Source organism: Protobothrops mucrosquamatus, unplaced genomic scaffold (genome assembly GCF_001527695.2).
Source record: "Protobothrops mucrosquamatus isolate PMUCROS unplaced genomic scaffold, P.Mucros_1.0 scaffold1088, whole genome shotgun sequence".
NCBI lineage: Eukaryota > Metazoa > Chordata > Lepidosauria > Squamata > Viperidae > Protobothrops > Protobothrops mucrosquamatus.
The window spans coordinates 257,127-329,215 of NW_015387314.1; the positions used below are offsets into that span (position 1 = coordinate 257,127).

General features: G+C 38.7%; 2 protein-coding genes across 3 annotated transcripts; one reads left to right on the plus strand and one right to left on the minus strand.

Moving 5' to 3' along the window:
• Positions 1-22,859: 22,859 nt before the first annotated feature.
• CUNH3orf14 (chromosome unknown C3orf14 homolog) lies at positions 22,860-48,416 on the minus strand. Its single transcript, XM_015820204.1, has 5 exons — positions 48,330-48,416; positions 45,525-45,606; positions 42,693-42,816; positions 25,613-25,687; positions 22,860-23,304 (listed from the first exon to the last, which is right to left on the minus strand). Exons 2-5 carry the CDS (start codon positions 45,575-45,577, stop codon positions 23,170-23,172), a joined length of 387 nt encoding a protein of 128 aa, XP_015675690.1. The 5' UTR covers positions 45,578-45,606; positions 48,330-48,416; the 3' UTR covers positions 22,860-23,169.
• A 346-nt stretch (positions 48,417-48,762) lies between these two features.
• On the plus strand, positions 48,763-52,809 carry KIAA1586 (KIAA1586 ortholog). Of its 2 annotated transcripts, none has more exons than XM_015820205.1 (3): positions 48,763-48,911; positions 49,275-49,424; positions 51,365-52,809. In XM_015820205.1, the coding sequence occupies exon 3, from the start codon at positions 51,379-51,381 to the stop codon at positions 52,738-52,740; it is 1,362 nt and encodes a 453-aa protein (XP_015675691.1). In that variant the 5' UTR covers positions 48,763-48,911; positions 49,275-49,424; positions 51,365-51,378; the 3' UTR covers positions 52,741-52,809. The 2 variants fall into 2 exon arrangements, with proteins under 2 accessions (XP_015675691.1, XP_015675692.1); XM_015820206.1 differs by having other exon boundaries at positions 49,275-49,397.
• The last annotated feature ends 19,280 nt before the right edge of the window (positions 52,810-72,089 follow it).

The window sequence follows — 72,089 nt, forward strand, 5'->3', positions numbered from 1 at the left end:
TGCAAATGGATAAATTGCTCACTTCGATGGGTTGCATAATAGATAACTGATCGGTATTCAGCCTGGTCAAGAAAGCAAAATGACAAGATCTCTCTCCTCAAACATTTGTTTTTCCAGTGCTCTCCTCAGGAGAGAGAAGAAAATTAGCAGAAAGTCACTCGATAGTGAAATGGGTGGCATATACATTTAATAAATAAATAAATTTAAAGTTAGAATATGTAAATAAAACTTTAAACTGGATTTGCTGTTTTGAGGGCGTTCCCTGTACTCAGACTCCTCTCCGTGTTGCTTCCGTATATTCCATAATATATTCCATCCATATTATGTGATCTTGCTAGAACCTGGGCTTGGTGTAGCAGTGGGCAATAGAGCTCTCTGAATGTATAGGAAAAAAATAATGGCAACAATGATAGATTAAGGGTGGACAACAAGAACCGTAAAATTAGCAGGACTCTCCGTCTTGAAAAAATGTTGAAGAATGGCAGATTTAGAGCTAAATGGCATGGTTAAAATCCAGTAATAACCCAAAGAAAAACATGTACCAGAGATATAGAGAGCATCCCAGTCTGATTCATAAGGTTCCGTTGCTTTGCTGCTGGGATTCTCTCTTTGCCTCTGGTTCCACTTGATGGACCTCAGAATTCTATCTATCAAAAACACGAAGTCTATCTTTCAGAAACCTACAAGCTCTCCTCCTTTTCTCCAGATGTTTGCCTTGTTCTTTAAGGACCAGTTTTGTAAAAGACTGTTCAAGATTGTTTTGGGCAGCGTATAATGATGGTGTTCCTACCTAGGTAACTCTTCTACATCTGCTTCTTGATCAAGTGGTCAACAGGGATAAATTCGAGAGATAATTTAAGAATCTGTGGTGCCCTGAGATGCGATCAGATAAAACAGGCTGCCACAAGAAGCAGGGCAGAAAGAGAAAACATTATAGGCATCCTGCACCACGTATTTCTTAAGGACATTTATTTGTTGATGGGATTTGTTTATTCCATTTATATGCTGCCTAACTCACCATCCAAAATGACTGTGGGTTGTTAACAGACTTCCTAACAGTGAGGATAACCAACCAGTGGAACAGCTTACCCCCAGAGATTGTGGGCGCTCCATTACTGGAGGTTTTTAAGAAGAGACTGGACAGTCATTTGTTTGAGATGGTATAGGTCCTCCTGCTTGACCAGGGGGCTGGACTAGAAGACCTCCAAGGTCCCTTCCAGCTCTATTCTATTCTATTTACTTCTGGAACAAAAAAACATTTCCTGTTCAAAGCACCCTTTCACCTCTTCATAAGAATGGCTTTAGAACCTTGCAACTCATTCCTTCTACCAGGTCCGCCCGTCAAGTAAATGAGAAAAAGGAATTACTTTTGTTTTCCAAAAGGAAAAAAAAAAAACACCTGAAGTTTTATTTGATAGATTAAGCTTTTGGAATTGTGGAATTGAAGGATCTATCCACCCAAAATATTGTTTTTAATTAACTATCTTGCTGTTATGAATATATTTACTCTAAAGTAAATTGTATTTTATTTAATGGGGCTTGTTCTTTCTCAAGTGTACAGGGAGCTGTTCTCCAACTGTTCCTTATGGCAGATAGTATCATAAGAATCAGTAATTTCTTATTAGTCATAATCAGAATCCAGGTTACTATATCTTTCCAAAGGTGCTAATTTTAAATAGAGAAAGAGCCCCACAAAGCCACATGCACTCATCCAGAAAGATTGAAATTTACACTATCAGGCAAAATACGAATTGGAAGCTTTCAGGGTGTTCATCTAGGAGTACAGCTTTTATACATTTCTCCTTTGATTCCTGGAGAAATGTGTTCAGTTTTTTACATTGGAACAAAATCCCTGTGACCCTCTAAATGTTAGTGAATGATATTCTTCACCCTTAATAAAGCTGGCTGGGCTGCTAAGAATTGTACTTTACCTACAGTGGGGTTAGCTACAGTATCTGGGTTACAAAACCTCAGATGACCAGCAGATGGCAGTAAAGAGTTGGAATATTCTCTGTTTCATTGATACTCTCTAGTGGTTATCTAGGTTTTTGCCCAGCAATATATCCTTAGTTGGACAACATGGAAAGAGCCCCACTGTTTTGTACAAGGGCAACTTTCACAGTTCATATTAGGTTGGGGCCATACTAGGGTAGCCTTCTGGAAAACAATGATCAGTGCTGCTAAACAACTATTTTTAAAAAGATGCAGCAGTTCAAGTTTGACAGCTCTAGAATTACCTTCAAATTTTGAAAGATTTTGATTTCGCAGTAAAACCTTCTCCAACAAATGTGTTAGTCAGTGCATCATATATCTATATGTGCATATACACATTTGGAAATATTTTTGTGTGTAAAATGCTTTTAGAAAACATCTTCCTGTGAGTATTTTTCGCTCTGCAAAAGGAACTCTCGTGATCCCCTGGATTATTTTAAAGGATAAAGTGCCAGTTTCTAGGCAGTCCTCAGTATAAAAATATGGATTTTTTATCAGAACAACAAGCTTAGCTCAGTGGCAAAATTCCCATTAAGTGCAATAAAGCCAGGATATTGCATCTGGAAAGTTGGCTGGCAATTTGGAAGCTTCCATTTGGAAACTTTTTAGACTTCCCAGAGGTGCTACTACAGCATTTTCTGCCTCGTGAGGGTCTGAAAAAGGATAACTCGTTCTGTGGTTTTTTTTTAACACCAAGTCCTTGTCTCCGTTACACCTGGTAAGGTGATATTTCACATGGGGCTGTAATTGCAGGAACTCAAACTGAATGCCGACACTTCAATCACAATAGGAGAGATGAGGCAAAAGTGCCTATATCTCATCACACTGAGCAAAGTACCGGAAAAATGGGGTATTTCAATCATGCATATACTAGTGTGAGCACAATACAGTTTCACATAGAGGGGACCTCTCCAAAATGAGTTCATGGCTCATACATCCGCTCAGATGTTCTTCTTCTAAGCTAGGGATGGGCAAGGTTTCTTTTCTTCTGCATCTGGTCCAAGGCTGAGACTGGTTGGCATCTGGAATGGAGATAAAAGAGCCTGAGTTGAAAGCTTGGGTAGAGCCAACCCCAACATGTATAAACTTGGCAAAGGGGACTGAAGATCATGCAAAACTAGATATTTTTAATAGCTCTTAATCTACCCTCAGATGCCTTCATTTGGCTCCCAGGTTGGTGTTCCAGAGGACTTCTTTTGAGAAGGTCCTTTGAATATTAACTTTAAAATTGAGTAGAAACCTGGCATCCAAAAAGCAAAATGCCAGATTTACAGCAATGCCCTTGTCTCTGTTTCCAAATCCCATGGAAATGGTTGAGATCATCCCTGTAGTGGGACTGGTGTTTAGTATTTTATGACTGCCCATACTCACTTGGTCAATCATTTTATGAACAAGGAAGTCTTCCCTAGTCACCATTCTAGGAGTGTATCCGTCATATGTTCCCAAAACGGCAATCCTCAACTTCTTTGTAAACCAAAGTGAGGTCTTCATCTGATTCGCAGGTTATTCCTTTTACATTCTTCCCATAGACTGCTCCACAGAAATGCCCAAACGCTTTACATTGAACATACAAAACTGCCTTTTACCAAATTTGACCTCTGGTCTAGTTATTCAGCTCTCCATTGTCAGGAACATAAGCAATCTCCTAGAGAACTGAAGAAACATTTTATGCCATTTTAGGCTGAGCTGCATCAGCATCAGTGGAAGTAGCTTATTCTCAGTCCATGTGAGATTGGGTAGGTTTTGCATTCTGCAAGTAGGGTCTTAAGGGAGAATAGGATAGGATAGGATAGGATAGGATAGGATAGGATAGGATAGGATAGGATAGGAGAGGAGAGGAGAGGAGAGGGTAGTGTAGTGTAGTGTAGTGTAGTGTAGTGTAGTGTAGTGTAGTGTAGTGTAGGGTAGGGTAGAGTAGAGTAGAGTAGAATAGAATAGAATAGAATAGAATAGAATAGAATAGAATAGAATAGAATAGAATAGAATACTTTATTGTCACTTTGAATGTACACTAATTGGCATACATTAAAATGAAATTTCATTGCATACAGGTTACATACAGGTAATATTAATGCATCACCTTAGATTGTCTTGTTTATTATGCCCTTCCTGTTGCTTTCAGAAGTCCTCCAGCTCCTTCTGGCTTGATTACATCTTATCTCAGATAACTGGACCTTAAGAGATCCAGATGAATGAGATGTTGTGTATGTCAATAGTACAGCATGGGCCATAGCATACAGAGGGAAGACAAAGCAAACATGGATAATCCATCCCTTGTGTTTTCCGTATCACTCTATAAGGCCAAATTTAGCAAATGGCTAATAATAGTACAGACGTAAGTATTTCCTAGTTTCTCCAATGGGAATCTGAACCCATTTATATACAGAGCAATAAGAGATTTAGACCTAAGTGCTTTTTTAGATGTGAAAACAAGGCTAGGCTACACTCTACTTGAACAGGATGTGTTTCTACACGTGTATATCCAGATTCTGAAATTTACATTGACTTTGAATCAGGATTTCAGAACAGTACTCACACTATTTCTCTTCCCCTTTTTAGCTCAAAATCTCTAGAAAATTTAAAAGATAACACTATTGAGGAACATACTGGTGAAACCTTACATGCTTATTCTGAAATAAGTCCCCTTCATTTCACAAGGGTGCATATCTGCTGGGCAACCTATACAGTATTAAGGAAGGGGTCATTAGCCCCTGGTCTATAAGGAAAACTCCAGGTTTCTGAGGTTTTATCTTGGATTACAAAGAGAAGAAGCTCTTAGGTACTAAACAAAGTAAAAACTAGACTCCTTACAGTACGAATGAAGCTAAGGTTTAGGTTCTGTGAACATAAAATGTAAAAGTCAGGAAGGGGACGCTGAAAAATCAAGAGTAATTGAAAAAGAAACCAGCTGAACAAAGCATGATTAGATGTGGTCATTGACAACTCAAGGGGAATGTAAAAATGATCTCAAGAAACAATTATTGATAGACAAACCTGGAGAACTATTGTTCAGGGGATCACTAAGAGTCAGAAGCAACTGAATGAAGACCAGTGAAATGTCCCAAACCTATACACTATTCCTGAAAAAAACTATCAATAAACTTACACTGTAGCAGTGTAAAGTTAACAGTATTGGGCGGGGGGGGGGGCAATGGAACTGGAATACACTGATCATCATTATCCAGCACCTTGATAAATAGGTATTCAAGTTGTAAGTGGAGGACCTGGCTGTAGACACTCTCTCACTTAAAGAATATTATTAGTTACAGGTTGCTATATTTGCAGTTTTTTTCTTTTTTCACTGCCTGTGCTGGCTGACATATTTTCCCCTACATGTATGCAAATTGCCTCCTTTATACAGACAACGGCCCTTTAAAATAGATTGGGGAGAAAAAAAGGCATACAAAGGCTGAATTCACAACACACTTAACTTGTGAAAGACCCAGCAGCTACACTCACAACCATTTTTATTAGGTTGTTCTTTGGCTTGTGTATTGTGGCTTAATGTGCATATGCAGCCCGTTTGCTTAGTTTATCCTTTCATGCATTGTGAAAAGCAGAAAACCGGTAACTAAATTAAGTGTGTTGTGCTAACCTGTACATAGAATGGTTAGCCAAAGTTCACCCTGAACACTACAGACAAAGGAAATATTTAATGTTGTTGCTGTTTTATTTTATTTATTTATTTATTTGTATCCCGCCTTTATTATTTTTACAAAGAACTCAAGGTTATGATCAACTCAACAATTGAACTGAAGGTCACAATTGAGGTGCAACTTTCCATGAACTACACCAGTGCAGTTTTGAATTGTATGTAGCTTTCATCTGAATTTATAAATGATCGCTTTGAACCAGGGTTACTCAAAGTGCTGAACAAAATGCAATGGATTATTATACACATTCGGTCAGATGTTTAGACTGGATTTGCATTATTCTTATCCAGATAAAAATATGAAATCACAGCTGCCAGTTCTTTAATTGGTTTTGGTCTTTATTTGCATCAAGTTCTTCCAAGAATCTAGGATGCCTTGATGTATCGGCAGGGTATATGTGCAGATCCAAGCCGTGTGGCCTTTTGTTATTGACAGATGGACATTTTGTCAATGCGCATATTTCCTAATTGTGATCCAGGATTTTTTTGGTATGCCAAGCAGTGTGCGGATAACCGCTGGGACCACCATGCCTGGTTTATGCCATAATCTTTCCATTTTGATTTTCAGAATTTGATACTTTTGTGATCTTCCCTAATTCTTTGTCCTCTTTGCTACTATCGCCTGCCCAGTATTGCCACATCAGTTATTCACATTTTCTTCTTTTCAGCCGCAGTTAAACCTGGTGTGTTATGAGCCAAGATTTTATCTATCGGTCTACATCCAAAGATCTTACCATATTTTCACCTGCTCATTTCTTATTATTGAAGATTATTCTACACAAGATATATTACTGACCAAGCCTTTGTATTAATGTAATGTATAATTTAGCACGTTTGTATATATATAACATCTTCTAGAGCTGCATCTCCTAAGCAATATAGCAAATAAAATACTACCATTAGTGCTGTTCAAAACAAATTTGCACACAAGGAGTATAACTGCAAATTGTTTGGGAAAAGTTTCTGCAATATAAGAGCCGCTGCACAAAAGATTTTTTTGCCTCTAGTGCCTACCAAGATTTATTTATTTGTTTAGAAATGCTAACATAGCTTCTCATATTACACTGGAATTCTCTGCAATGACAATGAATAAGAACAAACTAATAAAAATTTCTACAGATCAGTAACAACAAAAAAGAAACCAAGAAAAGCCACCCAGCAGAACTGAAAGTATGATAATAACCAAACTTAATCACACCTATATTAGACTCCTCTAACTTCTTGGTCCAGCATCTCACAGAAGAACCAAGTCTTCAAAACCTTCTGGAAGCCAGCAGGAGGAAAAGAAGGCTCCACGACAGAGAAGATCCCAGAAGATGATGTTGATCCTCACTCCCAGAAGATGATGTTGGTTAATAGAGGTGCCTAGAATACACCTAACCCCTTGGGATCTGGTGGGATGGGGAGAAAATCTCACAGATAAGTGGTCCTGCAAGTAAGCGGCTTCAAGTCAATTGAGATATGCCGGGAATTCCCCAAAGCAACATCTACACTTCATGCTACTCTAGTTTATTGCAGTAGGTATGTGCTCCTGAGTTACACTGCTTGCATTACTCTAGCAGGGGTAGGCAACCTTGGCTCTTTTATGACTCAGTGGACTTCAACTCCCAGAATTCCTGAGCCAGGCTGGCTCAGGAATTCTGGGAGTTGAAGTCCACTGAGTCATAAAAGAGCCAAGGTTGCCTACCCCTGCTCTAGATCAGCATTCCTCATCCTGGGATTCTCAAAAGTGGTGAGATTAGTTGCTGATTCTGTTGGTTGAGAATGTTGTGAATTGTAGCCCCCAATACACGCACTGGAAGATTATATGGCTTTTCATTTTTGGGGACACTCTCTATGTGAACTGGAAGAATCTCAGCCGAGTTGGAGGCACTCTTTATAATGACTAACTCTGCCACATTTGGATCCCTCTCTGGATTTCACCCTGGCCTACCTAGATTTGTTATTCCAAGTGTCCCCCAATCCCATCACAACCCAAGGAAAACGGGACTGCATTTGGTTGCAAATCCTATGCTGTTTCTTCTAACATGATAGAATGGTGGGATTGATGGCGAATGGTTTAACCAGAACTTTCTACCCTCCCACCCCCTCAAAAAAAATAACAAAACAACACAATCAAGGTTCTGCAAATTTTTATGAAAGGGCACAACTCCAGCTAGAGGGGGAAACAAGAAGGAATTTATTAAGCGGTAGTCTTTTATCAACTGGGTACATATGTTCAGGTGCATCTACAGTACATTGGGAGAGGGTCAAAAAAGTGAAGATTGGTGGCCACAACATATCCCTTTCTTTGTGCAACAAAAAAAAGCAGGACTTTATTACATGACCAAATCTTGGATTTTTGATCCCCTCCTTGGGGACACCCCTTACTGGGATAGAGGGGGCACCATAGATGGGGGACACAGCAGCTGTTCTTCTCCTGTAGATGCAAGGCTTACATTTTTGTGATCAATTTCTTGCTTCTCAGCTTTTCCCAGCAACAAACTGGGTTCTTCCATCGATTCATTATTTCCTCCCGTGCAACTCTTGTAAATATTAAAAATGCTTCAATCAAGGGGGGATAGCAATTCTGTTGCACATATACACAGGCGCACACAGGCACACACGCACAAAAGGCTCCAATTATCTTTTCCCTCTCAAGATGTTTCTTCTGTCCATGACTGCTCACACTTCAGCAATCTTGCCAGCAAGCTTCAAATAATGTAATTTCCCCCCACCCACCCACCCCCCCAAAAAAAATAAGGAGAAGAAGGGGGTGGGGAAATTCTCTTCCAAAGCCGTAGTCATGAACATGAACAGCTTGAACAGGCCTAGTGCCTAAGGGGGGGTTAGAGGTTCCTTTATGTAAAGAATGACACTTAAAACTTGCCAGCATTTGCAGGCGTTTGGATTTTTTTTTAAAAAAAAGGGGGGGGGAGGGGAGAGGAGGGTTGGAATCCTAAAATAATAAATGAAATCCCTTTGGGTGTAATATCCATTTGCCTGGCTGAGCCTTCCAAGCCTCCCCTCCCAACCAGCCAAATGTTCCTGTCTCTCTTTCCTTTGCGGAGGGAGCCAGGGACCAGTACGTGGGGTGCGGGGTGTGGGGTGTGTGCGTGCCTGGATGGGAGGAAGGCTTATATCCCAGGTGCATCCTAAAGGAATCGGATAGGAGATGCTTCTTAACTTGCTGGGCTGGGAAGCAGGGAACCTTCAAGGCAGCGCGCGGTTGCCCTTTTCCTGCACTTCACTCTCCAAATGTCTGAGCAACCGGTTTGCTGCTAGAAACATGTTAATTGCCAACAGAGCTCATTAAGGCATGCACATGCAAAACACAGCAAGGGAGATTAAATGGACAAAAGCGCAATAATGAACTGTCAACAACTGAGCCCATCTACAAGACCAGGAGCACTCAAGAATGAGGCATTTAGAGGCAACAAAGGATTGTCTGGGACAGGAAGAAAGGACGACCTAGACTTTTGTTGAGTCAACACAATTGATTACAAATGAGAGATTAACAGGATAGCTTCAGAGTTTTTTTGAAGGAGGCAGAAGAGAAAAGTCCAATTAAGTCCACCGAATGTTAACTACATCGCTTTCCACAGCCAGCCCTGGAGAAATTCTCATTAAACCATCCCTGGCGATCCCCTTTTTGGAAAGTAATTTGTCTCCCTGATGGAGCAGAGAAAGGGAGAGAAAGAAGCGCGAGTTCTTGGCACAATGAGCTTAGGAGACACACTGCAAAGAGCCAAAAGGGGAGTTAATGAGCATCTGACAAGCCGCTTGGATCTAGGCTTGGCAGAAGAGTGATGAAAAGATGGAATTGGCCAACAACTTTTCTTTAGATCAAACATAAAAAGGCCAATCTGAAACAGGCCTGCTCAAAGCTGGTGGGGAGAAAGAAAAGAAAGGCCCCCGCTGCGGGGATGGAGTGGAGCCCTCAACTGCCCCGATCAGAATGGGAAATGCCTTGGCATCTCATCCACCTCCCCTCCCCTCCCGCCCCCTGCCCCCGGTGCTGCCGAATGGCCAATTCTTACACTCCTCCCGCTCCTCCCGGCAAGCTACACTGCAAAGCTTCCCAATTAGGCGATGAATGGGGATTTACAGACCCACTACATTTGGGGAGGGGAGAGATAATAAAATTCATACATGGGTGTTTCAAACTGTTCTTAAGTGTTGGAGATTAGAAGGAGGCCTCTGGGAGGGGCAAGTGCCCCCTCCCATCATTTATGGCTGCTGGGTTCTCTTAAGCATGGCAGGGTCAAGGGGCAGGACCGACTGGGAGGTCACCTTAATCTAGGTTAATCTCAGGCCGAGTAAGCTGGATTAAGGGATGGGTCCTTATTTCAAGAGCTCCAGGACAGATCAACCAAAACGGCCATCTTCTCCTGGCTGGACCTGATGTTTGTTCTATCATTTCTTAGAGAACAGATAGGTAGATATTCAAGCATCCAGTTTTTGGTTTGGGGGCAGTGGAGTTAAATCTGCCAAATAATAATAGAACAACTCAGCAATCGTACAACTCTTTGTTGACATGGGTGAAAACACTTTTCAGCTCTCGGTTGCAGCCAGAGCAATTTTAGCTGGTTGCTTTGATCAAGAAATAGTCCTACCCCATTGGGGAGGGGAGAGGGGGGGCTCCAGACGTTACTGGTCCCCATTTTTAACCCTGCCTCATTTTCCCATCGCTTCTTCTATCTTTTTCCTTTCCATAAAATATTTGCTAAGAGAAGAAGGGTAACGATAGCAGTAAGAAAGCCTCAATTTGGAAGCAGCCCAAAAGGTAACAGGATCCATCTCTGGCTTCAGACAGTGTTGGCTGCAATTCAGGGAAGAGCTTCTATCAAATTTGTGAAGTGTAAGGTTTTCCCAGGAAAACGTGGAATGTTTGTGTGTAGTGTTTGTTTATCCGTCAGCGAAATACATATTTTACATGTACATAAACATGCATGCTCACGTATGTGTACAGGAGTGGGCGAATGTGAATTCATTATGTACGTTTGGTGAATCTCTAGCTATAGGTGAATAATTGCATCCATCCCCATCAAGGCATGACAAAGGATAGCCAGAAGTAGATCTTAAAGTATATGTAAGGTTGTGCGCATTGCTCAGTCAATATGAATGGTTGCAGACTGAGCATATAAGGGCCAACTGTGTTCCCTGTTTGTAAAGTGTGTTGGGCAATGTATAAAATCTCTCCTGTGAACACCAGACATGTAACTGAAAATTGTAGAAAAGATATCTAACCAGTCGATCAATCAATAACCACCGCCCGCTCCTTTGTTCTGATAGCAGGTTTGAGCTGGCAAAGTGGGGATTCGCAAAACGAGAAATCAGGTGAGCAGGAGGTACACCAACCCCCAAAGTGTTCAATGAAAGGTAGGAGAAGGGGGGCTTATTAAATGAGAGGAAGTCGTTTGGTCAGCTGGACTGCAAGGAGATCAGATCAAGTCAAGTCTAAAGGGACTCAACCCTGACTGTTCCTTGGAAGGACAGATACTGAAGCTGGTGGTCAAATACTTTGGCCACCAAATGAGAAGAGAGGATTCACTGGAAAAGATCCTGATGTTGGGAAAGATAGAAGGCAAAAGGAGAAGGGGACAGCAGAGGATATGACGATTAGATAGTGTCATTGAATCAGTGGGTGTAGGTTTGGGCAAACTCCAGGAGACAATAGAGGGTGGAGGGCAGTGGTGGGATTCAGCTGGTTCACACCATTTCGGCAGAACCAGTAGCTAATTTTGTGTTGCCCAGGCCCAGACTGGACTTCTGGAAGCGGCATCCACACAGAGAACCGGTTGTTCACATATTTGAATCCCACCATTGGTGGGGGGGAGACTGGCATGCTATGGTCCATAGGTTCACTAAGAGTGAGACATCATTTAGCGATGGGACAGTAACAACACTTTGGTGAATAACATTTAATTCAAGTTATGGGTATCCCCTTTGCATCAAAATAAAATAAAATCAGTTCCAATTTCTGCCCTAGAGCACTTAATTCGTCAGGGCACTGTCTCCTTACTGGCCTGCACTTATGCACTTTAACTTTCAGTGTGAAAAAGGTTGTGCATCTCTGGTTTATGCTTATTAGCTATAACTGTAGTCCTACTTGCTGTGTAGAATTTCTACAGAAGGAAAAGTTGGAAGTTTTTAATAGCCCTGTAGAGCTTTTCCCAGGCTTCTCATGACAGCTTTGCTTGAGTTCTCCTCCAAAGGAGATTGTCTGGGTCTGCAGCCTCTTTGAAGTCCTTATGGAAGAGACAAAATGTATGCTGACATGGAGTCTAGAGAGTTCTCCTATACTTTCTACTGGGAATCATCAGAAGCGGTGGCACCTTCTCTCCATGTTAGAAAAGCTGTATTTATCACATCAGGAGGCTGTACTCTATTGCTCGGGTAAACAGCATCTAGAATCATATGTGATGAAACTGACTTAATACAATCATGGCCTGATGGCATCATCACAATGGGAATTTCTTCCTGCTCTTCAAATTCTCTCCTTCTGCACTGCTGTCTTATATCTGTTGCTTGAGAAACTAATCACACAAAGATACGTGATGATGCACACAAGGATGCAAACTTTTGAAGAGATCTTCATGCTGGGCTGACTTGTGATGCCTGATGAAAGAACAGAGATGAATGGTATCTGTCAAATCTGATAGCTATTTTTATACATTTCCAAAATTTGCAGGTATTTAGAACCTGTTGTAAACATACATTAGTCCAGGGTATACTTAGAAGGAGTCCAGAAAAGAATTTAGAGAGTTGATGAAATCTGAGACTATTTTGAGGTGAGCATATACACATAAATAAATACTGAAATTTTGCATTCAGTGAAATATACAGTATGCTTAATGAACTTCAATGTAAACAGACCTCACATACCGCTAGCCGTATTTCCTCTGTGATTTAAGTAATTTGCATGCTAAATTCATTACACAAATAACACACATGCCATAATTTTAGTCAATTTACTAGTTTTGGGTGATGACTTCAACATGCTAATAATATAAATCAACACAAATGATGTAATTGGTGTAATTTTGAGATGAAGCCATCATGCTAATTATGTAAATCCCTGTGATGCCCTTTGCAAGCCATGATATTTCTTATGATGCTCTATGGAAGTGAAAGATGGACTTTAAAGAAATAGGATAGGAAGAGTGTTTAATGCTTTTGAATTTTTGTTTTGGAGAAAACTCCTGAGAATATCATGGACCAATAAACAAATGGATCAACAGACAAATGAACCCAGAACTCTCACTTGAAGCACAAATGACTAGGCTCAAATTATCCTATTCCGGACAGATTATGAAAAGGCCTAGCTCTTTGGAGAAGACTCTAATGGACAGAAAAATGGAAGGAAAGAGAGGAAGAGGACAACCAATAGCAAAGTAGATGGATTCAACTACACTAGCAATGAGTGTGCATTTGAAAGGCCTGAAAGAGCCTTAGAGACAGATTGCCATGGAGCCTTAGAGACAGATTGTCATAGAGAAAATCTATACATATGGTCACTAAGTTGACACTGTCTTAGTGGCACTTAATCAGTCAATAATTATTAAAATAAAATTCCAATAAATGTGGAGAGAGAGAGAAAGAGACAGCCATTAATTGAAGTTGGAGGAAATATCAAGGCATGTTTGCAAAAGTAAGATATGATAAGTTCTTTGCTTGCCTGTCAACAGAGAATGATAACTAATTCCATTGGAACTTTGAGGAGGAGAAAGATGTAAGGCACAATGAAGATGATGAGAGAGGAATGGTGTTTTTCTCATCAAGATGAGACATCAAACCAGCCATGACATTATTTCCATGGGATCTATTGTTATCCTTCCATGATGATGATGAGGATTGTGCACTGAAGTAAGAAGCCATATTAATGCCATAAAGGATATGAAATATCTTAAGGTATCAGTTAATCTAATCAATCTGGTAGGAAAAACAGTAATGTCTTTCTATCAGTCCAATAAACAAGCAAGATTTTATCTTCACATTCTTATAGTAGAAAACTTACATGTAACAACTGAACCACAGCCCAGAAGCCGCTATTTCATCTCCTATCGTGACCATAACATAATACGTACTATTAAGAGGTCAGGAGTGCTTTTTGCAACAGAAGACTTGGTAATTGAAGAATGCTTACTAGTTCTCTGGAGAATGATCCCAAATTGACATTTATTTATATCGGTACTGAAAAAAATAGAATAATTCTCTGGATGTACTTGATCATTCAATCATTCATTCTATTATCTTTTATTGGTTTCCTACAATTTCCTTAATCAAGCAGTGGTGGATTAGATTGTTGATTCATTTATCCTTGAAAGTAATATATTTATCAGTTTTGAAGTACGGTATATCTTTCTATTGTGGAAATTGGTCCTTGGATTAATAGATAGTGAGAAGAGGGTGAGCCTCAGTTTCTTTACTAGTCAATCCTTTCTCCTAGAGATAACAAAATCTACGCTGAAGTATTTTTTCTTTTCCCAGACATGCAGACTGGGTAGCATAGAATGAAAACAAAGGAAGTTGACAAGAGGAAGCAGAAAGCAAAAGAAGGGGAGAATTAAAAAAAACCAACAAAGAATCTACAAATCAATCTGTCTGTCTGTCTGTCTGTCTGTCTGTCTGTCTGTCTGTCTGTCTGTCTGTCTGTCTGTCTGTCTGTCTGTCTGTCTGTCTGTCTGTCTATCTATCTATCTATCTATCTATCTATCTATCTATCTATCTATCTATCTATCTATCTATCTATCTATCTATCTATGGCAAATCTAGACAGCATACTAAAAAGCAGAGACATCACCCTGCCAACAAAAGTGCGTATAGTCAAGGCCATGGTTTTTCCAGTTGCAATGTATGGCTGTGAAAGTTGGACCATAAGAAAGGCTGAGCGACAAAGAATTGAGGCCTTTGAACTATGGTGCTGGAGAACAGTCCTGCGAGTCCCTTGGACTGCAAGGCGTTCAAACCGGTCAGTCCTAGAAGAGATCAACCCCAACTGCTCTTTAGAAGGCCAGATCCTGAAGTTGAAACTCAAATACTTTGGCCACCTAATGAGAAGGAAGGACTCAGTGGAGAAGGGCCTAATGCTGGGAAAGATTGAGGACAATAGGAGAAGGGGATGACAGAGAATGAGGTGGCTGGATGGAGTCACTGAAGCAGTAGGCGTGAGCTTAAATGGACTTCAGAAGATGGTAGAGGACAGGAAAACCTGGAGGAACGTTGTCCATGGGGTCGTGATGGGTCAGACACGACTTCGCAACTAACAACAACAACAACAATCTATCTATCTATCTATCTATCTATCTATCTATCTATCTATCTATCTATCTATCTATCTATCTATCTATCTATCTATCTATCTATCTATCTATCTATCTATCTATCTATCTCTCCATTCAGCTGTTTAAATCATTAATAGGTAGATGAGAATTGCTTATAACTCAACTGAATTAACAATTTTATCTGTTAGGTCTATTAGTTCTACTTTAATGGACCAATTTTCAGATTCTGAGGTAAAATCCTCTATTAGCTGTAACAGAATAATGGAATATTTAATAGCATTGGAAGGAATTTTGGAGGTCTTCTAGTTCAACCCCCTACCCAAGCAGGAGACCCTATACCATTCCGGATGAATGACTGTCCAATCTCTTCTTTAAAACCTCCAGTGATAGAGCACCCATAACTTCTGGAGGCAGGCCATTCCACTGGTTAATTGTTCTCACTGATAGGAAATATATCCTTAATTTTAAAGGGGTTTCTTTGATAAATTTCCATCCATTACTTCTTGTCCTGCCCTCAGGTGCTTTGGAGAATGGGTACTTTGCCACACAAGATCCATTGCAAATATTAGGCATTCTACTGGGGACACCATGGTGCAAGGCAGTGGCAATTAAGAAGTAGCTCCTCTTCATTGCCCTACTTCACAAAAACCCCTTTTAGACCCAGGAGATCCTAACAACCATATTGCAGTGATAAATGAGCTGATAGGAACAAATTCTTAGAGAAGGCTATGGTAGTTCAACTCCAGGCATGTTTGTGTGGATTATATAACCCAAATCCAATCTACATTTAGACACAGCTTCCTTGTGATCACCTTGACTGAGGAACTTAAAAGGAAAAAGATGGAGATTCTGTTTATTTTATTTGACTAGCTGGTGGTTTCTGCTGCCATCCTTAGCCAAAGCTAAAGGTGAGGAAGGCACAAGGATATTATAGTTTTGTTTCTACCAGCAGGGATAGATTCAGAAACAGAACTAGGGCTTCTACTTGATCCCACAGAACTTCCTTCAAAGCACCATCACTTTGATTATACCTTTTAATATTTCCATGAAGTTCTTGGATGAGATCATGGAGTAAGAGATGGAACAGCACATCATTACTATAATGGTGATACCACCCTTTTGATGTCATTTGGAGCGCATGGAAACACTGAAATTTTCTCTGTACCTGTACATGTGAAACATGGGGGCCAAAAGCTAAATCCTGATTACAAGCTTCCACAGAGAATTACTTCCCATTCTGCAGTAATCTGAATCCTAAATAGTTTTCCTTAAGAAGTGACTTCTATCATCTTGGTTCCTTGGCAAGGCTCTGGAAACTTCTGAAGGGTAAAAATAAAGCTACAAGCTGGCGTGATGCTTTGCACCATGTCAGTTTCCTCACCCCACCCCCCACCCCCTGCTTTGGCAGTATCCGATAATTAGAAACAAACAGCACAGTGGGTTTGGGTATTGATATTTATTAATATTAATACATTAGGATTAAGTCTTTCCTCTTCGTCCTCTATATCGGGGGTCCCCAACCTCCAGTCTGTGGACCAGTACTGGTCCGTGGCATGCCAGCAACCAGTCCGCACAAATAAGCAAAGCCCCATCCATGAGATACAGGCAGCACACAAAACCACGCACTCTCCGGTCCGTGGAAAAACTCTCTCCACGGAACCGGTCCCTAGTGCTCAAAAGGTTGGGGACCTCTGCTCTATATCCATGGTGATGAGTAAATGCACTTTCTTTAGAAAAATAGAATACAGGTAGTCCTTGACGTATAATCATAAGTGAGCCCAAAATTTCTGTTGCTAAGCACAAGACAGTTGTTAAATGAGTTTTGCCCCATTTTACAACTTTTCTCGCCAGTTATTAAGTGAGCTCAACTAGGCTTTAGGCTTCCTTCAGTGCAGTTAGTAATACAGTTGTTAAGTGAATTGGGGTTCCCCGTTGACTTTGCTTGTCAGAAGGTCACATGACCTCGGGACAATGCAATCATAATTAATATGAGCCAGTTGCCCAGCGTCCAAATTTTGATCATGTGACCTGCAATGGTCATGTGAAAAATGGTCATAAGTCACTTTTTCCAGTGCTGTTGTAACTTTGAACCATCAGTAAACAAATAGCCATAAGCTGAGGACTATTTGTACGTGATTTGAGTAGCAATCAGAGATGGAGAACCAGCAATTCCGAGGGCCAACTAAACAGGAGGAAGAATGCCCAAGACCTTTTGATACAATATTCCTCAAACGCTCTTTGAATTGCCAAGATGATTCTTCCTTGCTTCCTTCCCTGTTTGTTTCTGGCATTTGCCAAGCAGTTCTGCAGAAATGGAAGCTTTTTACGTATGCAACAGCCTCTTCCTTCTGATTCATTCTGTTAACAAACCAAGGATGTCATTACCTTGGATGGTGCCATCGCAGAAGACATCCAGACAACAGGCAAAGCGGAGGTTGACTCAGGCAAAATAGCCAAATTGCACCCAAGAATGGCTCAGCAGCCAGAAAACAGAGTGTGTGAGGGGGAAAGGAAGCATTGAGAAAACAGCACAGGGTAGGGCAAAGCTTACTCTTCAGACACGCTCTAAACACAGTTCATAGACGACACAGAAGAACCATGACAGACTTCATTTCAGTCAGGGACCAAACCAGTTTGAGGAGATTAGGTCTCCCCGTTTTTTCCTATTCTAGTTTTTGTTCTTAAAGGAAGCCTAAAGCCTAAAGTTGAACTCTTGTTTCCTTTAGATTATTAAGTGATTAAGAATGTACAATGCCTCTTAAGATGCTTCGCTTTCTCTCTTATTAATTGACATAGTGTGTCAGGTTAATGTCTGCTAAAACCTGAGGGAAAAGGTTGAACGGTGTAACTAAGCATGGGTGAAAAAGCGAAAAAACCCAGGCTACATTTATAGAGAAGACACCATCAGTGCCCCACAGATAGATATCTGAAAATCAAAACATCCCGAGGGCTGGCTGAATAGATGAGCTTTTCCCCACTGCCACCAAACTATGGCAGCATAAAGATATTATGACGATTAGCTCCCCTTCATGATCTCATGGCATTGCTTTGTGCCTCGGCAATCTGTGAAGCAGCTTAAGTTATCCTTTGCTGTTTTGGTATAAGTGTAGTATTTCCCCATGACGCTGGCTTAGAGCCATAGAGCAGCTTCAGTGACCTTGAAGGAAAATCAGGGAACTACAGGGACCCCCCAAAAGAGGGATTGACAATAAGGAGTGACACATTCCATACCTACGTAATTTTCCATTGACTCGAGGATGGTTGGATGGTGGTACAATTCATCCATTGTCTTTGTTATACACGTAGTCCTCAATGTACGACCACAACTGAGCCCCAAATTTATGTTGCTAAGTGAGGCAGTTATTAAGGAAATTTTGCCCCGCTTTACGACCTTTCTTGCCACTGTTAAGTGAATCCCGGTAGTTGTTAATGACACGATTGTTAAATGAATCTGGCTTCCCCATTGATTTCGCTTGTCAGAAGGTCACCAGAGGTGATCACATGACCCTGGGACACTGCAATTGTCGTAAATATGAGTCGGTCGCCAAGCATCTGAATTTTGATCACGTGACCATGGGGATGCTGCAACAGTCGCGTGAAAAATGGGCATCTTTTTCAGCATCATTGTAACTTCAGTCAGTAAATGAATGGTTGTAAGCGGAGGATTACCTATATGTTGCCTCTTTATAAGTTGATGTCATGCTCATATTCAAAATAAATGCATTTATTCGGTACATACTTGCATTCGAAATACACAATTAATTGGATTCATCGTTCATTTGGTTGAGAGGATTCTGTAATGATGGTGATGACGTTAGTGGAGCAACTAAGTCTATTTTTTTAACTCCTTGGGCAGAGTGGGCTATCTGTACTTTCCTTGTTCTGTTTTTTTATTCATAACTGATGGCTGTGAAGGAATGCTCCGTGTGGAGAACACTCTTGAATAGAAGTGATGCACACCTTTTATTATTATTCATGCAATACACTCCAGGTTGTTTTCATACTGCTAAATAGTTGTTTAGTCAACACAAACTGCAGAAAAATCTGACTAAAGTGAGAAGGAAGCAAATTTGCTACGGGCTGGGGGAATACGGTTCCTAGACTTTGAGGGCTAACTAAGTAGAAGAGAATAATGTAAGCAATTCAAGTTTATTTTGGTTCTGGAGCTATAGCAAGTAGCTAAATTCATACATGTGCAAAAGTCCAAATGTATCTGGTTTTGACTTGTAACTTGCTAAAGCATGGACTGGCATGCAAATGAACCAAGCTTTGCCTTGGATCTCCTAATGAATGTGCTGGATTTCAGTGATGATACTCCAAATTAACTAATTTTTATTATTAAGCAAAGAATAGAAACAAACGCTTCCAATCTTTGCTGCCATGAGAGACGAGAGAAGGCATATGTAAGCCTAAGCTTGTTCTTGCTATGATAAACCATAGTTTATTGTTATAGCCAAACGCATCTATAAGCTTAGTTAGAACATTAAAAAGTAAATAAGAGTATAACCAGCTTATTTTTGTATTTTTAAATGCATATATATATTTATGAAATTACACTTAAGTCTCCCTTTCCCACAGAAGAATTGTGATGTAGAATATGGGTCAGGGAGAGGTGTGTACAGGATGTGTATGCAATAAAGGTAAGCTATTTAGGTGCACATATAATAGTATAAACAATAATAATTATACCAGTTTCCTGTCTTCCCTTTGTTTTTCATGACTTCCTATTTTCTTTTTCTTCTTACTTTTACCTATTACTCATAGCCAGTTTTGTAGTGATTAAAGTGCTGGCCTAGTAAACAAGAGTCTGTGAGTTCTAGTTCGGCCTTAGGCATGAAAACCAACTGGGTGACCTTGGGCTAGACACTCTTTCTTAGCCCAACTCATATCATAGGGTTTTGTCAGGAACGTGAGGAGGAAAGAGTATTAGATATGTTCGCTGCCTTGTTTATAAAAATTAATAGATGTAATCCTCGACTTACGACCACAACTGAGCCCAAAATTTCTGCTACTAAATGAGATAGTTGTTAAGTAAATTTGCCTCATTTTGCGACCTTTCTTGCCACAGTTGTTAAGTGAATCACTGTAGTTATGTTAGTAACACAGTTGTTAAGTGAATCTGGCTTCTCCATTGACTTTGCTTGTCAGAAGGTCTCAAAAGGGATCACATGACCCCGGGACACTGCAACCGTCATAAATATGAGCCACTTCCCAAGCATTCAAATCTGATCACATGACCCTGGGGATGCTGCAATGGTTATATGAAAAATGGTCCCAAGTTACTTTTTTCAATGCCGTTGTAACTGAACGGTCACTAAACAAATGACTGTTAAGTCGAGGTATACCTGTAAAGACAAGATATAAATAAATGAAAATAAATGAATTTCTCCTAGGACAAAATAGGCAATCGTTTTAGGCCAAGGGTCATAATTGGAAGGTGAACGTATGCTGCAAGAGACTCTCATAAAATGGCTGCCACGGGGAAAAGAATCTGCATTGTTACAGAATTCTGGCAACAAAAACACTCGATGGAAAAGTGCACTTTGTATGTGGATTCAAAGTTCAATCCCCAGGATCTTCAGGAAGGGAAAATATCTACTGAAAGCTTGCAGCACTGTTACTACTCAGCACTGAAAATGCTGGCAATATGGACTAATAATCTAGATTCTGTAAAGATAGCATGTTGTGTTCCTATGTGCTGGAGCAAGCTGACATAGGAACATGCCGCACTGTCTCCAAGCTCATGCGAGCAACGATGTATGTAACTCTCAAGACATGCAGTAGATTAGCTCTTCCTCCTTTCTTTTAATTCAACTGGGTGGCAAAGAACCAAATCTTTACAGAAGAAAACATTACCAACTTGTCTTCGTGACAGAACATTGAGTAGGTATAAAATCGCAATGGTCTCTATGCCAGGTTTTGTTTTGTTTTGTTTTTTTAAAAAAATCTTCCCTGCTTCTAAGATAAAAGCTTAATTTGATATTTTTGTAGTTATATAACAGTAATATTTTGTGACATTTTGTATTGTGACACTATAGATGAAATTGTCATCGGACTGACACCCTTTACTGTTTATTACTTAATTAGAACTGTTAACAACACTGCAGAGAAGCGTGCTAATCTGCCATCACATATTATGAAAACAACGTTATTGTTACAAACACCAACACCCACTCAACAGGATAGTTCTAAGATGGCAGTTTCTGTTAAAAAAAAAAAAGAAAGAGAGAGAGAGAGAGAGAGAGAAAACCTGATTTGTTTAATGGACACTTTAGCAGTGAAGAAAAAGAAGTTGATAGCAACTTCTAGCAATTATCTTTCAAAATGAAAATATTTGGTGTAATAGCAGTTTAATGGGGATTTTTGGTTAACACGTTTTAGAATTGAAATTCACATAGTCGGGAAACAGTAACCACCATAAATGTTGAGGCCTTGAAATGTCTGAAGGTTAAATTTGTCCTCCTCAAATCTTTTGAAGAAAAGTGGCAATAGTCCGCCTGCTCCCTCTGCTGGTCATTAACATGTTACTTGTCTGTGTACTCTAGACAATTTACTCCTATCTTATCCCCATCGCTCTCTCTTCAGGGGAACTGTTATCTGCTTATTACAATCTCATGCTTAGCTGCTCATATGCCTCCTTTTGTCTTTCTCAGTCAATAAGCTAAAGGAAAATGCCCATTTCATCACAATACAAGGACCAAACCAAGCATATTGATTAGAAACAAAGTCATCCATATTATGGTAAAACATTAAACACCCCAGTAAATGCTTACCTTATCTCTGAATTAATACACCTCTAATACAATAAAATTCAAAGGTATTTATTTCTTGGAAATAGGTTCCAAATCTTCTCAAAGTCTGGTATCTAGCTCCCATTATAGTGATTGGTGATGTATCAGCAATGTTAAAAAAACTCACATTACTACTAATGATAAAAACAGAGGAATGTACTGATTATGTTCCATCAAATCATTTGCAACTCTTAGCAACAACACAAGATTTTCTCCACGATGATCTATCCCTAACCTGGTCTTTCATTCCACCACTGTAACTGAGTCCATCCATTTTGCTCCTGGTTGTCGTCTTCTTCTCTTCACTTCCTCCATGCCTAGCATGAGGGCCTTTTCCAGAGAGATAGATCTTTGCATAATAGGTCCAACTTAGAATAGTATGAACCTGGTAATGTGTGCCTCAAGTGAGAAGTCTGGATTGCTTTGTTTGCCGATCCATTGATTTTCTTGACTGTCTATGGTATTCTCCGGAATCTTCTTCAACACCAAAGTTTCAAAGTGTCAATGTGCTGCTTAATTACTCAGTTCTGTTATTGGTAGTATTTACTGGTACAGATTAAGTCTCTAGCCCTAAATAAAAAGAATCCGATCTTTCCCTTAAATTTTAGCTCTAAGGAGCTCCATGCTTCCCACCTACCAGGTTTCATTTTTAAGATGCTCACCTGACAACCAGAAATCTGTGTCCCTAACATCACAGTATAGAAAGAGTAAATTCATAGTAATTTGTTAAGTATATTCCCTTGCTGTCAGCTATAGAAAAGTGTATAAAATGAAGGGCTTGTGTGAATAATTTCAAGATACATTTGCTCTAAATATTTAATTTGACAAAATAACTCCACAATCTGATATGAAAACTTTTGTTGTATGATTAATAATCAATTCCAAACCCAAAGTTGGATAATTCTAACAAGCCTACAAAATCAAATTGTAAGCTGGATTCAACCTGAAATATTCTAAGAAAGCACTCAAATCTTTAGTCATAGAATTTGTACTTCCATTCAGATCTGACACAGGATGTGCAAATTCAATGGGTCCTATTTGAGTCTTCATCACCAGATTTCCTACTGAGCCGTTAAGCCTATGCTACATATCAATAATGTATAAATGTCATGCCCCCTCATTAAGAAAATCCTTTTATGCGACAATAAGCCAAATCGATACCTTCTATACTTTTATTGGGGAAAAAGGCATCTCTCCATAGCAAAAATGAAGGACGAGTAACAGATTACATTATTTCTCATCTTAATAGAGTAACTGAACAGCAGAATGTACATCCTGCACTGCATTGTTCGTATTTGAGATCAAAGTCACTTCCATGTAGCTAACAGGCCTTTAGGGAAGAACTCTTCAATGCAGATTTAGAATTGAGTATCTTATCCAACAAATATTTTAAAAAAATATTTAACAATCCACCAATCTGAAGCTTGAATAAATTCCCCCATGGACATGCTTCAGTCTTTGTTTCCAGTTATCTTGGTGCTGATCTAATGTGCTTTATTGTTGATGTGATATTTTTTTTAAAACCAATTGGGACTTGTGTTCTTCCTAAAAAAAATGGCTCCCATTTAGGAATGGATTCTTCTACTTTGGCCCAGTAAAGAGTCTGGAAAAAAATAAAAAATAAAACACAACATGCAATTTAACTGCTTCAAAATAAAACCTATTATTTATCAGCACAACAGGAAAACGATCTGAATATATGAAACATTATTACAGCTTGCTTTATGTTTGAAGTAATTTAGAGAAGGCCAAACTACTTAGTGGCTAAATCTTAAATCCCTCAATTATACAATATAATGGAGATTGGAAGGATCTCACTACTAGAGTAAATATGCAGTAATTGGATGTGCCCTCTTGTGGTGAATAATGTATTAGAAAGGTAATCCTTCAATTTCATAATTATTTCTTTGAGACAGATAGTTTCTTTTCTTAACCACGGTGTTATTCGCGAACATTTCCATTTTTAAAAACCTTGTCCAAAACATTATTCGGAGGCTAAAAATGGCTTGACATTTACATAAGCACAGCCATGAATTCTATTGGTTTAAAGAATGTTTTTGTTCTTTAATTCTGCAATGTCAAGGGAATAGAACAAACTCAGAAATCTGTTCGAGGTTCCATGAGGTTTGCTGGCATTAAAAACTGTGATATTCTGGGATCCACTGTTAAAATGCAGATCTTGATATTAAAGAATAGGTCCCATTGTCCAAAAAATTCAGACTTGCCCTACTATCCCCTGAATTAAGTTATTATTACCTTTTTAACCTCACTTTTTTTCTTCTTTCATTCTCAGAGGGCAATACAATAATCTCAGTTATATATAAATCTCAAAACCAGAGCATTGGCACTGGTGGAAAAGATCTTGCTTAATTCAGATTTCTGCTTAATAATTATTTGTGGAAGTAGCCCAAACAAATGTTCAATAGCCTAATGTTTTACCCAATAAATATTTCTTCCTTGAAGAATTACCCAAACCATCGGTCTCATCCTTCCTCTCTCAATAACTCGGTTTTTTAAAAAAATGTTTACCTGCATTCCCATTTCTAAACTGTCTCCATTGTCAATCATTCTGATTCCATTTTCTTCCTGTCCGTCATTGTTGCTCTCGTAGTTCTTGTGCAAAACCCACCCAATGTTTGCAGTTGTGAAAATGCTGATTCATCTTCAAATATTGCCTTTAGCTTTTGAAGTATTTAGAGCTGGGGGGGCGGGATGATGTCCCTCTACTCTCTATAGCTCTGAATTTCAGAGGAAACATGGAGCTGACCCATCTCTTTTTATTTATTTTTTATTCAGATTTTTAAAATCTCACCTTTATTGTTTTTATATATAACTCACAGCAGAAAACATATCTAATACTCCTTCCTCCTATTTTCCCCACAACAACTTCATGAAGTGGGTTGGGCTGAGAGAGAGTGATTGGCCCTGAATCAGCAAGCTGGCTTTCATGCCCAAGATGGGAGTAGAATTCATATTTTCCTGGTTTCTAGGCCAGCACTTTAGACCAAACTGGCTATGCTTAGTATGGTATGATTGAGTTTTAGCACTGTTTCTAAACTTGGAAATGTGGGAGAGGGCAGAGAATTGTACCACTTTCATATGATACTTTGGGACAATTTTGAGGACCTTCATGAGAGGCCAAAGCTGAAACAAATACTGTAGCCATTTTTCTATGGTACAAGTTTTTTTTTAAGAATGTCTTTTCTTTATTTTGGTGAAAAAAGTCCCAATACAGGTAGTCCTTGACTTATAACCATTCATTTAGCGACCATTTGAAGGTACAATGGCAATGAAAGAAGTGACTTACAATCAGTCCTCACACTTATGACTGTCACAGCATCCTTATGGTCAGGTGATCCAAATTTAGGCGCTTGGCGACTGGCGCGTAGTTAATGATTGCAGGGTCCCAGGGTCATGTGATCACCATTTGTGATCTTCCCAGCCGGCTTCTGACAAGCAAAGTCAATGGAGGACACCGAATTCTCTCAGTGACCCCATGATTCACTTAATAGCTGCAGTGATTTGCTTAACAACCATGGCAAAAAAGGTTATAAAATCAAGTGTGATTTGCTTAAGAATCTCCTTGCTAAGCAAGAACAATTCTGATCCCAATTGTGGTCATATGATGAGGACTACCTGTATATAAAATGAGGGAATGGAAAAACAGCTTGGAAGCTTTCAGTTCTCACAACGAAATGAACATTGTACTACATTACACTGAAATGATAGAATCAGATATTAAACTGAAACTGGATAACAGCCTTTATTTTGATAAAAGGGACCTTAAAGTATACTGAAGACACAATAATCATTGCATTTTTAAAGACTGATTTCATTTAACAGCAAGATGAAGAAAAGAGCGGAAAGATCAGCATTCAAGCCAAATACTTGAGAAATTGTTTTAGACTTACTTCAAGGTTAACAATTTCAGGGTGGAGAAGCAAGTGCTCTCTGGATTGTAGCTTTTTCGCTTCTGCCTCTATATCCTGCAACATACACAGAATCTTTTGAAAAGACTTCAGGAATTCATTTTTCTTTTTTGCAACTATGGAAATAGAAGTAATAATTCTAGCCATACAAGTTGTAACTAATATAAGTCACACCAGCAAACATAGACAAAAAGAGACAGACCTATGAATGGAATGGAATGGAATGGAATGGAATGGAATAGAATAGAATAGAATAGAATAGAATAGAATAGAATAGAATAACAGAGTTGAAAGGGACCTTGGAGGTCTTCTAGTCCAGGGCTTTTCAATCTGCGGTAGGCGTACCACTGGTGGTACTTTGGCAGCTGGCAGGTGGTACGCATACGATGGGTTGAAAAGCAATGTAAAAAGAAAAAGTGTAAAAAAAAAGTGTAAAAGTAGATGAGGTAAACCGGTGGCAGCGCCGCACAGGCCTGTGTGAGATTCACCTGGAGCTGCGTGCGGTTTTGCAGGGGCTCTCCTAAAAGCCCTGGATTGGCGCACGCAGTTCCAGCTGATCGGCGCTTCCAGCGCACCTGGAAGAGAAAAGGAGGAGGAGGGAGACAGAGGAGAGGATATAAAAGGAGGAGGGGAGATAGAGGAGAGGATATAAAAGGAAGAGCACCAAGGTAGTGGTGAATATTAATAAATATGGATAAATTCATCATACATTTGTCAGTGCAAAGGGAAAGTGATTCAGCAAAGGAACTGCCAATGAAGAAATTAAAACCGGTACTTTTTTCCTTTTTTTAATGATTTGTAACATTTTATTAGATTATACAATAAAATACAAAAATACAAAAGCAAATAGTATGACATAGTGGGAAGGAAAAAGGGAAAGAAAAGTGAGGGGGAGAAGGGGAAAAGAAAAGGCATTGACTTCCAACTTCCTCTGCTGCAGTAGAATGAAGCATTAACATCAAACTTCAACTTTTTACTTTTCAATAATAGAATAAACTAGCCACTTCTATAAAAACAACTCAATCTAATCAGTAAAACTCAAAATTCCCCCCTCCTCTTTTTTAGTCATCAGATTTTTGACATCTTGCTAAGCACTGATGGTACTTGAATATTGTCATATCCTAAAAGTGGTACAATCTGTGAAAAGTTTGAAAAGCCCTGTTCTAGTCCAGCCTCCTGCTCAGGTAGGAAACCCTATACCATTTCAGACAAATGGCTGTCCAGTCTCTTCTTAAAAACTTCCAGTGTTGGAGCATTCACAGCTTCTGGAGGCAGGTTGTTCCACTAATTAATTGTTCTGTCAAGAAATTTCTCCTTAGTTCTAGGTTGCTTCTCTCCTTGATTAGTTTCCACCCATTGCTTCTTGTCCTGCCTTCAGATGCTTTGGAGAATAGCTTGACTCCCTCTGCTTTGTGGCAGCCCCTGAGATATTGGAACACTGCTATCATGTCCCCCCTCGTCCTTCTCTTCATTAAACTAGACATACCCAATTCCAGCAGCCGTTCCTTATATGCTTTAGCCTCCAGTCCCCTAATCATCTTCGTTGCTGTTCTCTGCACTCTTTCTAGAGTCTCAACATTGTTTTACATCGTGGTGACCAAAACTGGATGCAGTATTCCAAGTGTGGCCTTACCAAGGCGTTATAATGTGGTATTAACACTTCACGTGATCTTGATTCTATCCCTCTGTTAATGCAGTTAGAACTGTGTGGGCTTTTTTGGCAGCTGCAGCACACTGCTGGCTCATATTTAAGTGATTGTCCACTAGGACTCCAAGATCCCTCTCACAGTTCCAAGTTGCTTACAAGCTAAAGAGGGAAAAAATTGGGTAAAATCCTCTCCTTCCTTGTTTATCAGCATGATATTTATTAGATCAGTTCCAAAGGCTTCCAGTAAGTTTCTAATTCTTTAACCCCCCCCCAATAATTTAGGACCAGTATATTTATTAAATGTATTAATTTATGAAGCATAGTGCTCTGTCTCTGTCATCAGTACAACTCTCAGCAGTTAATGTAGAAAAAGTTGAACGGATTGCTTCGTTTAAAATGAGCCTCTTCTGAAAATGGCAGACGTAAATAAAAAGCATGTGTTAATAGCTGCACCCCAGCTCTGCATAATGACAATATGGGATGTGCATTTTGTAATTTATTTTACATTGAGCTACACAGTGTTTTTAAATTTTCAATATATGTTTTAGCATAAATTTTCTGCAATAGGACATACCCCTTAATTATTTTATTAGATCTAGAGGCCCTTCAATTCCAATTAATTCTGGTGGCTTACACATTAAGAGTCACAAACAACAGAAGCAAAACAAAACAGAGCAACAAAAATGATGAAGTCTGGAATAACACAGCAACCGCCCTTCCTCTGGGCCTGGAGGCAAAGCCAAGTTTTCAAAGATAGAACACCTTCAAGATGGAAGCCCTACACCAGGGGTCTTCAAACTTGGCCCTTTTATGACTTGTGGACTTCAAGTCCCAGAATTCCTCAGCCAGGCATGCTGGCTGAGGAATTCTGGGAGTTGAAGCCCACAAGTCATAAAAGGGCCAAGTTTGAAGACCCTTGCCCTACACCATCCCATTCTGTGGGAGGATACTGTTCCAAAGGACATGCATTGCAACAGAGAAGGTGAGTCTCTGAGGTCTGATAGATGACATTTTTCAATTGAAGGGACCAGGAGCACTTCTATTCTGCCCAACTTTACAGAGACAGCAGAAACTATTTGAGATAATCGGTCTTTCAAATAACCAGGCCCTATGCCATGAAAGGTATTAATAGGTGATAACCTAAATTGCATTTGGAAGTCAAACTCAGTACAGGCAACCCAAAGATGGTGTTCTAGAAACCTCAGTTAGACCTGCCAATCAATCTTTATCTGCCAGCTAGCTCAAATATTCTTTACAGTGGCCTTTCCTGAAGTTCCAGCAAAGAGCAGGTCACCCTAAACAACACTGCTTTACAGCTGTTTGCAGATGTGATAAAGGCAGAGAAATAACATTAAAATGCCCTTATTGCCACAAGATAATCCCAATCATGTTCAACCAGATTTGTTCTTTATTTGCCTCCAATGGTGCTTCAAGGGCCTCTTCTGTCACTTCATCTCCCAGATGTCTATGGAGATCCTCAGTCATCCAGGTCATAGTTGTCCCAAAGATGCTTTTTCATGAGGCAACTGGACTTTCTTGTTTTTCCTTTGAAGACATTTTGATTCTCATCCAAGAAGCTTCTTAAACTCTGACAGGAAGATGGGGAAATGGAAGGATTTATACTCCTTGCAGACAGCTGGCCATTTGTATTCTTTTAGAGAGTCATTGAGGCCACCTGGAGGTTTATCTGTCACCTGAGTAGTGCAAATGGGTGTGGAGCCTTCTTGGAACTGTTGAAAGGACTGTATTATAGACTGGAGATAGATGATGTCGTATCCCTCCCCTCTATTGAGAGAAGGCTGTTCAATTTTGACATAGATGACCCCTCTTTCAAACCTTTCTGTCCAAAGCTTCATCTCCCTGAGTTCTTCGGAGGATCAAGGTGCCCCCAGGGGTTGTCACATTAGGAAGGCTAAATGAAAGCAACATGGTCTAAAGAACTCCACCACAAATTCATTCCAGGATGTGATTTAAGCTTTAGTTAAACTGCCCACCAGGTTTTGGGAACAGTCCCTTGCTCGGCGGGCAAATTGGTGGTGCATGCCATGGTATGACCTTGGTTCTGCTGGTGCCTGGGATGGTACAAAGTTTAATTTCGATTCCCCTTATGCTAGCCCCCTCTTTCTTATCCCACCCAGCAGCTCCCCCACCATTGCCTTTGGCAGGCTGACATCTTGCAAAGCAAAGCAATTTTACAGCAGGTATGACAATAATAAACAAAATAAGCTATTCCAGGGTGCCCAATCTATTGGAATCAGCACACCCATAGGAAATATTGAGAGCACATTACATGTATTCTCACAAAACACTTCTTATTACTCCCCACAAACCACCTGTAAGTAAGTAAACATTTACTTGAAACACAAGTCATAACATAAGACACAAAGCACATGGGTTGCCAAGGAATATCTCTCTCTCTCTCTCTCTCTCACACACACACACACACACACACACAAACAAAACAAAGCACAGGGCTACAGTCCCCTTTCATTTTTGCTTTCCGAAAATGTTGCTGAGATATATGTAGCATGAAAAGAATTCTTGGAACTAACTATTAGGCTAGAGGCTGGTCCTTTTAATTATTTCTTGAATTTACATGACACTAACCCCATAAAGATGCTTACAAGAAAATTAAAACGCCGTTGGCATAACATAAATATATACATAATTTACTAGCTTCCCACTTTAAAAAAAAGAGTATTTTTTTAAAAAAAATAAAAATCTGGTATTCCTATCTCAGTGATGGCGAACCTTTTAGAGACCGAGTGCCCAAACTGCAACCCAAAACCCACTTATGCATCGTCGGGTGCCGGGTGGGTGTGGCCCATTGGGTGGGCGTGGCTGCGGTGGTAACAGCAGACTGGGTGGGACTAAAAAGTTCAATCAATCAATTCCAACTTTGCAAGATCTTTTTTTTCCCCGCGAGAAGTTGAAATTGACTGATTGATTGAACTTTTTTTTTTTTTGTACACAGCGGCGGAGGCCTGAAGCGAAAAGGTTTTATAAAATCCAGCTGAAGGCCTAGGACTGGGGCGACGGCGCACGTGCCCACAGAGAGGGCTCTGAGTGCCGCCTCAGGCGCCCGTGCCATAGGTTCGCCACCACTGTCCTATCAAATCCCTGTTTCAACCTAGGTTTGCAGGCACCTTTACAATCTGAAACTAATTCCATTGAGAGGCTGCATGAAGAAGCACTTGCAATGTTTGTTGTCAAATTCTCTTCATCTTGTATCCTGTGTTTATGCTTTTGTTAAGAAATTTATTTTGTTTTGAATTCTTCTATAGGATAATTAAGTAATGATGCCTCCGCAACTGAGGGAGCATATAAGGCAATTAAATAAACAAACCGCCTCAGAAGAGTGAAAATATAAATGCTAAGAAATAAAATATCTACAGAAAATAAATGAGAGCAAATTCAGCTATAATTATGTAATTCTGAACTCCCTGCAGTTTAATGCAGCTTCAGAAACACATCATTAAGTGTACAAGCGGCAGTTTTTTGCTCTAATTCAAGAGTGGATTTGCTCATCCAACAAAGTTAAAACCAACTTTTTAAAAATAGGTTAAACTTCCACCGTAGTTTTCATGAATCTCTTACTGGTGGGAAATCAAAATTTAGCAGGGTAGTCAAAAGGTGTTCTGGTGGTAGGAAAAATGGACTTTGGAGATTTCATACAGCTGATCTAAACCTCAAATGTAATAATTACATGTTTCAGAGTTCAGACCTCTTCTGTCAACAAGAGAATTAGTACAGTTGGAAAAGAGCACAGAATCAGAAGAGAGAGAAAAAAATAGAACGTTTAATTATAAATGGTAAGTTTATTGGATTTGATGGCTATGCTGATCTAATGAATAGGTGCTTAACAATGGGGTGTCGCCAGGAGAATGTCACAATAATTCAGAGAAGAAAATTCTCAAAGGGACTTCCTATAGTTCCCAAACCATGGTGGTGCCAAAGAATACAGATACTGATACAGATTTTAAAAGTACAAAGCTGGGATGCTTATAACAAATAGGGTAACTGCTTGGAATACTGTTAGAAGGAAAATCTACTCTAATGTAAAGACTGAGGAATGTGGAGCAAATTTACTGCAGGTGGAAATGAAAAAAACAACAAAATGGCCCTGTCAGAGAGATTTTCAGTTTGTGGGGGAGGGGACAGGAGCGGGAGAAATACGAACTAATTTCCTCTTTCCCATATACAGGTAGTCCTTGACTTATGACACCATTGGGACCATAATTTCCATTGCTGAGCAAGTCAGTTGTTAAGCGGCCAATTTTAAGACCTTTTTGCCATGGCTGTTAAACAAATCACTGCAGTTGTTAAATGAATCATGTGTTCATTAAGTGAATCCAGCTTCCTCCATTGACTTGGCCTGTTGGAAGCTGGCTGAGAAGGTCGCAAATAGTGATCACATGACCACGGGGTGCAGCAACCGTTGTAGATATATTTCCATTGCCCTTTTGAGCAAGTGATTGTAGGGATGCTGGGATAAATGATAAGTGCAAGGACAGGCCATAAGTCACTTTTTTCAATGCTGTTGTAACTTTGAACGCTAAATGAATGGTTGTAAGTCAAGGACTACCTTTTAATACAATTCAATCCACATTGAGCTTAGGGTACCTCTTAAAAGGGGATGGTTTGCAATGATATGCATTAAGTTACTGCAGTACAATGTCAGTGATGTAGTTAAGGGTCAAACTCTAGAGCAGGGGTAGGCAATCTTGGCTCTTTTATGATTCGTGGACTTCAACTCCCAGAGTTGAAGCATGGCTGGCTCAGGAATTCTGGGAGTTGAAGTTCATGAGTCATAAAAGAGCCAAGGTTGCCTACCCCTGCTCTAGAACAATGTGTCTGAACCTCGGCAACTTTAAGATGTCTGGATTTCAACCCTGAGAATTCCCCAACCAGTATGCTGGCTAGGAAACCCTGGGAGATGAATTCTAGCCATCTTAAAGTTGCAGAGGTTGAGAAACACTGCTCTAGAAGCTAATTTCATAACTGCAAGACAAAAGCTGCAATCTGTCTGTATATAATGGTGGCCAGAAGTCAGCTCTGCTTGGGTGTGCTTCATATGATCTCTTGTCAGCATTATGTAAATACCTGTTCCGGGGAACAATTGCAACATTACACCAAATACAGTACGTACCTTTGGAAAGGTTAGGTTTATACCATGACATATAGAAAAATGGGCCTTATTGCATCACTGCAATAATCTAAATCTGGGATGATTACACACTACAATACAGAGGAGAACAGTAGCCATCATAATGGAAAACAAGTTCCATTGCCAAATCTCAAAGGTGCTTTTTCAGGAGGCAACTGGACTTCCTTGCTTTTCTTTGAAGACATTTTGCTTCTCATACAAGAAGCTTCTTCAGCTCTGCCTGGATGGTGTGGAATGGAAGGATTTATACTCCTTGCAGACAGCTGGTCATTTGCATTCCTTCCATTCCCCACCATCCAGGCAGAGCTGAAGAAGCTTCTTGGATGAGAAGCAAAACATCTTCAAAGGAAAAAAAGGAAGTCCAGTTGCCTCCTGAAAAAGCACCTTTGAGATAACTATGACCTGGATGACTGAGAATCTCCACAGACATTCCATTGTCAAAGAAATTATAAAGGAACTGATAGAGGAGAAACATCACATGGCAGAGCTATTTTAACACCTCAAGGTTATTATACAATAGATTTCTCTTCTGCAACCTAAGACAGGCCTAGGTTTAATAGATAAATCACAGGAGTCTAGATTTCAGATGAATACAAGTAGTCCTTAAAACAGTTTGTTTAGTGGTTGTTCGAAGTTACAACAGAACTGGAAAAAGTGATTTATGACAGTTTTTCACACTTGCAACCGTTGCAGCATTCCTATGATCACGTGATCAAAATTCGGATGCTTGGCAACTGGTTCACATTTATGACAGTTGCCGTGTCCCAGAATTACGTGATCCCCTTTTGTGACCTTCTGACAAACAAAGCCAATGGGGAAGTCAGATTCACTTAACAACCGTGTTACTAACCGAACAACTGCAATAATTCACTTAGCAACTGTGGTAAGAAAATGGGCCAAAATGTTTCACTTAACAACAGAAACTTTGGGCTCAATTGTGGTCAAAAGCCAAGAACAACCTGTATTAGGAGACACGTCCTGACAGGAGGCCTTGTTCAGTAATGGAGCCAACTGCTGTACCCAGAAGAAAAAAAAGGAGAAATCTCCCTTGCTGGGGGAATTGGACAATTCTGGAAATGATACAGCAGCTTTAAATGTTTTGCCACAAGCAAAAGGGCTGCATTATGTAGCCAACAAAATCCCCTCATCTCAAGAAGTCAACCTAATAAATAGAGTGTCTTTACTTCCCAGAAAATACCTGAATCTACAAAGGTACCCAAAGTTGAGTGCCCCTCATTGACTTTACAAGGCAAAATCTTCATGAGGAAAATGTTAGGAATAAGATTAACCCAATGGAGGAATTTAAATGAACTCGTTGTATTCTGATAAATCCCTTTCCTTATTCTTACTGAGATAAAGTACCGTACTTTCTTCTGGAAATCCGAACCGCAGGTTTTGAATTTGGGATAAGCTACGGTGAAGCCGATTCACAGCTTGGAGTGAAAGCATTCGCTGTGCATACGTGATGAAGCCAATACTCCCTCGTAAAGCCAGCTACCAAAGTAGCACAGCTACAAGAGAGGCAGCCGTCTTGAAGCTCTTCCCTGCTCAAGACAAAGATGACTTGCTAATAATGCATTCATAACATGTGCACAAAGATGAAGAAACACAGCAAGCTGTTCACCAGACATTCGAAACTTCAATGCAAACTCACCTCTATTCGCTTTTCTTAGGAAATCGGCACATGGGCTCCCCACTTCCATGTGCTCTGTTTAGAGAGAACTAGACTCGATTTAAGAAAAGGGGGGGCTGCCACTCCCCGAAGCGGTGACAACCCTGCCTTTTTCTGTGGGCTTTCATACACAAACACCAAGCTTCAAGCGCAGGCCTTTTGGGCAAAATGAGCGCGCGCGGAAAGGGGTGTGGGAGTGGGGTGTGAAGAAGCCAAAACTGAACAGAAATGGAAGAGGGGAATATAGCAGATGGCATCATCAAGAGCAGAGAGTGAGTGTGAAGAATAAGGCATTTAAAGGGGGGGGGAAAGAGAAACCAGAAAGAAGAAATTCCCAAAGGGACTTCCTATAATTTCCAAACCAGGGCAGTGCCAAAGAATACAGATCCTCAGACATTTTTTTTTTAAAAAAAGAAATAGTACAAAAGTGGGATTCTTACAACAAATAGGGCAACTTGGAATACTGTTAGAAAGAAAAGCTACTCTAATGTAAATACAGGTTAGGGATGTGGAGAAAGTTTATTACAGGTGGGAATGAAAGAATGGGTCTGTCAGAGTTTTTCTGCTGCAGCCTGAACAGAAAAAGTTGTTGTAGTAAATTTCTCTGGTCCAATTCATTCCTAGTTTACTAGAGTTTCATCTGGTTGATGAAACTTATTTTCATCCCAGCATTTTATGTCTATATATTATCCCTTTAGGAACATTCCAGCTCACATCATTTCAATGACTGCCTGTTTTTTTTTTCCCCTTCAAAAGGTTGTTTATAATAATAGGAAAGAAAAATACTTTAGGGCAAGAGGGGAAAAAAAACAAAAAAACAAAAAGCGCTGCCTTGCATTGATTTTAGTTGAGAAGGGCACTTTGGCAAGGCCTAAATACCAGATGTGTCTTTTTGTTGCTCCTCTCCAGTTAGAGCATATTCTGAAGTCTATTGTCATCCAGAATACTGATTTAATGACAGCCAACTGACAAAAATTGTTGCTGGAAGCTGAAAGGTGCCTTAAGGGAGGAAAATGATGTCACTGAGATTTGATGGCATTTTTTTGTGTACTGCTAATAGCTGGAGGCAGCCATGCCGGTTTTAGTTTTCCTTTGAGGTTCGGTGACAAGGTTTGCTTTTGGCAACACTTTTTAATCCATAATGGTCAATTGGACAAACACCTTTAGCATATTAACTGCAGATTCAGATGGGTGGCAGTGGCTCTTTGTATTTTAATCTAAGGCATTGGGGATTTATAAAAATATCAAAGACAGGAGTAAGAGAGCAACAAAGGCACCCAAAGGTGACTTTTGAGATTCCCACAGAAAGTTATTTATTCATTCAGTCACTCCCTACTCACTGGGACCAACTGGATTTCTTTTCTCTTTCTTTCTTTCTTTCTTTCTTTTCTTTCTTTCTTTCTTTCTTTCTTTCTTTCTCTTTCTTTTCTTTTCTTTTCTTTCCTTCCTTTCCTTCCTTCCTCTTTCTTATTTACTTCATGTTCAATTTATTTTGCCACATCTGTCTGTCAGTAAGTACTTTTCTGAGTTCTTCAAAACTCATGCTTATGTAATTGTGATACTATCAAGCCACTTTTAATTCTGACACCCTCTTTTTCTATTTTTAGGCATCAAGATCTTTTCACTGGCTGTTAACTTTCCCACTCGCTCTCGTTCAACTTAACCACCTCACAAGATTCTTGTCAGGAAAATAGGGAGAATATTAGGTATGCCCATAGCCTTTAGTTACTTACAGAGAAATAAAGGCAGGGTAAAAAAAATCTAATCAACCAATCAATAAAATTTTGTGTGCCTCAAATATTTAAGCTTTACCTTTGTTCTTAGTGTTTCCAATAAGCAGCCTGTTTTCACCTCATCTAGTGCTGAATCTGAAAAACTGAATAGCAATAGCAACTGCATTTAGAATTATTGCCCCATAGCACTTTACTGCACTCTCTATAGACAGTTTACATATTGCATATTGCCCCCAACAATCTGGGTCCTCATTATACCAAGCTCAGAAGGATGGAAGGCTGAGTCAATCTTGAGCCCCGTCAGGATTGAATTCCAGGCTGTGGGCAGAGTTAGCCTGGAATACTACACTTTAACCACTGCACTACCAGGACTCCTGAATACTGATAATCCTCAATTTAGTGACTGCTCAAAATTACAATAGCATTGAAAAAAGTGACATATGACTGTTTTTCATATGACCATTCCAGTATCCCCATGGTCACATGATCAAAATTCAGGCACTTGGAAACTGGCATATATTTATAACAGTTGCACTGTCCTGGTGACCCCAGTGATCATCATTTGTGACCTTCCCCGCTGGCTTCCCAGCAAAGTCAATGGGGGAAGTCAGAGTGGCTTAACAACTGCATGATTCACTTAACAACTGCAGTGACTCGCTTAACAACTGTGGTAAAAATGACAAGCAACTCATTTAACAACTGTCTTGCTTAACAATGGAAATGTTGAGCTCAGCTGTGGTCCTGAGGACTACCTATAGTTCCCCAGCTATGATGAGAATTAAAAATACAAATCTTTATAGCTGCAGAACTTATCTATTTATTAGAAGTGTATGCTGCCTTTTGTACAAGAGTTCAAAATGGCGTAACTCTTTCCTCTTGTTTGTCTCCAAGTAGTTGTTTGGTGAGAGAAATGACAGGCCTAATGTTGCCCAGCGTCTTCCTACTCCATCTGAATACCAAAGTGCCAAAGCATCATCCATTATTGCAATCACCTCTTGGATCAAATGTTATTCAGCCATTAAGATAGCAAACATTGCACAAGATTTTACCTCATCTTCATGGGGAACAATATTAAAGTCTGCAGTGGGATAAGAATGCAGCAGAGAACAGCGAAGTCTTCTGCCATCAACATTTAAACTTAATAAATGGAAAAAAAAATCCATTGTACTGCAGGTAGTCCTCGACTTATGACCACAACCGAGCCTACAATTTTTGTTCCTAACCAAGACAGATAAGTGAATTTTGTCCCATTTTACGACCGTTCTTGCCACAGTTCTTAAGTGAATCACTGCAGTTGTTAAATTAGTAACACGGTTCTTAAGTGAATCTGGCTTCCCCATTGATTGGTTTTTCAGCAGGTCCCAAAAGATGATCACATGACCGTGGGGGACTGCAACTAATAAATATTAGTTGCCAAGCGTCTGAATTTTGATCATGTGACCATGGGGATGCTGCAATGGTATTAATGTAAAAAATGGACATGTCATTTTTTCCAGTGCCTTTGTAACTGTTGTAAGTCAAGGACTAACTGTATTGGTGGCATGACAGTAAATATTCAAAGATAACACAGCATTGTCTAGCTGAAAATTATTTAGAGGAAATGCTACATCCTTTTTTTCTGGGAAAATACGCAAATCATAGGGAGTGATGCACAAAACCTATCAGGGGTTATGGTTTTTAAATAAAGTTAGTCTTAAAAAGGTATAACTTAATAGGATTTTAACATGTAAATCTGCAGTTGGTATGTGTGGCTTTTCATGCATACAACCAGTTTCTTCAATCATGTTACTTGTCTTGATCTTTTCAAGAATGGTTAAGGGTTTCAATTTCTGTAACAATCTAGTATTATGAAACTTAATTGTTTTGATGCTATTTGTACCCCAGTTTAGAAAGTATGAGGTACCAAAATGACTACATTTCATTTTTGTTAACCATTACGCATTATTTATTCATTATCAATGAAAAGTGGGTTGTAGAGTAGGGGATTATTAGTTTTAGTAAAATGAGGGGAGGGGATAAAATAAGAATAAGGGGATAAAAATAAGTAGTTTCTTTTATTACATTCCAATAGTAACCCTTTCTAGAAATCGTATAAAGAAAGCGTTGGATTAAATGCTTCATCGTTACTCAGAAACAGGACTTACTGAAGTTAGTGCTGCTTGCTCCAAAGTAAGTAAACGTAGCACTTCTGCCACAATAATTGCAAATTTCAAAGAATCAACTCATTCAAATTTTGAGGTATTACCCTTTGCTTAATAAAAGCAAGCAACAAGATTCCATGGATTGAAATTTCAGCCCTTTCTCTGTTTTGGAAGTATGTTTCAATTACAACGGAGAGAGGAAAACAGCTCTTTTTATAGCTCTGAAGCAAAAATTGAAATGATTTTACTCAATTTAATTTAAATAGAGGCAAATACAATGACACCTCATCATGGCATCGGTGTTTTTCCAAGAAAACCAAATCAACAACTCTCCACATGGTAACTGTGAAATGTACAATGCCTGTTATTGGGAACAATTTTCTAAAGTTGGCACATAAATCTGAACCTTATTTTCAAGGTTCTAATATAGTGTTCTGCGTAGATCTCATTCCTGTTTTATTTTGTTATCAGAAAGCATCTGCAGTGCTGCCTGCCTGTTAAAACCAGAATAGAACAAATGCATCTAAAATCAGTAATGCTGTTCTTTCCTGCCAGACAATTTGTTTTCATGGTCTTCTGTTTCTTTCATGAATTTTCTGATAGTTCTGGAATTCAGACTCAGAACACCACAATACAATGGAAGAAATAGCCTATAAAACTTGATTTTTTTCTCCTATAGGTTCTCAATTCTCCCCAGTAAGATAGAAACAATGCAGGACTTAATTGGAATGTAAGAAGAATATACAGTATAAGTTAGATTATGTATATATCAGTGAACCATTGGTCTCCATTAATTAGCGGGCTTCGCTATAAAATAGATCCACAAATGATGAAGAAAAGGATGGTCACCATTTCTTCCTTCTTTGCAATTATTTCTTTTTAAAGATCACACTGAAATTTCTCCAAGCTTTTAACTGCTCATTCTGCCAAATGTAGCCAAATCCCAGTTCCTGTGAAGAACTCCGAGTCCCACTATGTGCAAATTTTCTTTTCTGATCCAGCCAGAAATAATCTCAAAAGCAGTCTACTGAAATATGCACAAGAAGGTTATAGAACCCTCAGCTCCAAAAAGAGCAGAGTGGGTGAGTGGGTGATCTGTCATAACATGTTTGGAACAAATCAATTAAAGGGAAGCAATTTCCCATTTTTTTTTTTTCCAAAGGAAAAAGTAACACATCTCTAGTTCTTTGAAGCCATACTGCCCCATGGGATAACTCTAGAACAGAGGTCCCCAACCTTTTGGGCACCAGGAACCGGTTCCATGGAGAGAGGTTTTTCCACGGACCAGAGGGTGTGTGGTTTTGTGTGCTGCCTGCATCCCACGGATGGAGCTTTGCCTGTTTGTGTGGACCGGTTGATGGCATGCCGTGGCCCGGTGGTCCACAGATCGGGTCCACAGATCGGGGGTTGGGGACCCCTACTCTAGAACAATTAAATAATGGTAACTGCCACTATACAAACAACACACTGAACCTCCAATGGAAAGACAACATGAAAATTAAGCCATAATTGGGGAAAAAAATAATACTTAGAAAGATAAAGTACACACGTCCATGTTTTAAAACCAGATGGGGGAGAATTTTCTTGCAAAATCAAAGTTGCTCTAAAGAGTTAGAGCAAGACACAGAGTGATTCATGAGTGCATGACAGACTATAAGGCAGTTGACAAGTAAGCATCTTGCTGGAAGAATAAAAAGATTAACCTGCCATAACATAAGAAAAACCCTTCCTATCTGAAAAGATCAGTGTGTTTATGCTCAACTAAGTCAGTAATCACCCATTTGGAAATGGTTTCCTTAGAGACAGTAGAACTTGCTGACTTTGAGCCAGAAGAAAAAGAAGACATGATAAGATTTCTTACGACTTGGCTTGCTCCTAGAAAAATGTTTGGTCATAAAATTTACGGAGATAGCCTTTACTGGCACGGGTGAACAAGTGTGAAAGCGATATAATGAGCCCATCAAACTTTCTCTGAAAGGCCCGTAGAAGCACGTAAGGATTGCTTTATATTTGGAGTGTAGAAACATAAGGTGATTTGTCTCAGTACTGTAGACTAAAATATAATGGCAGTAAATCTGCACATTGTAGTAATTTCCAATGGCAAAAAAAAAATATTTTTTTTTGAAGTTAAGAATTGCATCATACTTCTCCTTAGCCATTTTATTCTAGATTCGTTTAATAACCGTTCAAAGTTATGACCTTTGCAGCATCCCCATGATCATGTGATCAGAATTCAGGGGCTTTGCAAATTGGTTCATATTTATGACCGTTGTTGTGTCCCAAGATCATGTGATCCCTTTTGCAAACTTCTGACAAGCAAAATCAATGGGGAAGCCAGATTCACTTAACAACCGTGTTACTAACTTATCAACTGCAGTGATATTTAACAACTGTGGCAAGAAAGGTCATAAATGAGGCAAAACTCACTTAACAAATGTCTCAATAATAGAAATTTTGGGCTCCATTGTGATTGTAAGCCAAGGACTACCTGTATTGTAGGCAAACTCTGCCCACAGCTTGGAGTTTGATCCTGACTCAAGGTTGACTCAGCCTTCCATCCTTCCTAGCTCATTAAAATTGTTGGGGGCAATATTGGGGGCAATATTCTGACATTGTAAACTACCCACTATGGAGCAGTATGTAAATCTAAGTGCTATTGCTATTGCTATTATTTAATCATTCTGAGGATAGTCTGTGGTTTTTCAGAAATTCATTTTCCAAATGGAAATTCATTGTACTGTAACCCAATAAAATATATCTATTTCAGGGCAGGAACAGTACATTTTGCACATATCCTACCTTAGATTTTTTGAGTGCTTTAAAAAAAATAGCTTGGATAAAGCAAAAGGCTTTAAAGTTCTCCACACATTGCGGTAGATAATCTTTAATGGCTAGGAGTCAAACACAATAGTTTTGTGGGACTGCAAATCACAAAATCAATGGGATCCCATCATATTTATAGATTTAATTATAAGAGGAATTTGGGACTTAAAATATGTGATACATTCATGATCAATATAATACAATATCCATGCTCTATGGAATTATTGTCTTATTATGTCAAATTAACAAACATCATCTAGAATGAAGTTATGTCTCCCAAATAGTTGGTTTCATTCTTCATAGTGGAAAACAGATAGTCCTATCTGCACAGATGTATCAAATAGGCTTAGCTCCTATCCCATTAATATCACAAGTGTACCTTTTTGCAAACTGCGAAGAAGAAAGTTCCTTCATTTTCTATAAAGAAAATGTGAAACATTTATTTTTTTTAATACAATTATGACTATCATAAAAATCATCCACTACACTTGGCTTAGAGAAATAATGACTCTAGGTGGGTCACGATAATAAAAGAAATTACTATAAAAAAATAACACATAAAAATTAGGCAATACATATTACATTTCTGTGGATTTTCTTAGCATGGGAATTGGTTAATAGAATTATTATGCAATAGTGGAAGGATAAATCTGCATCTGAGATGCAGCAAAGAATATGTACTATTCATCAAAATTTGAATTAGTCTTTTTTTGACAAACAAATAGGATCTCCCCCCCAACCTTGTTAATTGGTATGTTTAAATTATATGAATCCTTTAATATTACTGTATGCATTTGTATTTTTATTCTGTTGATTGGCTTGGCACAATAAAATAAATTAAAAATAAGAAACCCACAGATGGAGTTAGGTGGAAGGAGCAACAAGGATGAAAAGGCATCATCTCAGAAAAGCAAGAGGTTGTTGCATAGCTGAGAAGTGGAACTGCATAAAAAAATCACAAGATAACTTGTAAGAATGGAGAGAGGAAGAGAGGTCAAAATCAGAAGCAGCACTGAATGTAAAGATGAACGTATGCAGGATCTAAAAGCAAACTGAAAAAAAATGTGTAAACAATGGGAGCTATGTTGTTGGAACAACAAAGACAATTGTTTTAAGCCAAATGCTAAATATATGAATTCGGGAGCTAATGAAAGAATAGAGAGAAAGTTGTTGCTTTAATTAAGGTGCCAACAATGCAGATATTAAATTTAACTGATAGCAATAATAATGCAACAAAGTCTTAGTTGACATCTTAATAAAAAATGATGGCAATTCAGTAATTCTAAGAACAGCCAGCACACTGTTTTAGGAACAATTATTTTTAGCAGTATGTCAAGTTCTGGTCAATTCAAACCTATAGCTGAAAGCAGAAGGAAATACTTTATTGCCTCGTTCAATCCCTTTACTAGGCAATTTAAGAGACCGTTTGTGAAATAGCCTTCTTAGTGAGCATTTTTGTGGCGTTTGTCTATGAGCCAATGAACACACTAAGAAAAGGGCTATTGGTTATGATTACACAGAACAGCTGAGATGATAGATTCAGATCAGCATATTCCTAGGTACTAGATAACAGGAAAATTAAGGACAATCATCAAAATAATGGGAAAAAGGCTTTTCAGTAACAGTCCCCATTGGGTGCAATGAAACAGAATTCTGATTCAGTGAAAGCTAATTCTCCTGACCCTAGAATCTCTATAATCTTTTTATTTTGGTTAGAAATGTATATGCTTGACATGTTGCAGGACTACGCTTCTCCATTTTTGGCTGGATGCAATTGAAAGCGTTAATCAGTATTTTCAGTATTCATCTGGAAGAGATGGCTAACGTTACACGGCTATTTTGCAGCAAAGTTACCGCTTCAAAGCCATGAAAACTTACGTTTAAAAGTGATACATTTCTTTTATGAGCCGCATCAGCTTCTTGCGTGTGCCATGCCTGCTCAGCGTCTTTGTCTCTTAGATGACTCTCCATCTGCTGAAGCAACACCAATCTCCGAGAGAGTCTGCAAAAGGGAAACATTATGATAAGTGGGCAGGCATTTTTTTTTTCCTGCACAACCACCAGAAAAACAACAACCTTTTACCCTCACCCAATTTTTCTCTAATTATGTTGAACGCAGCGTGGGAGAATAAAAAAAGAGGGGGAAAGCACAGAAAGTCCCTTTCGTGCTGTGCTCCCAGGGAGAAAGTAACCATCATGTTGTACAACAAGCGGTCTCTGCATAAATGAGACAATCGGCACAGAACACCTCAAACGAGATGGGCCTGCAAGGCTCAGTTAGCTCTCTTAGGGCACTAGTTAGGAGTTAGTTGCATTCTGTTACTAGGGGTAATTCTGCACATTTTAGAGATGCTGCGTTCAGGAGAAAAACGGTCATGTTTCTCATCCTGGTTATACATCCCTCTGCAAAATTTAAAAAAAAAACCAATTTTCCTCCCAATCCAGATTTCGTTGAAAATAGTTTTTTTTTCCCTCTCAAAAAAAACTATCTTTCCAAACCTTTCCTATAGAAATGAGGCTCCATTCTGTTCTCTGCATAGATTTTTAAAAAGGCTTTTGGGAAAAAGTATTCAGTGATTTCAAGGAAACTCTCCTGGGAGGGAGCAATAGACCGCAGTTTGCCGAGAAATGGGATTCTGTATATACACTATATACACAAATTGAAAATTGTAAACTGAGGGTATAAAATGGGGCTCGGCAGCCTTTTAATCTTACACGTGGGGAGAGTTTCTTTACAAAGGAGTTGGAGGAATAGTCTCAGAGATATGAAGAAAACTATATTAGCATCCAATATGCAAAAGAAATAAGGCCCTTATTACTATTGCCAAGGTAAAACAAGACTTTCATCAATTTTTGGGGGGTTGCTGGGTCAGTTCTCTGTGCAATGAATACTGGGATATATTAAACCAATAATAAAGAGGGGAGACTGTTTTTGCTTATTTTGGCACAGAAGTATTATGAACGTGGACTTAGTATGTGCATAGATTTGTACACAAGCTGTTTTTTCCATTTTTTTATTAATTGCTCTGTGGCAAATGACTACAGTCTTAGGGAGAAATCTTTATTACTACACGTTGTATCATCTCCATAAAAAAATGGTGAAGTCTGAGATTGCATCTAAAAAGTAACACATCCAAAGTATTGGGCTATATTCCCTCCATCAAACATACCCGTTCAACTGAAGTTAAAGAAATATCAGCTACATTCAGATTTATGTAAACTATTCAGAGATTATATTAAATAACACTGTCACCCTATTACGTTCTACATTATTTCTACATATTATGTCATTATTCATTTTTTAAACCTTCATCAATTTAGATTGCATTGTTATATTAGCTCTACTATTTCCATTTCGAGAAGAAAAATCCAGAAGCAGAAATAGATTCTTCACAGATTTGGGCATTACACTTACTACAATTTCGGCACTTTTCAAAAGCTTTTCCCCCCAAGAATGAATAACTTGTTTTTTCAACCACAGAAACAAATGGAGATGGAATATTTGCCCTTAGAAATCTATTCTAATTACTTCCATATATTTAATAATTTTTCTCCGACCAGACTGAAAGATTGGAAATCCACATGAGGTCATTTGAAGAGCTCTAGGAGGGTCTAGTACCACAGATTTCACATTAGGATATAAATGGGGACAGCCTATTTAATATCTCCACAAATGATCTGGATTCAGCTCTGAATAGTGAGGGATCACATCTGGATGAGATCAAATTATTAAATACAGAGATGTACACAAAAAAAGATCTCCTCAAACTGAGAGAATAGAACAAAATGGCAAGTTGAGGTTCATCCTAGGATAGTATGAAAATGTGCGTATTAGTGCTAGAAATTTAACACACAGAAAGTATATATTGATTAGGGTATGCATGTACAACAACTGATCAGAAAGAGGTTTTGGTTTTATGGTGATGGTTCAATGAAAAATTTGCTGATGTGCAAGCCCTGTTAAAAAGTAAATGTCAAGGTAGGGTTCATAAGGTATGAATGTTAAGTTACCAATAACATATTTATTTGTACACATATACAGATAGTGCGTTATGCTATTAGTCACTGAGAAACTATTATAGGATGCAACTATCTTCTTCAAATCCAGTCAGCATATTTCCTAGAGACTGTTAACTATGGAAGCAAGAAGCTAGAATAGGTTGACTTTGGGCTACATATCAAAATTCTGCAACTGCCTTTTGAACAAGAAAATTGAGATGTTTAAAACAAAGCTAGGATATTGCAGTAACTCTAAATGTTCACTTTTTAAAAAATGTTTTAGTAATCTGGATAGAATCTGAAATGTTAGCTGCAACACCGAGAGAAATTCAATGAAACGGGACATTATACTGAATTTAGAAAAGGGGTATCAAATCATTAAGCTGTAGCTGGAATTCAATCAGAAAATTCAAGTTTGAAAAGGACTTCACATTATGGTTTATTTGAAAAGCAGCACTGGTGGACAGCTCCCCCTAGAGGCAAAATATGGCACTTCTTAAGAAAAGGCAATACAGTATGGTATTTTTCTGTTATTAATATTTATTATTTTTCTAAAAGATGGTTATCTTAAATTTAGAATAATCACAGTTGTTTTCAGTTTGATAAATTTCATAGATTTGGGAACAGTGCTTCAAATTCCTAAGCATTCATAATATATTTTATTGTATTTTTCTAACATCTAAAAACAGGACATCTTCAAAAACTACTTACATTTCTTCATGCTGCTTAGCAAGCTGAATTTCTTGTGCCAAATAGGATGCCATATTTGATCATATTAATAATTTCAATTACTCTATGAAAGGGAAAAAAGGGAAAATATGGATCCTTCAGAAAGATAGATATATTTCATGATATTTATTAAGAAATAATCCTAAATATAAATGTTGGAATTAGTGATGGGAACATTTTGCTGTAAAAAAGATGAAATCTTTTAACAATGTTAACAGCATTAGAATACATCTTAATAATATTTAAGACAAAAGTTCAATACTGCATCCACCTGTAGATATTTCTTTTTCATTCTTGCTTAGTTTTATTTTTGCACTGGTTTATTTTCTTTCTTAATTCTGCAATTTTTCCCTTTGGTCAGTCAGTTTTTAATTGTCCAATAAAATAAAAAAAGCATCTGCAAACCTTTTTTATAGTAATTTTATTAAATATTGTAATTAAGAATACAATTTTAAAAAGATAGAAAAATGAATACACGCAGAAAAGGAAAAAAGGAAAATAAAAAGAATATAGTAAAGAAAAAGAAATATATAAAGGTGTGACTTGCCACATTCATCATAACAAGTGCTAACATCTACCCTTATCTTTTCGATATTAGAAAAAATGTTCAGATGCCTAAAGATTCAGATTGTTTGTTGTTGTTAAATAACTCTTTACTAATGTAAAAGTCTTTTCAAGACATAATTAGTCTTTGGGATTCATCTATTCTGGAGAGCAAACTCTGTGCAGGTTATTTGTAGAACTTGAAAAAGCAACACATACAATGAACCTTTGATTGAACAAAGTCTAATGGGCTTATGATGCAATGGGGCCAGATCAGAAAACGTGAATGTCATCCCTGAAATAATGGAAAAGTCAGTTCTTTATAAAATCTGTAAACAGTAATAATATCCCACACTTGTATCAATCATTTGCATAACTCCACAATAGGCATTTTTATGTTATTTGCATTGATTTATGCCATGTAACAGAATTGTTTCTACCCAATAGCCTGCTAAATTGAGGCTTTATAATAATAGTATTTTACTACATTTGGATTTTATTTTTGGTGCATTAAAGGAGACATGACAACATCACTTGGCTGCATGCCTGGATTAAGTTAATTTAATTTGGTATGGACTTGAGTGTGCCCATCCAAATACTATGCACATACCTCACTGCACTTAAGATAGGATGGTGTGAAGGCATTCAACCCTGAAGCAGTGTAGGAAGCTTTAAAACATGCATAGGTTGAACGAAGCTTTTTACTGATTCTATTTCTGCATTCTAACCTAGGAATGGAACCGGCTTTAACGCTCACTCATTTTCAGTGTTTGAATACACATTTCAGCAGTAATAATTTCTGACCAACTGGTCCAGTTTCTCCTCAAGTCTCTTCTCATACTATATTCGAGTTCACAAATCATGCTAGCTTAATTTAATGCAGGTTACCATGTTATATGAGATCGGTCACTGTTGCTTGCAAACTGATTTAGAGCATTTCATGAACCCAACTGACTGTAGCTGATTCATCAAAATATTTAAAGTATAGCTTAGCATGAAGTTGCCCTGATATATAAGGACCATATATGGAAAGGCTACAGGTTTACTGCCTGAGACAGGTTGTGATGCTATACAGGTAGTCCTCGATTTACAACCTTTTGTTTAGTGGCCGTTTGAAGTTACAAAGGCATTGAAAAGTGATTTATCACCGTTTTTCACACTTAGGACTGCTGCAGCATCACCACGGTCATGTGATCACATTTTGCAACCTTCTGACAAGCAAAGTAAACGGGGAAAGACAGATTCACTTAACAACCGTGTTATTAACAACTGCAGCGATTCACTTAAGAACTGGGGCAAGAAAAATTGTAAAATGGGGCGAAATTCATTCAGCAACTGTCTTGCTTAGCAACTGAATCTTGGGTTCAGCTGTGGTCCTAAGTCAAGGGCTATAAGGGGATGGTCAGGAACACAAACAGCCAATAATTAGATGTATACAAAGCCACGAGTAGGCTTGGTCCGGTTTAGTGCAAAATCCAATCTAGACAGCCCCTACAATAAGCCCCCTACAAATACGTTTTGTTGCCCTATAAAGCAGACCAGATTTATGCAAACTGGAGGGCATAATATGTGATTTATAAACTGTAGTTTACAACTAATCGCAGCGACTCCAGCCAAATCACTTTGCAGAACGCAGCTCGCTTGAAAGGCAATTGGGAAGAGAAGTTCAGGGATGCTACGAGCTTGCTCCCCCTTCTCACGTTTCTTGCACACGCTCATAAGCCCCAAAATCTCTTGGCTCTTACATCCCTACTATGAGGATCTGGCGCTCATGAAGGAAAACTCGCGGAAAGCGAGCTGAGCCAACGGTTTTAAGTATGTCCGGTTAGTACAGCGTCCCTTTGTACGAAACTTGGATCGCACAAAACAGATTTCCCATTTGCATCTGAGCCCCCGAAAAAAAAAAGCACCCAGGCCGGCTGTATCACCCTACTTTTTTAGTACCTCCTCTTCCCCCCCCCCCCGAAACACCGCGAATAGAATGGTCGGCTCTCCCGACAGTTCGGAAGCTTCCAACTTAACAAACGGGAAGGGGGGGGGGGGAAATGGAAGTATTTTGAAAAGACGCGCGAGAGACCCCATTCAGGAAATCGGAGATTCGTATCCACCGACGTGGGAAATAGGAACGTACTACTCCGGGACGGATTGGGGGGGGGGTGGTAAACAGAAAAAGAAGGAAAAAAAAAACCCAACAGGAGCCAGACGTACATTTCTGCCAGCTGCGAATTTAGGTGGCGAAACTACCTTTGCTAGGACCCTGCCACAGTTAGGAACGGCTTTTCAATCTCAACGGCCTCCTCTTTAGCTCATTACCGCCATTAAGCTAACCCAGGGGTAGGCAACCTCGGCTCTTTTATGACTCATGGACTTCAATTCCCAGAATTCCTGAGTCAGCAAAGCTGACTCAGGAATTCTGGGAGTTGAAGTCCATGAGTCATAAAAGAGCCGAGCTTGCCTACCCCTGAGCTAACCCAACGCTTTTCACTCCCGGCAATTTGTTATCGCGGTACCATAAACGGGGATGGGGCGGGGAAGAGAGGGGGGGGGGAGAGAGAGAGAGAGAGAGAGACGAGTGGCAGAAACCGAACCATCGCCGCTTTCTGATTGGTGTACGGTCTGGAGTGGGGGGGGAATAGAATAGTTTAGGAATCTGCTCGCCTGGTGCGGTAACGGAACGACGTGAGGAGGGCGGGGCTTCCCGCTTGTTATTTTGAAAGGAAAGCGTCGGATACTCAGTAACGGAATAGTTAAGGGCCTCTCCGGACTGTGTGGGAAGAGGAACTCCTGAGTTCGGGTGGAGCCGGAAAAAACCTACCTCATACCTTGGTAAAGTGATTGTTTTCGTCTCCCCGCCGCTCCTGTACGAATCACAAGCGCTTCAGGCGAAGTGGAAGGGCTTTTATTAAGGGGGGGGATCAAGCCTTTCCCACTTTCTGTACCCGTGGGTGTCCAACTCGTTTTGCGCCATTTGATGTATCGTGATTTTTTTATTTTTTATTTTTGTCTTTGCGGAGCCCGGGTGGGCATGGCCTCTGCGGGCCGCCAGTTTGACACCCCTGCCCTATACTCATATTTTTTTAAAAAAAATTAAAAATTTGAGTTTCAGCCGGTTTCAGCAGAACCGATACCTAATTTTTTTTTGTTGAGTTCGGCGAACCCGTTATGATAAATCTGTGTTTTCCAAAACAGGTCTGGTTTTCATTCGACTTCCTTCCAGGCGGTGGGAGAAGGGGAAGAAATTCTCCCCAAAAGTCCAAGAGAGGAGCGACAGAAACCAAACGGAGACACGGCGCCTTCGGTCACGTCACTCAGGTGAAAACTAGGTGGTGCTTCTCGGAGGTAATTTCAGAAATAGACGCTGCATATGGGAAAAGAACTTTTTCCTGTCTAGCTATATACAGAGTGCAACTAATGATGAGCAGGAAAGCTCTTAAAGCAGTGGTTCTCAACCTTTTTAATGCCGCGACCCCCAACCGGTCGTAAGTCGAGGACTAAACCGGTCGTAAGTCGAGGACTAAACTGGTCGTAAGTCGAGGACTAAACTGGTCGTAAGTCGAGGACTAAACTGGTCGTAAGTCGAGGACTACCCAGCCGGTCGTAAGTCGAGGACTTTCCCTGCCCGGGAGCGCCGCGCATGCGCGGTTCCGCCCCCTGCACCGGCCGAGGCGTAGCTGGTAAGTGGCAGAGACGGAGCAGGCCGACCACCAGCTGGCCCAGCCCAAGGGAGGTAAGGCACCCGCCGGAAAAGGGGAAAAAAATGGCGGACAGCCTTGGTTGGCAACCCCCGTGAAATGGTCGATCGATCCCAAATGGGATCACGACCCATAGGTTGAGAACCGCTGTCTTAAAGGGTTCTGTGATTTCGAGCATTAAACTCTAATGTAGTTCTTTGTAGCAGGATGGGCTTTCCTATTTTATACCAAGGCCTATGAGTTAAGTTTAAATAGCAGAATTTCAATTTCATATATCAAACCTTAGTTTAGTGCAGGGGTGTCAAACTCGTGACATGTCCCGACTTTTTTCCCATTGCCAGCAATGGGGTGGGCGCAGTTTCACTATGATGCATCCGGCCTGTGGGCCGGCAGTTTGACACCCCTGATTTAGTCTTTTAATATAATAAGCACTGTTTAAGTGACAGGTGCTATTTCAGATGGCAAATAGCAGTTCAGTGGCATCAACCTGTGATTTTATATAGCAAATTTTGTCATTTTGTGGAGTAAACTTATAGGTAGCAGAGATTTCATGAGCTGTTATTCCAGAAACATTGGTTTTAGCCCAGAGATAGGTAATTGCATATACCCGTGATGGCAAACCTATGGCATGCGTGCCACAGGTGGCACGCAGAGCCCTCTCTGTGGGCACGCGCACCATCGCCCCAGTCCTAGGCCTTCAGCTGGGTTTTATAAAACCTTTTCGCTTTAGGCCTCCGCCGCGGTATGCAAAAAAAAAAAATCAATTTCAACCTCGCAGGAAAAAAAAGATCTCACAAAGTTGGAATTGATTGATTGAACTTTTTAGTCCCACCCAGTCTGCCGTTACCATCGCAGCCACGCCCACCCAATGGGCCACACACACCCAATTGGCCACACACACCCAGCACCCAACGATATATAAGTGGGTTTTGAGTTGCAGTTTGGGCACTCGGTCTCTAAAAGGTTCGCCATCACTGGCATATACACTGATTTAGTCAGAGATCACTTCTATACAGGTAGTCCTCAACTTACAGCTGTTCGTTTAGTGACTAGCACTGAAAAAAGTAAGTTATGACCATTTTTCATAATTGTGGTGTGTTAGCAAGTACGGTAACTTCCATTGTTGTACCAACAATATTTTTATATTTTTTCTTTTTTTTTTCCACGCTCTGTGATTATATATTTGTCCTTTATTCTTGAAATACCTTATTTCTAAATACTGATACTGATGTAGTTTATACATATTGTTTGAATCATGATATTTTTTTCTACTTGAGCAATACCAGCTTATTTTTGTGATATTTTTGTCTTGTCCCAGCTATTGGCTTATCTTTTACGATTTTTCCTTTTTCTTTCGATTCTAATTATTGCCTACTCTTTATTCTATAATTTTCTCTGGTGATTGTAGTAATATGTTATAAACTTTGCATTCTTCATTACATGTCCTTGCTTGGTTATTGATGCATGCACTTTTCAATAAGTTTTTGTACAATACCTTGTACAATATCTTTATCTTTGATAAATAATATTAATGTCCATAAATAAATATTATTATATATTAAAACATTTTTTTTAATTTTTTTGCAGTAGCCCTTAAAAGGATGAAAAGGCAACAGAGTTTGACAGATTTGTTCAATAAGAAACCAAAATCAGAACCAGTTGTATCAGAATTGGCCTTGGATTGTACAAAACAGTCACGAGCACAACCACTCCATCTTGAAGAAAGCAGCACGTCAATTATTGAAATAAAAAACGATAACTTCAAAATTGAAAATAGTCTTCCTGAATGCTGGACGGTGCAACAGTATAACAATTTTAAAGAAAAATATGACGGACTGGTAATTTCTAACAAAAAGTTAGGTTGCGAGTATTGTGCAAAATATGACTTCACAAAAGAGAAAAGTGTTCATGTGTCAAAAGAATGGAAATGCTTTCAGATTGAGGCATCAGGAAAAAATAAACAGGTACAACAGGCTTCTCTAAGAAAAAAAATGAAAGAACATTTTTCATCAAAAGCTCATAACATTTGTGAAGAGAATTTAAAACAATGTGAGCAGGATTCAGTAACAAAAGTAATAGATACGATGGATGAAAAATATTTACGTACCACTTGTAGAGTATTTAATACAGTTTACAGCCTGGCAAAAAGATGTAAACCGTTTTCAGACATAGAAGCTGAGATAGAAGTGCAAATTAAAAATGGATTAGATATGGGAATAGGATTACATTCACGTAAAACTGCTGTGAAAATAGTTGATTTCATTGCAAAGGAAATTAAAAAAGAAATATTTACTAAAATTGTTGAAAAGAATCTGAAAATATGTTTGATTATTGACGAAGCCTCAACGATATCTTGCAAACCAGTTATTATACTTTTCTTAAAAGTTGAGGATTCGGTTACATCACCAACAATTTTCGTTGAGCTAGTTGAATTGGAAAAACAAGATGCAGAGACAATATGTTCTTCAGTTATGGAAAGTTTAAATAATGTTGGGCTTACCAAGAACTACCTAGAAAAGAATTTAATAGGATTTTGCTCCGATGGTGGCAGCATTATGCTTGGGAGAAAATCTGGAGTGAGCACTAGGATAGCAGAAGAGTTTCCAAACATCATAATATGGCACTGTTTAAACCATCGCCTCCCTCTTGTTTTAGATGACTCGATAAAAGAAATAAAGCAAGTAAATCATTTTAAAATATGTATTAATAAGATATATACTATTTTTCATCAATCCAATAAGAACCCAATTGAACTTACCAAGAGAAGTTGCCTAACTGTTTCTAATATATCAAACACAATGACTATTAGTCTAATCGGCCTACCTCTAAAGGAATGGGATCCTACTCCCACAGTGAAAAGATGGTTAAGGATAAATCACACAGCCGATGATGCTCGGATAAAAGTGAAGAAAATTGCAAGTGAGGATGCCAATCAAGAAGCAATATGGAAATATCTTAAATAACAGTTTTATTGTTTTTTTGTCAAGTATTTTTTAATATTTTTCATTAGTATTTTCAAACTTATAACAATCTAGTTTTGTGTACCTCTTTTATTGTTCTTATTTAAGTATTAAATGCATGAAATAATAAACTACCTTTCGGCATATCGTTCTTTTATACTTAAAGCAGTCATTGGGGCAGAGAACCGGTTGTTAAATTATTTGAATCCCACCACTGCCCTATAGGATACAGAAACAGACAAAACATCCGTTTGATAAAGTGATGTGTCAGATAATCAAGTAAGACAATTGATTAGAAAAGACAAATGCCCGTAAAATACGTTACATCCCTTCATTTCCCACTCAGATTTGTTTCTTGTAACTGAAACAACCAATGAAGCTTCCAGGATAGGAAGCGAAACGTCTCGTTTTTCCTCAATAAAATCAGGCCAGTTGCCTTTTCAAAATAAAAACTATTTTCTTGTAACTTATAATGCTGGAGGACTTCAGAATGCAATCTTCTCATTTGAGGGTCCCTGAAAGGGCTAGTTTTTGCAAGTCAAAGGAAATGGCTTCCACTCCAAGGAAAACCATGGTTTCATCAACTACAAAAGGAGCCATAGATATAAACTACAAAGGGAGCTGCAGTGCCACTATCACCTTTATTAAAATGCTAACCCTAAAATTCTATGTAACACTTTACCTTAGAAAATTGATTGTAAAGAAAAGTACTGGAAAAGGTTGGGGGCTTCCTTTGCCAAAAGCTTATGCTTCAAAAGACTTTCCAAAATAAAGCTAAACTTGTAGAGGGTTAGTCCTGTGCAAAACGTGACTCTCCTAGCTAGCCACCTCTTTTTGTTCCATTATATTCCCCCTCCGTGTCCTGTTTATTCCCTTACAAGTAATCCCCGACTTACCAGTGTTCACTTACAGCTCATTAGAAGTTACACAATAAGTGCCCCCTAGTGCTTATGAGCAAGTCCCGAAATTATGAATATTGCAGCACCATAGAAGTCATTTGCCCTTATGAGCAACTGCAGGTGGCACTGCAACATTCACCCTGGTTATTCCACCCCCGCCTTGGGTCTCCCTAGGCCAATGATGGCGAATCTTTTAGACACCGAGTGCCCAAAAACTGCCCCGTACCACCCCACCCCTGCTCCATCCCTGCCCCCACCCACCCGCAGGGCCACCTGCCACCTCCACGGCCCGCCACAGATTGCCATGGCAGCCCAGTAGCGCCATGGCGGCCATGCCCTCCACCCGTGCCCCACAGCATCTGTTTGCGATGGGGCGCAAGGGCGGAGTCTTGTGCCCACTGCCCGGCTGCCATGTCCTTGGATGCACTGCTCCAGGCGGGCTGTGCCTGGGGGTGACTCTCCGGGGGGGGGCTGCTGGTGTGGAGGGGGCCGTGGGGGGAGGCGGGGCTGGGACGACAGCACGTGTGCCCAAAGAGAGGGCTCCAAGTGCCGCCTCTGGCACTCGTGCCATAGGTTCGCCACCACTGCCCTAGGCACCAGGCCTTCAATACCCTGCGAAGATCGAGATCTTTTGTTTTCTTGGCTGCTCCAGGCCTTCGGTGCATTTGCAGAGAATGGAGGCCTAAAGTAATGCAAGATCGTGTGAGATCAGTGGGGTGAGATCTCACGCTACTGCTCTTGCGTGATCTCAAGGCCTCTGTTCACTGCAACAGAAAATGGAATCAAAGCCGGGGGGATGCTTCCACGGCCCTCCGGTGGCCCGATCCGGGTGCCGGACGCCTTTTCCAGGCTGCTGCTGCCCGAAAACAAGCTGCCAGAGGGCCGTGGAAGCATCCCCCAGCCTCAAATCTAGGCAGCAGCAACCTGGAGAAGGCTGGAGTGCAGTGGAAGTGTCCCCCCAGCCTCAGATCTGGGCAGCAGCAGGAACCACGGCAAAGAGGAGACAGATCTTTTCCAGGTGAGTCTGGCACGGCAGTAAGGGAGGGGGAAGCGTGAGGTATCTTAGTGGTTTGGGATGGCCTTAGGGGCCTGTTCCTCCATGACCTTTCCCATCCTGAGATATCTCATGTTCACTTAATGAGCTGCGTGCATCTTAACGAGCAAGGGAGTGATCTTGTTCGAAGTACAAGATTCATTCCCACGAGTTTTTGAGTTACAAGTAGAATGGGCAGGTTCCACTAAACTCGTAACTTGAGGACTACCTATATTTATTTCACAGATCAGTGTTGGATGCTGAGTCACTTAAACCGAGCTTGGCTAATCTTAAAACTAAGCAGGGGTGGGACCTGGTAGGTGTTATGATAGGAATGCCTGGTTACCAGGAATATTTTGAAATCTTGAAGAAAAACACGGATGTCATTTTGAAGCCCCTTTCCAAGACATTTGAGAATTCACGAAAGTCAGATGTGACCAGAGATCTACAGAAAAGCAAATATTTCTATCTTCAAGAAAAGGAGAAAAAAAAATTGGTCAACCATCACCAAGTTAGACATATATTACTACCAGACAAGAACTAGGAAAAATAATTAGCAGTCTTGTTAAGTATCTAGAAAAGCATATAATGCTTGGCAGGAGCCAGCTTTGATTTATCAAAAACAAGTCATGTCAAATGAACCTGAGCAGTTGATTAGATGTGTACTAGACTTAATGAATCCTTTCTTTAGTGTCTGTTGAGATCCAACTGGAGAGCATGGCAAAATGTGAATAAATTATCACTAGTTGGATACAGATTTGATTCAATAATTATGTCCAATGATTATTGCATATATCAAGGATTCCATATCAAGCTGGAAGGAAGTAATGAATGTCATAGTAAAGAGTACCATTCTAGCCTTCTCTATATATTTAAAAATGACCGATGAGGGGTTAGAAATCACATTTACCAAATTTGCTACAATTCAGAGATGTGGGTGATAGAAACACTTTCGAGAACATTGTGAAGATTCAAGAGAATTTTGACAATCTGGGACAACTAGCAGAAACCAGCAAGATGAATGTCAAGAGAGAAGTCCAAAGTCTTTCAAAATGGATAGGAAAAATGAAATGCAGGCATATAGCATAATAAGATGGGAGAGAGTATCATACTGTGCAGGAGTGTATGTGAAAAAAAATATCTGGGGCCTTGGTGGATCATGGACTGAATATATGCCATTAGTCTGATGCAATGATGTAAAAACAGATGTAATCCTATACTACACCAACGTGAATGCAATGTCAGGATAGGGAAAAATAATTTTTGACACTATTCTGCGTTAGTCTCCGTCTGGATAATTGTGTACAGTACAATTCTGAGCTTCACAGTTTAGGAAATACACTGAGAAAAAGGATGGTAACAACAAAGATGGCCTGGAAGAAGAAACTTATGAAGAACAGTTAGAGGCACTTAATATGTTTAATCTAGGGCAGAGGTCCCCAACCTTTTGGGCACCAGGGACCAGTTCCATGGAGAAAGGTTTTTCCACAAACCAGAGAATGTGTGTTTTTTTGTGCTGCCTGCATCCCATGGATGGGGCTTTGCTTGTTTGTGCGGACCAGTTGCTGGCATGTTGAGGCCTGGTACCAGTCCACGGACTGGGGGTTGGGACCCCTGATCTAGGGAACATGAATCTGTAGGGAGACATGATAACTCCCTTCAAGTATCTGACTGGAGGTCACAAAGGAGATGGGGATAGACTTGCCTATTAAAAAGCGTTCTTCAAAAATGTTCCAGAAGACAGGACAACCAAGAATGGATTAAGCTACAAAGGTGTGATTTCAGTTGGATGTCAGGAAACCATTTGGAACAAAAAAAAAAAAACCTCTTAGCACACATGAGCTTTTCAACAATGGAATAGATTTCCTTACATGATAATATAGATTGCTTTTCTTTGGAAATATTCAGACAGAGGCTGTGTGGCCAACAGTTAGGGATACTATAATAACGGATTCCTGCACTGGAAAGGAGATTGGGCTGAATGAACTCGTAAGTTCCTTCCAATTCTTACATTTTATGATTCTGATTCTTGTTTGAACTAAAGTTGAGTGTAGTTAAGTGATTCAAGGGAAATCTTGTGTAAGAGTGTGCTACAGTGGTTTCCGTGGATGGTACTTCAGACATACATCACTGTGGCCAAATCCACCTTCCCCAATGGCAGATCTTCCATTCCAATCTGTTCTGAAAAAAAAGAGAATTATATTAACTTTAGCTCCTTAAAACTGCTGCACTTTTTTTTCCAAACTCATGCAAAGGGAGATATTGTGTACAAATGAGATTCAAAGCAATTTCTCTAAATCATTTGTAAATAATGCACAGCCTTATGTTACTTAAAGCTTTTTTCACCATTGCTGGGCCATAGGCTCAGCAGTATACAATATTCCCATTGCTTAACATTTTGGCTTAATATGGTTTTATGACTGAAGTTTTAAAAAAGAAGAAGGGGTGAATTTTATGATTGTTCTTTTGCAAGATCTAATCATGACATTATTGAAAGCAGTAGATAGGAAAAGGTAAAATGTGTGAAAAAAGGTTTGTAAATACTTGTGCCTGTCTCAAAAATGATTCTGAAATAGAACTTCATGATCAGGTTTAGTAAATTTATGATGATGATCATGATGATGATGATGTAGAATTTTTGTCAGTTGGGTATGGTGCTGAAAAAGTTAAATAACCTGATAAATTGGGGTCATTTTAGAAGATTGAGTGAATAATAACAATAACAACAACAACAACAACAGCAACAGCAGCAACAACAACAACAACAACAATAACAACAACAACAACAACAACAACAACAACAACAACAACAACAACAATAATAATAATAATAATAATAATAATAATAATAATAATAATAATAATAATAATAATAATAATAATAATAATGTTGGAAGGGACCTTGGAGGTCATCTAGTCCAACCGCCTGCTCAGGCAGGAAACCCTATATCGTTTCAGACAAATGGCTGTCCAATCTCTTCTTAAAAACTTCCGGTGTTGGAGCATTCACAACTTCTGGAGGCAGGTTGTTCCACTGATTAATTGTTTCAATTCTCAGGAAGTTTTAGTTGTAGGTTGCTTCTCTCCTTGATTAGTTTCCATCCGTTGCTTCTTGTCCTGCCCTCAGGCGCTTTGGAGAATAGCTTGACTCCCTCTTCAAACACCGTCGGGGACTCTATAACCTTGTGACGATAGTACAGGGGGGAGCAGGAAGAGAAGTAATTTGATCTGTATGGGTTAAGGTCGTTGGCAAGAAATATACAAAATCGGAGGTCAGGGGATTAGTAGAAACAACGAGAAGAGACATGAGAAAGATCTCAGAGTTGTAGAAAAAATGATCGTGGTGACCAAAACTGGATACAATATTCCAACTGTGGCCTTACCAAGGCATTGTAAAGTAGGGCAGCTAAGGTCTGGAGGGATGTTTGTCCAGAGGGATGTCCAGTAGGTAGAAAAGTGGAACATTTTCACTATATGTGTGTGTCAATAAAGGCATTCGTGTTAAACCATGCCTGGAAGTTCTTTGAAGTGTTTCATTAGTCAGACTCATGGCCTCGTGTGTGTGTGTGTGTGTATGTGTGTGTGTGTGTGTGTGTACGTACATACCTACATACATACGTACATGTATACATACACTGCCCAAGAGCAGTAGAGGTACAAGTGATCTTCATGTTACAATAGCAATTGGGACTGGGAACTCTATCACTAAGCAACACAGTTGTAAAAGTATGACATCACATGGCTGCATTGCTTAGTGACAGCTCTTCTGGAAGTCTCTGTTGCCACCATTAAATGAGGACTATGCAGGTTATTAAGTGAGGAACTGCAAGTTCCAACTTTCTGCTGGCTTCCCATTGATGTTGCTTGTAGGAAGCTATCAAGGGATGTTGACAAGCACAATCACGTGAACACAGCTTGCTGTGATATTGTAATTATGAGTTGGGCATTGAGCATCCAGACGACGATTCGGCAGTGCTGTGATGGCTGGAACTCTGAGGATCTGCCATAAGTTCTTCTTGTTCTGCAGTGTAACTTTTAATGATAGCTGAACAAATGAACATAATTCAAGGACTTCCTGTACTGTAATTCAATCTCTGAAGAAAGGGAAGATCAAGTGAATTCAAGAAAAAGAAGGAAAAAATAAAAGAAATACAGAGTCATTGCTTAATTTTAACACTAGATGGCAGTTGAACACAACTGAATGTTGAATCCAGCTAGTTGAATACAAGTCAATTTAAAAAAAAAATTGCTGTAACAGAACAGTGAAATGCTCTCATTTAATTTGCTATTAATTGTATTCTTTGAAAGATGCCATAGCCTAATATTTTCAGATTATAGAAATAAAGTACAGGTAGTTCTTGACTTAAAACCACAACTAAGCCCAACATTCCTGTTGCTAAGCAAGATATTTGTTAAGTGAGTCCTACTCCATTTTATGACTTTTTGCCATGGTTGTTAAGCAAATCACTACAGGTTGTTAAGTGAACCATGCAGCCGTTAATAAAATCTGACTTCCCCCATTGATTTTGCTTGTCAGAAGCTCCCCAGGAAGGTTGCACAAGACAATCTCAGGATCCCAGAACCATCACAAATATATATCAATTGCCAAACACCCAAAGTCTGATCATGTGACCGTGGGGAATGCTGCAACGGTCGTAAGTGTGAGAACTGGTCATAAGTCGATTTTTACAGGGCCGCTGTAACTTTGGTCAAATGAATGGTTATAAATTGTGGACTACCTTTATAAGAAAATGAAATAAAATATTTAAGTATATAATGCATAACCTTTTTGGAATGTTGGATGTGGAATTTACCATTCTTTATAGCGATCGTGAATTAGCTTTTTTTTAAATTTTTGCTAATATTTAAAAGCATATTTTATTATTTGGACCGTTTTACATCTTTGACCAAGTGCTATTTGGTGTATTCTTAAGGGTGCTGAAGTTTTGTATAGGTAGTTATGAGCTATTTCTTAGAAATAAAGAGAAAAGGCACTCATTTTTCAAAGGAGCTTGCTAATGGGAAGCTGTAGGAATTGGAGGCTACTGCAAAGTTGCTTTTCAGGATGAATTTCATGCCAATCATTCTGAGAAGTAGCAGCTGTGGGCAGGATGATTAGTACTCCCACTGATAGAACATTCAGCTTCTACTGCCAATTGCCTTGAAACTATAACACTAAGACTTCTTGTATTTATGGTCTATGGCAGGGGTCTTCAAACTTGGCCCTTTTATGACTTGTGGACTTCAACTCCCAGAATTCTGCAGCCAGCATGCCTGGCTGAGGAATTCTGGGAGTTGAAGTCCACAAGTCATAAAAGGGCCAAGTTTGAAGAGCCCCTGGTCTATGGTAAGATTGTTTCAAGCGATCAGGTGAATAGGCAGGAACAGGAAGGGAATCCTGGGCTGTGAATAAACTCTGAATTTCTCCAGATCTTCTCCATGCCTTGCATATTTAAGATTTTGAACCTGGCAAGGTATTTATATCTGAACAGCTTTGAGAGGTGAGTAAAAATGCAGTAAAAATGTAAATACGACATCCTATCTTTCATATATAAAGGGGTTTAAGTTGCCCAGTTATTTTGATCAAACTGCAGCTTCCGATTATGCTAAACTCCAAGAATTGCGGTTTATTAAAACCACAGTTATGAAATGTCTGAACTACAATATAATCTTGGTTTGAACTATTTGTAGTTAGGAAAAAACACATTTGTGTATAATGTAAAGCTAGTTTGTACAGAATTGTAGCAGAAGACTTATACAAGGAGGAAAGAAAATGCATGCCTGAGACTTGTATTTATTAATCCCAGTTAATGTTATTTAAACTTGACTGTAAGATATGAAGGAGATCGTAACTTAAGATAGGATGCTGTTCCACTGTTAAATCTATTTGAAGAGTATTGGAAAAACATACAATCAATAATTTGCACATGAATATTTCATATTAAAGGTCATCTATCTCCAATACATTTGTTTTATATTAATTTAAATGCATTATTGCAATCAGATATATGCATGTAATAGTAATACCCCTATAGAGTTATGGGCATTTCAGCACACTTAAATGTACGGAGCTTGAACAGGTATAATTGTAGAATGACTTCTTGCCAAATTCTAAGTGCTACTTAAATTAATTGAACTTGAGCATATTGCTTGCTTATGTCTTTTGCTTTCATTGGGATATGTACCTATTACCAAATAGCAGGTTTATGTAACAAAATAAAACTGCAAAGATTTAAAAAAGCATAATTAAAAGCAAAATCAATACAATATATGGCAACATTCAACACTGAAAGAACATCTTGCTGATGTGTCTGAACTAGAGGGGGTGTTAGATCTACTGTCTTCTTCTTTTAAGGTTGTATGGCTAGTGTGGATAAATAGAAAGTTTGGCCTAGACAAGGTTGCCTAACATTTTTGAGCTTGTGAACACACATGTAATTTTGAGAATAATTCACAAGTGCTTTTTAAATACTGGTACTGGAGGTCTTGCCTATTCATGAGATAACTGCAATGGTTTTTCTATTAAATTATAAAGCATAGATTGGCTTGAATGCTATTGGGTTTGTTTTAGCATCTTATATGAATTGTTCTGAATTCTCTTTGCATTGCAGATATTGCCTTTCTTTCAAGTTGCCATATCAAAGTAATGGCCATTTCGATGAGTACCCAGTCTTTTAACCCCTCTTTTTTCTGAACTGCTTCCATCTTAACCTATTACAAAAACTCTGCTACTGAAATAGGCATGTGTTTCTCCTTTCCAACCTTTGAGTTGCTTATCACCTGTCTTTTATAATAGTCAGATACAAATAAACATGCATATAAAAATTATGTTTAAAATTTTTCATTGCCTTTTTACATTGAACTGGAACTAATTCCCTTATTTTATAGAGAAATATCACTTCAAATAGTGTGAATTCAAATAATGCGACCATTTTATAGGATTCGTTATAGGTCACTAATCAAGACCTAGGAGAGATACTGTGGTATAGTGGTTAAGGCGCTGAACTAGGAGCAAGAAGACCTAGATTTTAGACCTAACTTGAGGCAGAAGCCAGCTGGGGAATTACTAACTGGGGCATAACTGTCAGCCCCTGACTGGAAGGTGAAAAAAACAAAAACTTACGTGACCATTGTGGTGTATTTCTAGCTAGAACAGGAGTAGGCAACCCAAAACACTCAAAGAGCCACTTGGACCCATTTCCCACCGAAAACAAAACACTGGGAGCAGCAAAACCCTTTTGATATCTAAAATGAAGATAACACTGCATATATCCTTTTTTACCTTTATTTATGGCTTCAAGCTGTTCTCCAACAAGCTCAGAGGAAGGCAACCTCGCCTGTTTTATGACTCATGGACTTCAACTCCCAGAATTCCTGAGTCCACATAGCTGGGCTAACTAGCTCTCTCCTGCCCTTCCTGCTTCCTGCTTCCTGCTTCCTGCAGAGACGCAGCAAAGAGAGGAGCCTCGCCCAAAAAGCTTTTCAGCTTGTTGGAGAACACCGTGAGTCTACTCTCTTTTACACACACACACACACACACACACAAACACAAACACAGAGACAGAGAGAGAAGCAGGGAAGTGCAAGTGCCTCTCTCTGTCTCTGTCTCTCTCTGCAAATGGCAGAGGAGGCTGGGAGCCACAGGGGAAGGCTCAAAGAGCCGCATGCGGCTCCGGAGCCGCAGGTTGCCGACCTGTGAGCTAGAGTAAGTGGAGGGAGATAGAATGTATATAATTATTTTTCTAAGAATAATATAGAAAGCAATACAAAGTGCATAACATTTGTTGCTTTGTTCTACAGAGCAAGATTAAAGCAATAAAGACAAGTCTAGAATCGTTTACTTCCACTTACTGCAATGAACTGATAAATTTTGTTCCTTAGATGGTCTCAAGAAAAGTGACATTTAAATGTCAACTGTACTAATTAATTCCATCAGAATGGCTTCATTCTGGAAGGTTACTTTGTAAACATTTTGAAGAAGTATAGTAATTTTATGAAGCCATACATTCTCTGATAAACCAAAATGTTTCTCCTAAGATACATAAGTGATGCAATACCTAATGACTAATTTGTATTCCTTTAAAGTATTTGTTTGTAGAATCAATATTTGATCAATGAGAAGTAAAATGATTAAAAAAACATGACAACAAATGAGCAGTTTGTAACATATATTGCAGATGGTTGTTTAGTTCTTTAATGATACCACTCAGATAGATATAGGGACAGAATTGAATCTTGGATTTCGTGAAGGAGATAAATGAACTTGAACTACTTCTATTTAATATCTTATGGTTGCAGGATATTCTTTTATGCTTTGATAGTCTTGATTTTCCATGGTCTTTTAAACTTAGATTTCACCTCCCCTACATATTTTTTATTATTGTTCTTTTGCTGGAGATGATTTGGCACACATAATTTGGGTTATTTTTTAAAAAGTTTTTTATGTGATTATTAATTTTAGTTGCAACATTTAAGACTTCCTTGGAGTTTTACAACATTTTAAAATATTTTTCTGAAGACCTGTAAATGTAATATCTTTCATGGTTCCAATAGATGAGACCAATTAAAGCAGAACTCCAAGGCTTGAGTTTTCCTCTAAGAACATGTTTGTTGGTTACAAAGTATTGGCACTGTCAAAAGTGAAACCAAGACTGAAGTTCTCTCCAAAAGCAACTGTATTACAAAGTTAAAATTCCCACCCCATAACCTATACAATCAACTGCATTTCCCAATAGAATAGTTTGGCGGGCTTTCTGACATTAGGCTCAACTCTCCTCAGGCGAGGGAACAGAAACGACCTTGGTTCCCACAGGACAGAGTATTGTTTAGGCTAGCATAGAACTTCCCATTCCTCCTCCCCCCAATCCTATGGCAACCGAAAACGAGCAAGATGGCTTCAGTCAGGTTTATTGCAGGGTTGACAATATCCTCTTTGAAAACCAAACAATATGTTGTAATTATATTTTATGAGAAATTCTTTTAAAAAAAAATGAACATTGTCTTTTTATATAGCAGAATAGAACATTTACTAATTTAAGGATTAATAAGATTCAGAAAACTGTCAACTGTTATGCTCTGTGGGATGATTTGAGTTTTACAATTCATTATTTAGACTATGTTCTACATTCTCCCCAAAATATTCCCATCCTGTGAAGTCAAAATTAGGGAGTTTGGTTATATGGCTACATAATTTTTAAACATGCATCTTAAGGTTTGAAAAACTATCCAAAAATGTAGTTGAAGGGAAGGGCAATCTGTAAAAAATGTCTGTTATTCTCTTCAGAAGAGCTTGAGCTACTTCACTGAGGGCATCAGAGAAGGATACCACTGGGTACATACCATATATTTTGTGAACTAAATTATAGAATGTTTGTTTCACTTTGTACTGAGTGTAACAGGGTTCACTCATTACAAAGTGTTCAAATCAATGGAATGATTTTAAAACAACTTTGATATCTCAGACGATAATTAAAGATTTCTCAGTGAGAAGATAAGAATGAATAATCTCACCTGGAAGATAGCTTGCCAACTGCTGCAAGTAATTTTTAAAACATACAGTGTTACGGCTCTACCTTAATGTTCTTAACAATATTCCTTTCTGCTCTTAGGGGATTTTTGAAAAAAATGCTCTTTTGTAATGTTCCTTTTGTTTTGAATACTTGATTCATAACTGAACTTATGTGGTTTTATGATTATATGATATTATGATTATGCAATATTAGGATTAATGTAGGCAGACTCTACTAATCCAATTATTAGGGATACTATAGGTAATAATTGCCATGTAGCTCTTGTCCCATTTTGACAACCCCTAAAACTATAACTAAACTATGGCAGCAAAATGGCAGTTTTATGTGGTATGGTCTTTAACATTAAAAATATTGAATAAAATAGCTTTGTTAAATCCCTGATGTTTAAAGTATATATTTTGCCTTAGTAAAGAGGCTGAAAAATTCACTCTGTTCACTCCAATGTCATTGCTATGTTACCAGTTACTACTACTTTGATTTTTGGAGACTGAAAAATCACTATGAATGTCTAGAAAATCTATTAGAGAGTTGGTACAATTCATATAGTGTATATACATATATATACATATACCTTCATATACATACACATACACATACACCTTCATATACATACACATACACGTATTTTCCTTTAGATACTACATCTGTGTGTGTGTGTGTGTGTGTGTGTGTGTGTGTGTATGTCTGTATATTTAGTTTCAGTTCCCACTAAGTTTGCAGACTGGAGAATCTGCCGTAGCAACACAATTCACTTCCTCAGTATTATGATACCAAATTAATATTGTTGGAGCAAGGGTAACAGAGCAAACATTAAAAAGCCTTCACTGCTAATTTGAGGACAGTAAAGATTGGGGTTTCAGACACTATATTTAAGATTAAAAGTCAAGAAACTAAATAGAGAGTAAATTTCAATATTTGTGAAGTCTGTATTGATGCTTAAATGGTTGCATTTAAGGTAGAATATCTATCTACCTTTGAATGCCTTAGAATTAACCCGATCAACACACAAGTGGAAGAAAACCCCTTTTAAATTGTTAAGATTGTTATTCTATTTTTTTTATTCGTAATCTCATTTCATTAGCAAGAGTCTGGTATCCAATGTGATTATTCTGTAGAGCGAAGTAAGTGAGATGTAACACCACTGGATCATAATAGCCATTTTGAAAGAAGGATAGCAGATTTACGTCATGTTGTGTTCCAAGTCTTTTGTTTGTAAGGACTCTCAGGAAACCGTCTCAGTTGAACGTATCCCCAATTTTGAAGCAAATGAAGAAGAAGCTAAATAAATGATGCAGAGTTGTTTTCCTTTAGATACTACATCCAGTGGTAGGATTCAGCCAGTTCGCACCAGTTCGGTAGAACTGGTAGCTAATTTTTTGTTGCCCAGGCCCAGAATGGACTTCCGGAAGCGGCATTCATACAGAGAACCGGTTGTTCACATATTTGAATCCCACCATTGACTGCATCACACTAGAAATCAGGAGACCGCGAGTTTTAGTTTTAGTTTTAGTCCCACCTTAGGCATAAAGTCAGCTAGGTGACTTACAGTAGAGTAGTCACTTTAACTCAGCCCTAAGAAAGAGGCAAGAGAAAACCACTTTTGAAAAACCTTGCCAAGAAAACTGCAGGGGTTTATCCAGGCAGTCCCTGAGAGTTGGACATGATGGAACGAAGGGAAAAAAATGCTTAGTTTAATTTATATTTTATTACAGTGTATCATATTAACAATTTAATAGCATACTAAATTATTATTTTTTTTGGCAAGGGTGTCCTGTGAGATTTTCATTATGCAAATTACAATTACCTGTTGGAAAAACTGGATCTACTTTTCCATAGATTAACATTGGATGTTTATCATAGTTTAAATCACTGAAAAGTTTTGGGAATCCCTTTTCTTTTGGAGTTCTAAATTACACTTTTTGGACTCCATTGAAATCCTGAAAAACACTAATTCCCTATTGGGGTTATTGGGGTTCAGTTTTAACACCTATAATAAGGCCACAAGTTATAAATGAAAATATTGGGCTCCAGATATAAGTTTGAAAGTTTTGCCAATGAACATTTACATTGTGTGATAATTTCAGCTTCAAAATAGCATATAGCATTCGGGTTTTTTTGGGGGGTGGGAGGGTTAAACTGGTCTTCTCACAATATTATTACTTTGAATGAACTTGCGGTAGGTGTGTGGAATCTATTTTAAAACTTCTGTAAATTAAAAAAAAGATCTGTACGATTTAGCTAATACTGCTCTTTGGCAGTTTATTTAAATTAAGTACAGGTAGTCCTTGACTTATAACAGTTTGTTTATTGACCGTTCAAAGTTACAATGGCAGTGAAAAAAGTGAGTTACGATGGTTTTTCATAGTTACAACCGTCGCAGCATCTCCATGGTCATGTGATCAAAATTTAAACAATTAACAACCAACTCATATTTATGATGGTTACAGTGCCTCAGGGTCATCTGATTACCTTTTCCGACCTTCTGATAAATACAGTAGTGGCCAAAACTGTGGAAACCTTTTGGGAAAAGTGTATTTTTGAGGTTTGATGGCTAATAACACCACTTTTTTTTGGAGTAGTACCATAAAATTATATATCAATGGAAAGATAATTTAATCAAGAATGTAATGCAACAAAGTTTGTTCAATTATCTGTACTGTATTCTATGAAAAGTTATAGCCAAATACCCAGAAAAAGGAAACACAACTTGCTTAGGTTGAGATCAGGTAGCTTTCCTTCATCTGATTGTAGTCAATGAGCATGACTGTTTAGAGAGCCAATCAGGTGTCATCTTGTTTTGGCAATGAGCCAATCAGATCGCAGTAGAATTCACTTATTGATGTCATGTATTGAAGCTGAGAGGAGGACATTTGTCAGTGTGTTATATGATCGCTATCAAGTTGGTTGGGTTTTTTTGTGTTCTTTCATTTAGTGAGCTTGTAAAATGTAGTAAAATTAAAGTAATGGTGCAAAGAGTTGACTGGTTGCCCAGAAAGTGATGTAAAATAGTATTATTAAGTGAACAAGGCTACAGTTATAAAGAAATTAGAAGAAAAATTGGTGGAAACTTAACCAAAGGTGGCATTTCTACTGTACACTTTTCGCAAAAGGTTTCCACAATTTTGGCCACTACTGTAAAGTCAATGGGGAAGCCAGATTCACTTAACCGTGTTACTAACAACTGCAGTGATTCACTTAATAACTGTGGCAAGAAAAGTCATAACGTGGGCAAAATTCACTTAACTGTCTCGCTTAACAACAGAAATTTTGCCCCTCCATTGTCATAACTCGACTACCTGTATTCACTACGTTTATTTGGTCCAGGTGTTATTTCTGCTTCTAATTTTCTGGAATTCTTGGTGATAGTCAAAATAATGCTAATTCCTATACCTTGTAAAATTTTTATTAAAAAGTGAAGAAAAAAAAAATGAACTTGATTTGCTTGTCCTGAGACAACAATTGAGTTGTATTTTACCTAACATGAAATTTGTTTCCTGTATATTTAAGAGGAAGTTAATTCAACAAAAACCATGTTTTTTTCTTACAGCAAGTATATTAATGGTGGCAATTGCTACTGGAGATGTAGCAAAAGAATGGTAAGAACTATAACTCATATAGTTTTATCCTGTGCTATTATTGCCTTTGGCTAAAATCAGTAGGATTAATGTAATCCTCTACCATTGCTATGTGCTTAATATGTTCTTGAATATGTCCCTAATATTTGCAATCTGTCAAGATGCCATAAATTGTGGATTTTCTGAGTAAATAGACCCTGTACTCGGAAAAATTATGATACATCACTGGAAGGAGGAATTGATAGCTACTATAACAGTTTGTTGATATGTATTTGTTGACATTTGAATTAAGTTTTTTTGTTTACAAAGGTGCAAATATAGTCAGTTTTTTTGGAGTGGTTTTTTTTTTGGTAGTGGAATTTCCTAGCCCTTTTAAAATGAAAACTATGGATTTGAAGTCATGTTTATATGTTTAATATTTTATTACATTTTTTCTTTTAATTAATTTGGTATAAATGCAAGTTAAAAATTCAGAAGAAGAAAAAATGAATTCTTGAATAAAACACAAGAACTGGATTTGACATTTCTCTTTTTAAATACAGTACTGGAAACTTCAAGGGCCATTGCTTCGAGAAAAACCTAAAACAAACTCAAGATAATAAAGTTTGAAAACTATAAGACCGTAAATTTGTATTCATTCATCCATCCATCACATTCCTACACTGCCCATCTTGCCTAAGAGATCCTGGGCAGTTTAAAATAAAAAGAGACCATGTTAATTTCAATTTCAATTGATTCTAGCATGACAGCATTGACATACATTATTTTTATAAGAAATTGTTTACGACATTAAAATTAATTGCACAAAAATCTCACATTGTTTATGGTAATTTGATAATTAAGACAAGAGAATCTGCAGTCCTTAAAGGTTAAGCTTCACAGCCACTACTGGTGGAAAATATTGCAAAATTTTCTTCTCTGATACTAATTAATAACTTCAGGGGTGGCAGGTGGTTAAAGCTGTCTGGATGTGAAATTAAGCAGCAATTGCTCTGGTTAGCATGTAGATGGCAGACTATCAGAAATACCAGATCTGTACTCTAGAACAGGGCTTTTCAACCAGTGGTACGGGTACCACCTGTGGTACATTGGCACCTGGCAAGTGGTATGCGACCATCCTAGAAAAGTGGTAGCAGGGGAAGGGAATGAGCTGAACCGGTGGCAGCACCGCACAAGCCTGAGCGAGAGATGGCTGGAGCTGCAGGGCTGTCAGGGCTCAGCGGAAGCGCCAGGATCAGTGTCGCTTTCCAGCTGATCGGCGCTTCTTGGGGGCTGTCAGGGCTCAGTGGAAGTGCCGGGATCAGCACCAGGCTCCAGCTGGAGCTTGGCGCTGATCTTGGCACTTCTGCTGAGCCCAGAAGAAGCACCAATCAGCTGGAATGTTGCAGCATCTCCAGGGTCTTGTGATTTACATTCAGATGCTTGGCAACTGATTCATATTTATGATGGTCACAGTGTCCCAGGATCATATAAAATGACCAAAACCTGCAGCAACCACCCAGCAGACGGGGGGGGGGGGAAATAAAAACCAAACAGCCCCCCACCCCATCCCCGCTGCCAATCCTCAACAGAAATGCTCACAACAGTGAAAACCTCGGACAAGAGGAAGAGCGCTGCCGGGTGGGCAGGCAGGTGTCTTCCTCGGCTGTGGCTTGGAGGGCACTTTTTTCAGTGCCATTGTAATTTCAAATGGTCACTAAGCGAACTGTTGTAAGTTGAGGACTACCTGTAACTTTATCACTTTTTTCCTTTTTTTTTTGATCATCAAGTTTTTGACACCTTGCTAGGCGACTGGTGGTACTCGGATGTTGCCATAGCCTAAAAGTGGTACAATGGGTGAAAAGGTTGAAAAGCTCTGCTCTAGAACATTGAAAAATAGCTCAAAAAGTACTGGTAGCACACTTCTATATTGTTGTCAAAAACCTGAACAGATGTGCCTATGAAGTCACTGGGAAATGAGCTCAATTGAAAGCAGATGTTAATTAATTATATTAAAAAAAATCTAATTCCATATAAAATACTAGTGGCATGTCATTTACTCAAATTTTGAACAGTTCAATTCTTTGGGATTTGTTTTTTCACAAATGTATTTTGAGGTTATCAAGTATTCTTGTAGTCAGTAAATACATAGAAAGATCTACAAACTATCATCAATTATATTGCTGATGTAGAGAATTTGTGGATAAATCTTTCATCCTATCTTGAAATATATCACAGGGAATTGGCTTTCTTATTCCTTTATTTATATAAATATTCATATCTGTATTTGGGAATATCAGATTTACATGGATCTTAATTTCTTGCATTTACAGTTGGATCTGAGTTCGTCTTTTGTAGCAATACAGATTAGCGGATACAGCTATTATTTTAACAGCCTTCACCAATATATAGCATTCTGTAATATTATATAATGTTATTTTATATAGTCTTATATAATATTTTTAAAATATTGTTTATCAACAAAATTTAGTCATTATTACAAGAAATCGTCATTCATCACTGGCACTCTATATGCTGCTATTATTATACATTTCCTTGAATGTTTATTATTTGTTTTATAATATTCTAAGAAGACTAAAATGATTATGGGGGGAAGTGATGATGGTATGAAGTCACTCAAATGAGTGGACTCAAAATTGTTAAGAGTTTATAGTTTGTACGTTTCTTTTAGCAAATTGCAATATTATATGCAAAGTGCTACTTGTTTAGTGTTAGCAATATGTTTATAGAATTGTGGCAATGTGTATAAAAAATAAGACCAATAGATTAATGAATTCATGCATTCAAAGAGTGCATTTTACTTCTTCTTTGGTTTACTCCAGATCTTGGACAAGTTATATCTGCTTTCCCTAGTTTGTTTTGTAATTTATTTTAGCACTTATCTTGAGTAATGCCATAGATAAGTGTTTGAGATCAGAGTGAGGATTGTGGTAGTCACCCTAAAGAAGTTGACAGCTAAAGGGCACATTAATGATGTTTTTGGACAAATTCTTGAAAATTAATATTTAATATTAAAGATAATTTAATAAAGATAATTTAATTAAGGTTGGCAAAGAATCCTCATATTGGACTAGATGTTTGCAACCCTCTAGATCAGGGGTCTTCAAACTTGGCCCTTTTATGACTTGTGGACTTCAACTCCCAGAATTCCTCAGCCAGACATGCTGGCTGAGGAATTCTGGGAGCTCAAGTCCACAAGTCATAAAAGGGCCAAGTTTGAAGACCCCTGCTCTAGATCTTTTCTGTTTCATCCCATTGTTGGTCTCAGCAGGTGACATCTCAGGGCTGAACTTGTCTGATCTTGGAAACTTAAAGGCGAATGCTTAAAGAGATGACTTCCAGGGAATCCCCCAAAGTGCGGGCTAGACCTGACAGGTGAAAAAGCTCCTAAAGGCAAATGGGTGGTTCCATGAAATGGATGTAATACGATTCCCGTGAGACCTTCACTTTTTGCTTTGTTTCAACTTTTAGCTGCCAAGCCGCTCACAGTTTGTCCCTGGGTTAACGGCTGGCACAGAGTTTTAGAATCTTTATGATAGGAGATTTTCCAACTTTTGAAGAAGTAAAATGGAGGCTTGCTTGGAAGTGAGAGAAGGAATGGGACGGCCACATGTTTTTGGGGTTTTTTTTTGCCTCCCTGAGAACAGAGAACTGTTTCTCACCAATTAACATGACAGAATGTTTTTTATTCCCGTTCTAGTCTAGTTTGAATGTGCACTGCAGAACTGAACCATTTAAATAGATTTATCTTCCAAGAAAACCGAAATCCAGTTTCATTCAATAAGGTGTCCTTTTCAAAATGGAATCTGACTTTCTAGCAGGCCTGGAAAAGGCAGCTTCATCATTCTAACTTATGAAGGATAGTTTTTAATTTGTATGACTATATAGATATATATAATTTATTTTAAAATGTTTTTAAAAACACAGCAAACTACCCAGCAGTTGATTCATGGCAGCTTCACTAGCCCAAGAGATTAATTCTACATGTTGATATTTTTGTTATATTGGAGGCAGTTTTAATTTACACAGAACCTGTGCACCTATATTGAAATGATCAATCAACTATTATAAATACATCAAAAACCATACTTTATTTTATGTATAGCAATACAATTTACATATTAAATAACACTATAATAGAATGATTTAATATACTTTTAAACATAACAAAATGGAAATTCTTCAAGTTACAAAAAAGAAAACAAAATCAAAATTAAGAACTCCCCTAAAACCAAATACCACATTTCCCCAATGGGTCAAAGAGATAAACTTATCCAGTGACTGGTTAAGTCTAATTCCTATTGCACACACTGAC

Excerpts from the sequence above, each read along its gene's own strand:
- CUNH3orf14 (XM_015820204.1), bottom strand. The coding sequence starts at position 45,577 with ATGGCATCCTATTTGGCACAAGAAATTCAGCTTGCTAAGCAGCATGAA. Across the intron at positions 42,817-45,524 it reads GCTAAGCAGCATGAAGAAAT|ACTCTCTCGGAGATTGGTGT; the intron begins GTAAGTAGTTTT and ends TCCCTTTTGCAG. Across the intron at positions 23,305-25,612 it reads CTGAAATTGTTAACCTTGAA|ACTCTTTACTGGGCCAAAGT; the intron begins GTAAGTCTAAAA and ends ATTTTTTTCCAG.
- KIAA1586 (XM_015820205.1), top strand. The coding sequence starts at position 51,379 with ATGAAAAGGCAACAGAGTTTGACAGATTTGTTCAATAAGAAACCAAAA.